At 35.3% G+C, this 61,201-nt stretch overlaps 8 protein-coding genes and 1 non-coding gene across 11 annotated transcripts; 4 read left to right on the top strand and 5 right to left on the bottom strand.

The window, feature by feature from the left end:
- Nucleotides 1–2,352: 2,352 nt before the first annotated feature.
- Nucleotides 2,353–11,546, top strand: LOC148178225 (fatty acid synthase-like). The gene is made up of 18 exons (XM_088050707.1): nucleotides 2,353–2,822; nucleotides 4,658–4,861; nucleotides 4,908–5,858; nucleotides 5,908–6,297; nucleotides 6,344–6,573; nucleotides 6,618–6,960; nucleotides 7,004–7,258; nucleotides 7,309–8,299; nucleotides 8,347–8,477; nucleotides 8,533–8,682; nucleotides 8,729–9,373; nucleotides 9,429–9,584; nucleotides 9,631–9,882; nucleotides 9,930–10,083; nucleotides 10,133–10,488; nucleotides 10,536–10,824; nucleotides 10,873–11,130; nucleotides 11,181–11,546. Exons 1-18 carry the CDS (start codon nucleotides 2,353–2,355, stop codon nucleotides 11,523–11,525), a joined length of 6,570 nt encoding a protein of 2,189 aa, XP_087906833.1. The 3' UTR covers nucleotides 11,526–11,546.
- A 5,169-nt stretch (nucleotides 11,547–16,715) lies between these two features.
- Nucleotides 16,716–18,539, top strand: LOC148178224 (telomerase reverse transcriptase-like). The gene has a single exon (XM_088031523.1). It carries the CDS (start codon nucleotides 16,716–16,718, stop codon nucleotides 18,537–18,539), a length of 1,824 nt encoding a protein of 607 aa, XP_087887649.1.
- Nucleotides 18,540–18,733: 194 nt separating this feature from the next.
- Gip (hydroxypyruvate isomerase-like protein Gip) lies at nucleotides 18,734–19,779 on the bottom strand. The gene is made up of 3 exons (XM_088029847.1): nucleotides 19,641–19,779; nucleotides 19,099–19,588; nucleotides 18,734–19,051 (listed from the first exon to the last, which is right to left on the bottom strand). Exons 2-3 carry the CDS (start codon nucleotides 19,571–19,573, stop codon nucleotides 18,744–18,746), a joined length of 783 nt encoding a protein of 260 aa, XP_087885973.1. The 5' UTR covers nucleotides 19,574–19,588; nucleotides 19,641–19,779; the 3' UTR covers nucleotides 18,734–18,743.
- Nucleotides 19,780–20,218: 439 nt separating this feature from the next.
- Nucleotides 20,219–20,290, top strand: TRNAA-UGC (transfer RNA alanine (anticodon UGC)). Its single transcript has one exon. It is a non-coding gene; the product is annotated as a tRNA-Ala (tRNA).
- Nucleotides 20,291–20,509: 219 nt separating this feature from the next.
- LOC148178219 (uncharacterized) lies at nucleotides 20,510–36,952 on the top strand. The gene is made up of 5 exons (XM_088031206.1): nucleotides 20,510–21,460; nucleotides 21,510–21,578; nucleotides 22,067–22,156; nucleotides 36,752–36,806; nucleotides 36,854–36,952. Exons 1-5 carry the CDS (start codon nucleotides 20,522–20,524, stop codon nucleotides 36,904–36,906), a joined length of 1,206 nt encoding a protein of 401 aa, XP_087887332.1. The 5' UTR covers nucleotides 20,510–20,521; the 3' UTR covers nucleotides 36,907–36,952.
- Nucleotides 22,179–30,191, bottom strand: S1P (membrane-bound transcription factor site-1 protease). 2 transcript variants are annotated; one of them, XM_088031204.1, is made up of 6 exons: nucleotides 28,884–30,191; nucleotides 28,534–28,832; nucleotides 28,104–28,483; nucleotides 23,520–24,129; nucleotides 22,908–23,388; nucleotides 22,179–22,842 (listed from the first exon to the last, which is right to left on the bottom strand). In XM_088031204.1, exons 1-6 carry the CDS (start codon nucleotides 29,986–29,988, stop codon nucleotides 22,610–22,612), a joined length of 3,108 nt encoding a protein of 1,035 aa, XP_087887330.1. In that variant the 5' UTR covers nucleotides 29,989–30,191; the 3' UTR covers nucleotides 22,179–22,609. The 2 variants fall into 2 exon arrangements, with proteins under 2 accessions (XP_087887330.1, XP_087887331.1); XM_088031205.1 differs by having other exon boundaries at nucleotides 22,750–22,857.
- Nucleotides 33,010–34,614, bottom strand: LOC148178220 (fatty acyl-CoA reductase wat-like). The gene is made up of 6 exons (XM_088031373.1): nucleotides 34,417–34,614; nucleotides 33,992–34,371; nucleotides 33,842–33,945; nucleotides 33,559–33,795; nucleotides 33,350–33,515; nucleotides 33,010–33,304 (listed from the first exon to the last, which is right to left on the bottom strand). Exons 1-6 carry the CDS (start codon nucleotides 34,612–34,614, stop codon nucleotides 33,010–33,012), a joined length of 1,380 nt encoding a protein of 459 aa, XP_087887499.1.
- LOC148178218 (adenylate cyclase type 2-like) lies at nucleotides 36,613–51,296 on the bottom strand. 2 transcript variants are annotated; one of them, XM_088031200.1, is made up of 17 exons: nucleotides 51,152–51,296; nucleotides 50,254–50,399; nucleotides 48,129–48,266; nucleotides 47,714–48,076; nucleotides 47,394–47,665; nucleotides 47,202–47,346; nucleotides 47,011–47,150; nucleotides 40,995–41,144; nucleotides 40,409–40,948; nucleotides 40,195–40,362; nucleotides 39,901–40,147; nucleotides 39,715–39,852; nucleotides 37,996–38,139; nucleotides 37,728–37,947; nucleotides 37,509–37,672; nucleotides 36,949–37,457; nucleotides 36,613–36,894 (listed from the first exon to the last, which is right to left on the bottom strand). In XM_088031200.1, the coding sequence occupies exons 2-17, from the start codon at nucleotides 50,368–50,370 to the stop codon at nucleotides 36,837–36,839; spliced, it is 3,513 nt and encodes a 1,170-aa protein (XP_087887326.1). In that variant the 5' UTR covers nucleotides 50,371–50,399; nucleotides 51,152–51,296; the 3' UTR covers nucleotides 36,613–36,836. The 2 variants fall into 2 exon arrangements, with proteins under 2 accessions (XP_087887326.1, XP_087887327.1); XM_088031201.1 differs by having other exon boundaries at nucleotides 36,613–36,889.
- A 99-nt stretch (nucleotides 51,297–51,395) lies between these two features.
- On the bottom strand, nucleotides 51,396–55,867 carry LOC148178217 (importin-4-like). The gene is made up of 14 exons (XM_088031203.1): nucleotides 55,639–55,867; nucleotides 55,364–55,536; nucleotides 54,961–55,135; nucleotides 54,729–54,914; nucleotides 54,426–54,683; nucleotides 53,966–54,379; nucleotides 53,536–53,917; nucleotides 53,254–53,489; nucleotides 52,659–53,204; nucleotides 52,429–52,614; nucleotides 52,174–52,382; nucleotides 51,974–52,106; nucleotides 51,749–51,926; nucleotides 51,396–51,702 (listed from the first exon to the last, which is right to left on the bottom strand). The coding sequence occupies exons 1-14, from the start codon at nucleotides 55,690–55,692 to the stop codon at nucleotides 51,572–51,574; spliced, it is 3,261 nt and encodes a 1,086-aa protein (XP_087887329.1). The 5' UTR covers nucleotides 55,693–55,867; the 3' UTR covers nucleotides 51,396–51,571.
- Between the last annotated feature and the right edge of the window lie 5,334 nt (nucleotides 55,868–61,201).

The following is a 61,201-nucleotide window of genomic DNA, read 5'->3' as shown; positions in this document are numbered from 1 at the left end:
TTTTATACACCAAAAGTTGACGACCTTGTCTGACAGCACTTTGACAGAAAGGTCATCATTTGTAAACATTGACAATTGGCTCCCGTATTTACGGAAATTTGAAGTGATTTCAAAATTGGAATGGCTTTTGAATGGTTTTCAAAGAAGTGGATTCTTTTTCTAGTTGTTGACAATGAAATTATAAAGTTTGCGTGGCCCGTTGTCGTATGACTGAAATATTTAGGTTGTTAACTTATTAGAAGAATTGGTTAGAAGTGAAACACATGGAGAATTTAGCAAAGCTTTTAATGTTTACATAGTCAACTATAAAGTGTTCAATTCGTATTTAGGTAAATTCTAACTACCTCAACCATCGAGGATTTTGAATTGCTGAATTTGAATACGTCTATACCTCACATATCAAAGATTTCATGTTGTTTTAGTGTAGGAAATAAAATGTCATCTTTTTTCAAATTATGACCAATTGTCATGAGATTCACTCTGAGGTACCGTTGTCAGCACAAAACTTCCCATTGCAAAGAAGTTTAACAAAGTTGTGTCCCTTTAATGGTGCATTTTTAAAATTTGTAGCAATTAGACGGTTCCAAAAGCGTTTTCCTTTACAAAAGTGATCACTTTTTTTAACGATATCGTATGTGTACACCAAACAAACTTTGGAATAACCAAACTATCAAATACAAAGAAATTGAATGTGGCCTGAAATACACCAAACATTAGGTCTACCTTTCTTGAATGGTGAAACTTACAGAACAGTAAAGTTCATGGTGGCCAGACAATATTCCTTTGTAACCATTGAACTCTCGTCAATAGTTTATGCTCTAAAATTTTAAACAAAATAATGACTCTCATGTGAAACCTTAAATGTCAACTTACACTTTGTACAGAGCAAATGAAGACCTAAATTGCTTTTTTTAACGTTGGCGCAAGCATTTTCATCCGCTTACAATCCACTTTTTGAAAACCAGAAAATGTCAACAATTAAAACTTTGACTGCGTCATCCCCCTCTACTTCATTACTTTGCAAGTAATACCAACTTTTCCAAAATTTCCTAGCATAGTACAATACACTGCTCAATGTGTATATACTCTTTAACACTAAAATGGGGGCCACACTATAAGGTCACTAGATCAAAGTGTCTGTTTTATAAAACAGACACTTTGATCTAGTGACCTTACCACACTATCAATTGGTATGAAATATACATTAATCCTTAATTCTTTTTGAAATATCTTGATATCTAATGACAAGTGGAAAATGTATTTTGTGTTGCGTTTCCAAATCGTTAAGAGTCCCGTTATTATCCTACTTTAATACAGGTGTCCCAGAATTTACGCCTAATAACAAAAGGACAGGTGCCAACAGCAAACAAAAAACAAAAACACATTTTTTTTGTTGCTATCAGTGTCAGAGACCAAAAATTACATAATGAAAATGTTCAATTCTAAAAGCTCGTGATTTTATGTACAATGGATTTGAATAAATTTGCGTACACCCATTTTTTGCAAGATTGAGTTTGCCTTCATTTCGACACTGTCAGATTCAAAAATTAATTAAAATGCCAAAAATGATTGTGACAGCATTTGTCAGTTTGACATAACCTAATCTAAGAAAACCCAGTCACATAGCCAAAAAATCATCAAAATTCTGCTACTTAATATTTTAAGTGTACGCGAATTTATTGCAATCCAGTGTACATTTTACGTTGCTAGATATCAAAAATTAGTTCTAAAGACGACAAATAGCTATGGTCAACTACTGACATTTTTGCATCTGACGTTGTGTCAATGTAACAAATAAAAACTATAATGACGGTTCTAAAAAATGCTCTTGATTGGTTGATTAATTTTGGTTTTCTATCGATTGGTTACTTTTACGTTTTTCCATTGCTTACAAGAGTGTCGCAGGAAAAAAATCTTTGAGATTTCTATCAATAACATTGCGTGCTTTACTTACCAAACACTTTGTATTTGTATACAACTTTGTATTTTGGGATGATATTATAAAAAAGCTGCCAATAAAATTATTGTTTGAAATTTCTGCGTAGTGACTAAAGATCCAGTGCAGAAATCCTTTGGTGCCAACGAACCACAAAAGTACGTCGGTCAATTAAAATGCATTATGGGCCGGTCAAGCATAAAATGTATACAATGCATTTTTTGTTTTTATTTTTAACAATTGTGTGGGAGACAGCCGAAATGGAAATAAACAAACATCATTGTATATTATTAATGTATGTTTGACTACTGAATTTTTTTGTATTGTTCCTTCTATAATCTTTAATGTATATTTATTTATTTTTGTGTTATAAAATAACTTCACAGACGTGGAGAGACAGTAGTTTTGTGTTAAACATGTCCTCAAACGATCGTAAAAACGACCCTAATTTCCAATATGGACGTTGGTTAGCCTCCTCTTCACCTGGAGAGGAAGTGGTAATCTCAGGAATGTCTGGACGTCTTCCAGAATCTAACAACATTCCTGAGTTTAAAGCCCATCTCTTTAACAAAGAAGACATGGTGACAGATGACGACAGAAGATGGAAATTAGATCACCCAGAAATTCCACAGAGGTTCGCAAAAATTTACGATATAGATAAGTACGATGCTGGATTTTTTGGAGTCCATCATTGCCAAGCTAAAAGTTTGTTACCGCATATACGAATTGTAATGGAAACTGCGATTGAAGCCATAATGGATGCTGGAATGCATCCGAATGAGTTGGAGGGGACAAAAACTGGAGTTTTTATATCTTCTATTACAAATGGTGTTGAGACATTGGAAGTTTTTGCAAGTGCAGGCAAGCAAAACGTTGAATTGGAAAGGTAATTCAGTCGCCTAAATGCAAAACCCGACATCTGCATTTGACAGGGCAATATAAATTTCGTAATTGTGAACAATTGGTTCTGTACAGATTTTGAAAAGGTTCACCTTTGTAATTTAGAAGCTTTTTAGTACAAACTGACAAAATTTTATCTTCCTACATTTAAAAGTAAAAGCGCTACAGTAGAGCTTTTTGTATTGCTCGAAAAATTAGGGTTAAATGCACAAGTCGGGTTTTGCATTTAAGCGACTCAATTATTAATTAAAATGGTTTGTTTTAGAAGTTTTATCTTACAGTGACAATTTAAAACTTATTTCAGCCAGAATTTAAAAAAAGTAACTATAAAAAAAAATTCAAAAAATTTGATTTAAAAACTTGACACATTCAATAACTAAACTATGCTTTTTCTCTTGATTTGACCAGAAATTTATTTTATCCTTAAATGTAAAAAAACAGACGATTTTACTTAGGATTTACAAATGACTAGCACTTGATTTTTTCAAAAAGAACCTCCTGTAAATTTTTAGGGTAATGAATGTAGTTTTATACAAGGTGTTTCAGAACGTTCGCACTTCCTCTTAATAAGAAATTCTCTATTCCAGACACGTGTATATCTCAGTTGTTAGATTCTATGCAATTTGCAAAATACTGTTTTATCAGGTTATTTAGTCTTCAAATTTATTACATGAAAATTATGAACAACGTTTACACCCATCTATCAACATCTTGTATTACAAATGTCATTTATCCTTTAGTTGGTGAAATTGTCGCTTTATTGATTGTATTTACAATTTCTAGTGTCCATAAAATGCAACACGCCAGCGTTAATCGAAATTTGTGTTCATAAAGATAAAGTGACTTATGAAAATTTGGTGTAAACGTAGTTTCCCACTGCGCCGTCATAATTTTAAAAACTAACTTGATAAAACAGCTTTTTTTCTCAAATTTTGAATACAATATGCATTAGATTTAAATTAATAACTGATTTTTTTTATCACAGTTATGTTAAATAAAATTTGAATTTGCGAGTATTTCCGCAAAAACTCAAAGATCGCTAAAAATTACATTTCTTAGGCGCCGCGACGACAAACAAACTGTACTAAAAAACAAAATTTTGCGTCAGATTGGAAAACGTATGCAAAATATCAAATGTTTATTTTTGAAATTGAAAACGATTTTGGGAGTGACCATAAGTGTTGCCGGAGCCAGAATAATTGTCTTGTAAAAATTTCTACAATTAATTTGTCTGATCGATGTATATGCATGCAAGTACTGAGAAATTTCAACACTCGGTATATAAATAAATCATTATGCCCAACATTATTTGTAAAAAAGTTATTAAGTACTATGTGTTCAAAAAAAAAGATAATTCACAACAATAAAGCATATTATGAATATGATAGATATGCATGACATTAAAGCTTTGTCATTTAGAACAACAATTTTAGCTAAAAATTACCACTGAAAGATAAGACTATTTCACACGGAATTGAAATGCTATAGAATCTTCACAAAATGATGCATTTTTACTACTGCTTATAAAATAATGTATTGGAAACACGGAATCCTGGTCAATATGTTATTATTGTCATTTAAAGAAATTTTAATGTAAAATTTCGGGACAGAAGAGATCCTTTATTTGCTAAGTACAAAGTTTTTTTTATTTCGTTTAACGGTTTAAGAACTACAATTATGTAATGTGCAACTATGAAACTTTTTGTAAAGTTTAAAATGGTAAAAAACCTACGTAAATCAAATAGTTTATGACAATCTAATAACAGTTTTGCCCACGATTTAGGTTCCAAACCTTTTTATATATTATTTATATTATTTTAGCAAGCTACCATATTTATTAGCCAACAAGCTGAGCTATTATTTAAAAGTTAGAGGTCCATCGGTCATGATAGATACTGCTTGTAGTAGTTCTATGAATGCTTTAGATACTGCTTTCCAAGCTATAAGAAGTGGTCAATGCGACAACGCAATAGTTGGTGGAGCCAGTTTACTCATGCATCCTAGTCCCACACGTCAGTTCTTCAGGTTTTTTTTGTACAAGTCGATGAGCAATGTTAATGGTCCGTTCTAGATTAGGAGTTCTGAGTAGTGATGGTAATTGCAAAGTTTTTGATGAAAATGCTTCTGGTTACGCCAGAGGTGAAACCATTGCTTGTGTTTTACTTCAACGAGCTGTGAACGCTAGGCGCATTTACGCGAAAATCATCAACATCAAAGTTAACAGCGACGGTTACAAAGAGGAAGGAATTACGTTTCCGTCATCCCAAGCACAGAAAATTCTCATGTCAGAAATTTACGATGAAAGTGGAGTTGCCCCCTCTAAACTGAGTTTTATGGAAGCTCACGGGACTGGAACCCAAGTGGGTGATCCTAGAGAAGTGGAAGCGATTGATGGAGCATTGGCTCAAAAAAGAGAAAAACAACTTCTTGTGGGATCTGTTAAATCAAATATTGGTCACACGGAACTTGCATCTGGTCTTTGCTCCATTATTAAAGTATTGATTGCGATGGAGAGCGGATTCATAGCGCCCAACATCAACTTTAAAAAGGCGAAGAAAGGGTTGAAAGGATTTGAAGAAGAGAGAATGAAAGTGGTAACTGAGCTAACTGAACTCAAAGATGACGAAGCTGTTATTGGGATAAACAATTTTGGATTTGGTGGCAACAATGTTCATGTCATCTTAAAAAGACACCAAAAGACGAAAATTAGAATCAAAGATGATTGTCCTACATTGGTTTGTGTGAGTGGCCGCACTGAAGAAGCGGTCCGGAAGCTGTTAAATGTTAACAAAATGGATGCTGAATATGTTGGACTTCTCCACCAGATCTTCAAGATCAATTTTCAAAGACATTTTTATCGAGGTTACACTATAATTTCTCAAGGTAGCGTCGTGGCAACATCATTAAAGTTTTCAAAATCACAATCACCTTTTTATCTCTTCTTTGGCCAGTTTCACCTTAATTTTGGTGTGCTTGAAACGTACTTAAGAAAATTTCCAATTTTCGAAAATATTCTTGAAAGGTAAGCTACCAAGATTTTTGCTATAAATTATTTTAACACTCTTTTGAAGAATCAATGAATTTCTACAGGACAACGTGAAAACTATTAGCGGCTTTATGAAATACGACATCTTGAACTCTCTTTGTCTTCAAATTGCAATTATAGATATTTTTAAGCAACTAGAATTAAGCCCGAAAGCTGTTTATGTCGACTCTTGTTGTAAACTTGTAGCTGCATACCACTATGGCATCATCACGTTCAAAGAAGCTGTTTCTTTAGCAGTCAAAACTACAGAGTTAGATGACTTCAACTTCCAAGTAGTAGACGGCTCGATCGCTGATACTTTGACTCAACTCCCGAAAGACTCCATAGTTCTGAATTTTTCAAATTTCTGTCTAAACGACAAAGACACGATGATAGTACGCGGTGGCTCAGTGGTTTTCCTCGAGGCCTTGGGACGGTAATTTCAAAACGATTTGACTACTGAAATTGATTTAATTTTGCAGATTGTATGAAAACGGTTATACGCCTCAACTCCACAAGCTGTATCCTGAAGTTGAGTATCCAGTAAGTCGTGACACTGCTATGATTTCACCTCTGGTTCTGTGGAACCATGATAAGAACTGGTACACTTTAAAATTCGAACACACCGACAAATCTAGTCATGAGCAAAAAGAGATCAAAATGTCCTATTTGTGTGAAGAAAACGAATTTTTGGCAGGTCACATTATCGATGGTGAGTGGTCACCAAAAGAGTCATCTAGTTAAAAGATGTTTTAGGTCGTAATCTCGTTCCGGCAACTGAATATTTGCGTTTGGTGTGGGAGACCTTGGAGAAATGTCGTTTAGTTAGTGATGTTCGACTAGTTTTCTCTAATTGCAAATTTTTAAAAGCTGTCACGATGCCAAAGAGTGGTTTCATTACGTTGTTGGTGACAATTCAAAGAGGAACTGGTTACTTTGAAGTACTTGAAAGGGATTTTGTTGTTGCAAGCGGATTTATAAATGTAGGCACTGACTTAAATCAAATCGAACCGATTGCTTTTAACGAAGACGATTCCATGGAAATGTTGCAGCATGATGAAATCTACAGAGAATTGTACTTGCGTGGATACAACTATAGGTAAAATTGCTATAAAAGAAAATGCTGCCAATGTGTCTCTTAGTGGCTTGTTTAAGAGTATCCAAAAATGCAGTGTTGATGGTTCTGTTGGCTTGATTAAGTGGGCAAATAACTGGAGCGCCTTCATGGACAACATGTTACAAATGATTATTCTTCAAACTGATTCGAGGCTGCTTTTCGTCCCTGTTTCTATAAAGAAATTAAGTATTGATTCAATAAAACACTTAGAGGTGGTTGCCCAACTGGGAGAAGAACCTCTCATTCCAGTCTACGCGTACAAAGATGCCAACATTATCAAGTAACAAGTTCCTTCCATGTTTAGCCTGATTTTTTAACATTTTTTTCTAGATCCGGTGGAATCGAGATAAGCGGTCTTCACGCCACATCAATTTCAAAGAAAAAGCCGCGATTAGAGCCTGTCTTGGAAAAATATGTTTTTGTTCCTAACGTCACATCTCTTAGTCTTTCAGATGCAATAAGAGTTAACACTCAGATTATTCTTGAGAATTCTTCAGGCAGTCATTTCAAAGCTGTGGAAATCATCGACGACACTCAACTTGAAAGCGATTTTCTATTACTTTTAGTATGTAATGTACTGGATGATATGCCTTTGGTCGTTCCAGATCTTACAATTTCTTCCAAGACAGAAATTGAAGATTTAACCGGTGTGAAGGTTGAAAGCGTCACTCTTACACCTGAAAGTAACTTGCTTTTGCTTGTTGGTACCAAGATCTTACAGCGTCCGAACTTGAAACAAATGATGGTTGGTTTGGCCACCAATGGGTTTGTTCTGACGCGCGAGTCGATTGATTTTGATTTAGACTCTACTACGGATGTCGACGTTTTAACAGTTTACACAACTCCCAAAGAAAAGTTGGTGTTATTTCGACCAAGTCAACCAGTCTTAAAGACAAAGTTCGTACAAGTGTCTTCAACTAATTTTGAGTGGATACCAGAATTAAAAAGTGCTCTAAAGGATGAAGAAAATGTTGTCATCTACTCCACGAATGTTGAGACTGAAGGAGTCTTGGGTTTGGTGAATTGTATTAGAAGAGAACCAAGTGGCAGTAAAGTGAAGTGTTTTTTTATGATGGACGAAACTTTGGAGTTTCATCCTCATAAACACGAAAACCAACTAAGAAAGAATTTTGCGATCAATGTCTATAAGAGTGGAACCTGGGGGACATACCGACATTTGCTGCTTGAAGAAGAGCCAAATGTTCTGTGTGACCATTGTTTTGCTAATGTTACCAAAAGAGGCGACATTTCAAGCTTGACATGGTTGGAAGGAAATCTAACTGATAGTACGCCTATACCCGAAGGAAAACGCTTAATTTCAGTTTGTATCGCTGATAAAAAAATTAAAATTACAGAGGCATTTTCCAGACTTACTTCTGTGCAATTAACTTTAAAGACATAATGGTGGCATCGGGACGAATTCCTGTGGAAGTTTTTGCCCTTAGTCGTTTGGACCAAGAGTATCCCATTGGTTTCGAATTTTCGGGAACAGACCAAAAGTAATATTTTTCATTTTTAAATGTACTTTTCGTCCAACAAATTATTTCTTTCTAGAGGAAGACGCGTAATTGGACTTGTTGAAATTAAAGCATTGTCTTCGTACATTGTTGGTCATGATGACTTTTTATGGGAAATTCCAAATATGTGGAGTCTTGAAGAAGCGGCAACAGTTCCTGTTGTGTATTCAACAGTTTTATCTGCCTTTTCAAGGGTAACTAAGAAGAAATCACTTGATTGATGTTTGGATGACAATTTTGCAGAGCAAATTGCAGCCCGGATCTTCAATATTAATTCATTCCGCCACGGGGGGCATCGGTCTAGCTGCTTTGAATGTTTGTTTTTATTACAACTGCAACGTTTATGTCACTGTTGGCACTAAAGAGAAACGCGAATATCTTAAGAAGCATTATCCTCAAATTTTGGAGAGTCATATTGGAAATTCGCGTGATACATCATTTGAAGAGATGATCAAGAAAGATACTGCTGGCCGTGGTGTTGACTTTGTATTGAATTCTCTTGCAGACGATAAATTGACGGCTTCGGTGAGGTGTTTAGCGAGAGGTGGTAGCTTTTTGGAAATCGGTAAATTTGATTTGGCCAACAACACACCACTTGATCTCTTGCTTATGGAAAAAGGAGCGAGTTACCACGGGATCATGTTGGATGAATTGATTTTTAGTTCTTCAGAAGAAAAACTTGTTTTACACAACCTTGTGTCTGAAGGGATTAAAGCTGGTTTTGTAAAACCGCTTCCTCGAGTGGTGTTCAAGAAAGAAGAAATTGAATCTTCGTTTAGACATATGATGACTGGCAAACATATAGGGAAAGTATTGGTGAAGATGAGAGAAGAAAGAATTGATGTATCAAAACAAATCCAGTTTGATGCCAGACCCAGGTGGGTAGTGATTTGATAATTATAACGATGCAGTTGCTAAAACACTTCTTTAAAGATTTAACTGTGACGTGCGATTTTGCTATGTAATAATTGGTGGTCTTGGAGGAGTTGGTTTAGAGCTAGCAGATTGGTTAGTACTGAGAGGAGCTAAAAAGATGGTTCTAGTATCAAGAACAGGAGTCCAAAGTGGGCACCAAAAACAGAGAATAAGGTAAACTAATGGAATGTTGAAACATTCAACTAACTCAACTCTATAGATTATGGACATCATATGGTGTCAATGTCAGAATTTCAACAAAAGACGTAACAACAGAACATAGATGCTTAGAATTATTGAAAGAAGCTTCAGAGTTGGGACCCGTTGACGGTATCTTCAATTTAGCGGTCGTTCTTAAAGACGCTCTCTTCGAAGACCAAACTACAGAATCCTTTTTGGAGTCGTTGGGACCAAAAGCTCGAGCAACTATGTATTTAGACAAATTATCAAGAGAAGTGTGCCCTCAACTAAGGTCTCTACTAACCTCTCTTCAATTTTAGTTACTTTTTCTCTCTTCAGATATTTTGTTGTTTTCTCGTCAGTGTCTTGTGGTCGAGGCAATGTAGGCCAAAGCAACTACGGAATGTCGAATTCAATAATGGAAAGAATCTGCGAAAAGCGTAAAAGTGAAGGTTTTCCAGCAATGGCGATTCAGTGGGGTGCAATAGGAGATGTAACAATCGTTCCTCTCACAGCTCTTTTTTTTAATCAAGTTTTTTCAGGTTGGCTTAGTTGCCAAAATGCAAAAAGAAAACAAAGATTTGGTCATTGGTGGAACAATGCAACAAAAAATTTCAAGTTGTCTTGATGTTTTAGGCAGATTCTTAACCAGAGACGATCCAATAGTTTCCAGTATGGTTGTCGCCGAAAAAAATAACAGAAGTCGTGGTATCGTTAGCGCAACAGACGCTGTTGCCAGCATTTTGGGCATCAAAGATCTAAAAACTGTTAGTTCACATTTGACTCTTCCAGAGCTAGGAATGGACTCGATGAGTGGAACCGAGATTATCCAAGTGTTGGAAAAAGAATTCGACATATACGTCACACCAAAAGAAATGCGGGGTTTAACATTCGCAAAGTAATAATCACAGTAAAAACGACACTCTTTAATCCGGAATTTTGTAGATTAGCTGAAATGGAAGCTGATAAATCCAGTAAAATTGAAGGAAGTACTAGCATTAACTCAAACATCAACATTTTCTTACGAAACATTCCTCAATTTTTACACTACGATAACGCGATAGTTGAACTTAACAACTATGAGAGTGAAATTGTTGCAATTTTAGTTCCTGGCCTTGAAGGCGAATTTTCCAATCTCGAGCGATTGTATAAGATAAAAGCGCGCCTCCTAGGTGTACATTACAGCTGTTATAACGAAGAGACAATCCAAGAGCTTGCTCGCAAAATATTCTCAGTGAGTAGTCTAAAGTTTTCAACACCATATTTGCATTTACAACTTTAGGACATTGAAGAACAGCTCAAGAAAAACGTTGAATTCGTTATCATCGGTTACTCTTTCGGCGCAGATGTTGCCATAGAACTAACTGTCCTTCTAGAACAAAGCGGTTACAGTGGAAAAGTAATCCTAATTGATGGTTCTCCAAATTATCTCTCTACTTCAGCAAAGTTATTCTATTCTTCAATAAAAGAATTTGATAACGCAATAATTCAACAGATTCTCTCTTTGGCGATATCCACCACCGCACTTTCACAAAACAAGGTACTTACGTATTACTACTTCTTTTAACAGAAATTGTAAAGCTGTTTCAGGATAAATTCTTAGAGTGTTCCAGTCTTTCGGATAAAATTGACCTCGCAGTGTCATTAGTACCTATCGAAATGCTGGAAGAAGCAGGTTTTAATAAAGAAGCTGCACTTGCTCATTATCAGCGCTTTAAAGCAATGATTAGCTATAATTTCATTCAAGAGCAAATTAAATCGGATCTTTATTTAATCAAAGCTAAAGCTTCTTTGGTTGATGATTGTGACGATTATGGGTTATCCAAAGTATCTAAAAAGACTCCTGTGGTCACAACAATAGAAGGAAACCATCTAACAATGTTGAATAACCCAGAAATTGATCAAATTATAAATAAAATTATATCTAATTGTTAAATGCAACTAAGGGCGAGAAAGAACGGGTAAAATGGGTTTAAATTAAGTATTTTACGATTGCCAATTACATTTTATTTAATTCGAACATTTAGAATTGAGGATATTTTGGTATGTTTAAATAATTTTGCAAATACAAGATTGAATTATTTTTTGTTGCTTTGTTAATCAATCCCATTATTATCATTAAACTTATTGATCATCAGACACATTTTGTGTTGTTCTCATCTCCTGTATTATGTTACGATGTATAAAAAGTTCAATTGGTCATTTTGTCGAATTGGTTAAGTGAAATTACTTATTTACAATTTACAATTACAATTTTTATTTTTGAATTAATTATCTGAAATAGTGTAACTTCCTTTTTTTCCCTGGGTTACGAGTTTTAGCACATTTGTATTAATATATCGTATGCAACCAGCAATACGCTCAAGTGAAGTTTTGTCAGATTTTAAGTATGTAGCTGTGTGTAGTGGTCTTGGTGGTGGGGATTAATTCCCGAGTGGTGAGCGCCAGCTCTAGATAAAGACCTAGCTAACTTCACACAAATTTGATTTGAGGTTAAGTAAAAAATTAAATTTTTATTCCGACAAGTTTTAATATGTTATAAGTTGCTGTAAAATGGCTTTAAGATTAAGAATTGCATCTTTGCTTTTTCAACTGGGGACCCAAAGTCTCAGAAGACTAAAAACAGAAACGGGGGGCCCAAACCGTTTTTTACAGTTGACTCGACAGGTTCAAACTTCATGGGTGAACTATGATTTAAACAATAGCACGAAACAAAATGAAATTCCCACAGCCAGTGTACCTTTAGCCAAGTTGGAAGGAAAATTGATGTTGAATTTCACGTGCAAAGTGTGCAGTTCTAGAAACTCAAAATTTGTCAGTAAAATTGCTTACGAAAAAGGAGTCGTAATCGTTAAATGTTCAGGCTGTGATAACAATCATTTGATTGCTGATAATTTAAACTGGTTCACGGATTTAAATGGGAAGAGAAACATTGAAGAAATACTTGCAGAAAAGGGTGAAACTGTTCAAAAAGTGATGGTTGATGGGTGTTTGGAAGCAGTGCAGAAAACGGAAGAAAGTGTCACTTAACTAAAGGAAATAAATGTGTATTTCGTAAATTTCTTTCATTCAAACATTTATTAACAATTAAGAAACAAGACTACAAATTTTTACAAAAATTTATTCTGATCGGTCCAAGATATTGGCGTATGCTTCTGCTTGTCTCAAACGATTTCTATTGCGCCAAGGAACATAATAATTTCTATATCCAACCCAAAAACAAACAGAACCACTGACAAATGCCACTACTAAGAGAGTGGTATTGCCCCGCTGTTTGGCAGCCCAGTTTTGATACCAACCCATTGTATGAAGACTTATTATTCGTTGTAAGGCCTATTTCTTTTCAGTTTCCACTGTTTTTGCACTTTTCCGAAAGTCTATTAGAAGCGGTTTCCAAATATAAACTCCGGCTAATACACCTAATATCGTTGCAAATCCCAATTGAGCACCAGTTAAGTATTTGGGTTTTCTAATTCTCATAATATCTTGTTATTACTTCATAACTTTAATTATCTAAAAAAAATCAAAAGTGAGGTTATGCATGCTGTCACAGGTTTGACGCAAGGGAGTGCGGGCACTACCGCCTGTAAAGTATGCAACCTCCCACTCTGGAGGATCAACAAACCTTTTGTAAAATACCATTGAAATCGTTGTTTAGATGCAGTATTAAATTATTTTTGAGTGTGCTTTTACTACGGTGAGGTTGAAAACTTTTAATATGTATTATCTAAACAGCCTTTGAGTAGTAATTGTTTATTTTAGGACACTTTTGGCGTAATTAGTGGTCCAAAAACGCCAACGAATGACAACTTTCCAAATTTGATATTTTATAAATCGCAAAAAAGTTACAAGCTTTTGTCGCTTGACGATAAATATTAAAATAAAATTAAAATATCTGCAGATTAGACGAAAAAACAATACAGTGCTTTGTACTTTAAATGAATAAGCTTTTATCTTCCTTAATTTTAGGAGAAAGAATTTAGAAATGATAGATTGTCCACGAGTTTTTGAATAAAGTGAACTTTTCCTTGGTGTTGGACATTTTCGATTTTTAAGAAAAGTTGCTCAGAATACATTCCTTACAAAATTTCAACTTAAAATTCTTTTTCTATTTTTTTTAAATATTAAAATCTTTAAATTCGATCGTTAATTATTGATAATGAAATATTATTATTTTGTTTATTTCTACTAAATAAATGATTTTGTTTATTTTTTAGTTCGTATAAAATTATACTTAATAGGAACTCAAAATTTAAAGTTGAAAGTGGTTCAAAATTGTGTAAGAGAGCATGGACAACATTGTATGTACTAAAGAATTCATGGCTCATTTTGGCTCACCAATTCTTATTATACAATATATTACTGCTTCAAAGAACAACTGTATGTGATAAAATAAAAATTGGTAATTTTTCGTTTAAAAACTTCTCATTTGGTATAAATGAATTTAAAATTCGATTCTAAGCAACTTCTCGTAGAATAATACCTAACTTTTAGAGAAATTTCTAACGCGAAGTAAATTACAAGAAAATAGCTATATTTAAAAAATTCTAATATACTGAATTCGCCATATCTGCTGTTTTTAGTATCGTCATTGATTTTACAAAGTTGCAAGTTGCATATAAGTATCCCTCAAAAAGAACTTTACGATTTTATCAACATTTAACTTAATATGCCAAAAATTAATAGAGATACCAGCTTGTATTCTGGCTGGAATTAAACATTTACCATTCACTGATTAAAATTATCATTAAGGCAATACATTTTAAGAAGTTGCAACCCAACTACAATACAAAAAATTATTAAATACTGCATCTAAACCACTATTTCAATCGTATTTAAATGGACCGGCACAGTTTGTTGATTCTCCAGAATGGGAGGTTGCATACTTTACAGGCGGTAGTGCCCGCACTCCAGTGACATTCGAATTAAGCGCGAAAATAGCAAAGCAAATAGCAAGTGGATATCACCATAATCTACAGGTTGGACCTTCTGAATTTCTTCACCGACTAAGAGGTGTGATAATTTATTCCCATGGAACTACCTGAATTGTTAGACAATGTCCGACTTGTCTATCGAGCTAATGGCTAGTTTCAGCATAATGGTGCTCCGCCACATTTCATTAGAGCTGAACGAGTACTTTTGAACAATGCTATCGTAGTTGAATAGAACACAGAAAATATACCTAATCGTTAACCTTCCCGTTCTCTTGACCTGAACGCACTGAACTTCTTTCTCTGGTGTTATTTCAAGACTTATTTTAGGGTGCCAATAAATGCAGAAGCCGAACTTTGACAACGCATTCAAGAAGCTGCGGATGGTTCTTCTAATAAAAGGGTTATTTTTAAAACCGTTCCATTAGGTCACCAAAGACCTGGAAGCTATTTTATCGCCCTCAGAACGCCACCAACGCTTTGAAATGTACATGAAATCACTACAACCCGAAGTTGAGCTTCTGGGATTTGTCATTTTTATCAACATTTTTGGGCTCTAAAACACAAAAAAAGCACTTTTAATTTTCTATTTGCTGACGACATGACACCTGTTCTTATACAGCAAGGCTTGAGTTCTAGAACATCTGTATAATACAAAAACATTTCTTAGACAGAGGTGCATGCGAAATGGCGGTTGCAGTGTTTATTTTAACAGTTTTACATTAAAATAAAAAATTTTATAGCCCAGTCAACAAAGGCAATGAAATTGACATTATTATAAGAGTTTTAAAGTTTTTTGTTAATAGAGCAACAATTAAAAACAATAAGAAATGGCAATTTGCAACATCGTGAGTGGTCTGGAAGTGACTTGCAGTTTTTTGTTAAACTACAAGAACAAAATTATAAAAGTGCTGCAAATTTGATGCAATGAAAATTAATACTTCGCGACGTGAGAATTTTAAGGTTCTAAGTGATTTTTTGTGAAAATTTAAATTTTCTATCATGTATAAAAAAGAAGTGAGTTAATATTTTAACAAGCCAAAATAATTTTAATAAATCCTGTAAATAAATGCTTAATAAATTAAAGAGATATCACTGATAACGTGAACACTGGATCAATTTAATGCAAATGTTAGTTAGAACCTTGTAGTTCTCAGGTCGCGACTTGTTTTACCATGTTAAATTTGCAAGTCTTTTTGTCATCCGGAACAATATGAATTAGTAACATGAAATGTTTGTTTAAGTACTTTGAGAACACAATAGACTATACTGTTTAGCATGGCAAAAAAAATATTAACACTGCATATAAAACTACAGTTTTTTTTACATCAAATGTTATTTTTTAATTTTACGTGTACATTTGGAATTTAGTTTATTTTTCACCTATACCCGATGTTGACTGAGCTATTAACATAATAATTTTGAGTTTTACATCCAGTACCAGGGACAGTGGTTCTATTTTAAAATAAAGTTTTAAACTTGTAGAGCGCTGAATATTATGTAGAATTAAAAACATATTCAGATCAAAGTAGAAGTGCTAAAGATGCTATATGCGCCACATTCGAGTTCATGAAAAATTACTAACTAAAAAGATGTTTTAAATTGACATTATAATATACTTGCGCTTGGAATATTCACGGTATTTTTTACAAACAAGTTGAAAACGTCACGTATAAAACAATATGTGAAGTTAAGAGAAGTAGAACAAAGTTAAGCTTGGTGGATACAGTTTTACCTGGACAGAAAAACCCCAAATGAATATAATTCAATTAATAATGATTTATTATTAAATTTTTAAGAATCGTAAGAAATTTCGAAATATTTCCACAATATTTTTGGATTTACTATATTCTTTAGTTAGTCAAATAGAAGTAATTTTGCAAACAAAGCCAGTTTAAATATACTAAAACATTTGTTTATTGCACAAACTACAAGAATATGTCGTTTAGTCTTAATTTCAATTTTTTGTATAGAAATTAAAGGGTGGTGGGTAGCTGGAAGGGCTTACCATTGGTCGCCGCGAAGGCATTTGGATCGATTCCCACGACAAGCGCTGACAAGTCTAGTCGTGCCCGCCACTTCTAACAGAATGTTTTTTATATCAAAAATTTTTAGTGTTGTTTTTTCCAATTAACATGTAAGTAACCAAAAAATATACATATTTCTTTTTTCAATATTTTGTTTGTAGTTAAAGATGGGACCAGTTTACTACAAGCTTGCGCTGAAAACTAAACAAAAGTTGCCAAAAGTGGTGAATTTTAAATACCGCGACTGTGATTTAACTCAAATGAACCAAATTTTTAATGAGACGCTAAAAAATGCACGATTTGTCAAAAATTGTAAGTGGAAAAAGTCGATTCAAATTTTAAAACTGTTGGACAAAATAATCCCAGATCGGTACTTCGGAATGAGACATCACCGAAAACTTTTCTACAAAGTTGTATCAATGATTCTGACACAATCTGCATTTGAGTGTATTTATTCATCCACTCTGACCAAAGGATATTGTGTGAACTCAGTGCCTTGGCTCTGTAAAGTCCGGAATTCCATGTGCGAAACTGTGCTCAGGAAGGCCAACATTTTTCTTCTGGAAACTGTGGTAAAACCTCTTATAACTTTTCATTACAAGGCTATCAAAACGTACAATGGCCACGAAGTACAATTTATTTGGTTAGACAACTGGTGTTCGTACCAAAATAGAGCTTTAGCACATCTGAAGAAGTCGGGAGCGCTTGTTGAAATTAAAGACATGAAAGAAATCGAAGCCAGAGGATATTTGAAGATAATCCCAAAAGGACCTCTCACTGACTTGAATTTTCGTCCAGTGGTCAACAGTTTTCGCTTTGAAGAACGACGTGCTTTTATGAAATTCATAACGAAGAAAATTTACGAAGCAGCGCGACAGATGAACAAGTTATTTTCTCCAAGTTTGTACAAAGAATGGACTTCTTTTATGAGACGAGCGAACGGCAAAGACATCAACGGTGTTAAAATGGACGTGGAGGACGCTTTCGGAAACGTGCAGATTAACCATCTCCTCGATGCAATTGAGGGGATTTCGAGTGAGTTCCTGGTTACGCGTCATAAAACATTTCTTCTAGAGTATGTTCAAAACCAGTTTGTTATCTTCAAGAAAAAGGTCTATCAGTGGAAACGCGGACTTCTTCAAGGCGATGTCCTCTCCGCTGCTTTGTGCGAACTCTACATGACTTTCTACGACAAAAGGTACTTAGGGAGGTGGGGCAGGGACTCGTTCTTCCACCGAACTGTCGATGACTACTTCTTCTGCTCGACTGAACCGTACAAAGTTAAAAAGTTCCAGAACTACCTTCAGAGTGTCCACAAAATAAACAAAAAGAAGACGAAATCGACTTTGGACTCCCATCACGAGCTCCCATACTGTGGCAACCTCTTCGACTTCAAAACGAAACAAGTCAAAAGCTTGTACAACTTCAGCGACGGATACGAAATCAGACACAAATTCAAACTGTGGAATTTCCGGCGACCTCAAAATGACGCGTTGCAATTTCTCCACAAGTCTCTTTCGTTCAGTTTCATCAGCAGTTACTTGGGCAAAATGGAAATGAACACAGTCTTTAACTCGCAGAGGATTGTCCTCGAGAACTTCTTCGACGCCATGGTGTATGTGGCCTACAAGTTCGACGCCACAGTGATGGCGCTTCGCCGTTCTTCCGAAGATTTTCATTACATTTACGCCGTCATGAACGAATGCATAAAGAAGTGTGCGATAAAAGTACGAAAGGTAATATTACAAAACAAAGGGCCGCGTTTTAAGGTAAAAGTAACAATCAGACTGTTGAAAATAATCGCTTTAAAGGCGTTTTTGGTAGTTTTGAAGCGACGGAATGAGGTTTATAAGAACTTGATTTCGAAGATCAAAAATGAGAACAACCTAAAAGTGGATTTTAGAATCCCTGATATTGATTTTAAATACTTTCATCGGCTGCCTCCATATTTGCGGAAGGTTAAAATTAGCAGAAAAATTCGAATTAAATAAATAAGTTGTGTTTTTATGATAGTGTGCAATGATTGTTGTAGACTATAGACATTTTTGTATTATTACTACTTTGTATTGGATTAATAATATTCAAATTTCGCGCATTAAGTTTTCATCAGTGACAAAATAAAAAAAAAATACCCTAAAATTACGGTGCTAAATTTGAATGGTTGTTACATAACAAACTTTTATTAAAAATATATTTTATAAAGAATAACCAAAACTTTTTAGCCACTTCAGTCCAGACTTTGCATCCTCAAGTGGTTTATATTCTAACCCAATCCAATCATTGTAGCCCAGTTGTTCTAGAGTGTTCAAAATATAGATATAATTTAGTTCACCCGGTGTATCAGGCTCATTTCTGTTGGGGACTTGCGCTATTTGGACATGTCCAATGTAGCCCTCCAACTCTTTAATGCTGTTAGTAACATTGCCTTTGATGTGTTGTAAATGAAATACATCCAACATAATCCTCAAGTTGGGACTATTAACTTTCTTCACCACAGACAGAGCTAAAAACCAAAACACACGTTTTTGTTGTCACCCAGTTCTAACTTACCTCTATCATAACAATTGAGATAATATTGAGGAACGGAATATTTATTAATTGGTTCAATAACCCCCAAGATGTTTTCTTTCTCAAGCAATTTCACAGCATACATTAGATTCTCCTCATACACTGCATGATGAGCATCAGTGACTTCAGGCACTTTTCCAGACATGATGTGGATTTTAGAAGCACCAAGACTTTTAGCATAGGTTATTGTCTTATTGATACTGTCTTTGAACTCTTGTTGCTTCCCTGGGATTGCTGCGAATCCAAGTTCTCCTTTAGTAACATCACCTGTGAAGGTGTTGACTAGAATCTGCTGAATTCCAGCGGAATTTTTGGCATCTGAGACCTGTTTTTCAGTAAGATTGAAAGGAAAGCCTGACTCCACAGCCTTAAAACCGGCCTCTTTGGCTAGTCTGTAACGCTCCAAAAATGGGTGTTCTGTAAACATGAAGGACAAATTTGCGCAGAATTTCGCCATGGTAATAAAAGTAATCTGTAAAATTGAGTTTCTAAGTAAGTTTTGTGTTGGGCAACCATTTCCTCACCTAAAGTCAAAATGTGTGTTCGTGGAATATGATGGATAACTAGTGTTTTTAAGTACCGCACGTCATGAAGATATTTTTATTCTTTATCATTTATCTCAGTTGTTTACAACAGTGTGGTAGAGCTGCGTTTACAGGTTCTTTGCGTGTTGTTAACGTAACGTAAGCACCAATCGAAGGCCACTGTATTACTAAAAGATTGATTTTTGCCTGAATCTGAATCATCAAAAATGGAGATTTTCAAGAAGTCGATAGAAAAATTAACAATATTTTATAGCTAGAAAACACACATTTATTACGTTCTTGTCACAATTTGCAACGTCATTCAAAAATCAGAGGAAAAGACAAATTGGATTAATGGTTTCAATGTGATCACTACGATACCCATATTCCGGCACATTTTTTCATTTTTCTCTGTTATACTTTTTTATTTGTTTTTGCATCATTATTATTTAATTTAGTGTAATAATGAACTTTTAACTTTTAATTTTATTTTAACAAGTTTTTATGATTATTAAAATTTAATCAATTTAATTCGCAAGACCCGGTATGATGAGGTTTAACTCACTCGTTTCATTATCGGGGATGTAGCTCAGTGGTAGAGCGTTCGCTTTGCATGTGAAAGGCCCCGGGTTCGATCCCCGGCATCTCCACTTCTTTTATCATTTTTTTGTACTCAAATACAAAAGTACCCAAATTCCTCTTGAAAACAACAAAGTCGGTATCTGCCGTTATCAAATTAGTTCATCAAAAAGCTTTTATGCGGCTTAATTACATTACATATGCACATTAAGAGTGATAACCAAATCTCGATATTGCAATCAACAATTTATAATAAATTCTCTCCGCACAAAGAGTACGAGTCAGTGCTTTTCGGGTTTGAAATGACGTGTCAGCAAGTGAAAACGTTTTATTGGTACTTTAAACCAATCGCTCTTACGTGCAAAGTGTTGGGCATCTTTCCTCTACAAAACATTTTCTCTTCAGATGAACCCAGAAATTTGAAATGGAGAATGATCAGTTTGGCCCACCTCTACAGTTTGATCATTTTCATGGGAAATATATTTATGATTTATTATTTCGCTGGATTCATGTTCTCGACAAACAAATCGATCTTCATTTTCCTTGTGATCTACGTGATGATAGGAAGATCAATCATTTGCTTCCTCTTCTGTGAATCTTATTCATATAAATTACCGCCATTGATCACACTGTTGGACACTTTCGATCGAAAGAAAACGTCTCTATTAGTTGAGGATAATGGAAATCAAGCCTTGAAGAGCTTCATATTATGGACACTATTACCGATGATCATCGGTTTTACTACTTTTGCAGTTTTTTTTATCGAGGCAGCACAGATGGTTTTGGAGACTTTCCCACCGGAAATTCGGGAAAATGGTGGGAAAGCAGCCGCGTTTTTCTTCGGCTGGTTGAGCATGTGGCAAGTGGTACCCACCCTCATGTATGCTTATTTCGCTTTGAAAATATCCTCCAATTTTAACATTATCAATAGAACTATAAGGAAAAGGGGATTCACTGCTTGTTTTTTTGACGACAATGTCAAGTATCCGGAGGACATGCACTTATCGATGGAATATTTACGACAAATGCATAACATGATGACGAAAACTGTGTACGAAATGGGGAGATTTTACGGAAACTTCATGGCTGTGGATCAATTATGCATAATCGGCCTCGTTATTGTTAATATTTGCACTTTTATACGCGACCGCTCCAACGATTTACATTTGCTTATTATGACAGCTTTGAACATAATTATTATGTATGTGGTTTTGACGATTTCTCATCGAGTTAAAGATTGTGTAAGTATCATTTTCATTTGACAGTTTTATTCGAAAGTTTATTTTTCAGGGGACTAAAGTTATTGATTTGTTGCATGGAATCGTGTTCTCCAAAGTCTCTGATCAGTGTCGAAATGAGGTACTAAAATTCATTTTAAATAGGAATTCCCACCAACGGTTTAATTTCAAACAGTTTAAAATTTAATCCGCTTTTTAATCGAACATAAAAATATATTGTGCTTGAAATTCAAACAAAATATTTTAAACATTTCTGAAGTTCCAGACTTGACTTGACATATAGATAGCGCCATTTTTAAGTCAAAATTGCAGTGACTTTATTCAGAAAAGGAACGACACGCGTGTGTGTCATTTTTGATTGGTTGTTGCGATCACGTACTTGTGAAAACCAATCCCTTTGATTGAAAAACGGTAGTATAAAAACGTACCAGCGGCCGAGTTTGCAACTTTATTTGTTTAAAAAAAAATTTGTAAATTAACCTAAAAACTTGTCATTTTTGAAGTTCCAGACTTGAAACATAGATGGCGCCACTTTTGGGTCAGGTCAGGTCAATTCATGTCTTGTTGAGTTTGAGTCATTATTTTTCTGTTTCTATTTTGTTTGCTTAGATTCAAACTTTCATGCTCCAAATCACCGTCTGGCCTCCGGAAGTGTCAGCTGCCGGTTTCTTCATCCTCGACAAACGGCAAATTCCATCGGTAAGTCAACAAAAAAACTCACTCAAAAAATATTTTGTAATCACCTATTTTGTTACACAATTTAAACTTAATCATGCATACAAAATCCGCCGTGTAAGTATTCACTTCGCGCGCTCACATATACATAAAATAAATAAAATATACAGGATGTAAAATCTACATTCTATCTACAGGTAAGATTTACAAAATGTTAGTGTGGCTCTGGTTGCTTAATTCCTACTTTCCTACACGAGTACTTGAGTGCCGTTTCGAAAGTCTGACTACTTTTGGTCGATGCAAGACTACGCAAAAGCGCCGTGAAGATGAGTGTCAATAAATTAATGAAGAAATTACGTTTTGCATATAGGACTGACACCATCGCAATAGCTTAGTTCTAACTGGCAGTACGTAACTATTACGTTTAACCTTACTCTACTAGAATTTGTACATTTTCGCTTGTTCACTTTTAACCACTTAAACTGTCGACATTCGTCGACATTGCATGAAATTGATCAACCGCTTGCAAAGCTTCCGCTTCTTCGGTTTCGGCCGACACCATCGCAGCCAATAACAAAAAACAACAACAGATAACAACACAAGTATCGTTAGAGTAAAACTAAAATTTTCATCTTTGTACGCCACTGAATTAATCTGTTTGTTCCTCCAACTCCACAAATCCGCGTCTTCATTCTCGTGTCCAGATGCATCTGTAAACAATTAATCTAAGATTAATGATAGATCCGTCCGGCACGCCACAACCCAACACACTCACCTTTGATGATATTCTCGATATTCAGTGTTGGTAAAGCGACATCTTCGACGAGTGACAGCAACTTTTGCGATTGATACAAGTTGGAGGGCGCCGAAACGTTCAAAGGAATCGGGTGCGCCCACACCAAGTGAGGACATTGCGGTAAAGGTCTCGCTTGGGATTCCCCCAAATTGCCTTCCAAGACTTTGGAGTATCGGTAGAGGCGGTTGCCTTCCATTCGGACCGGGACTTCGGTGTCTGCCAGGTTTTCCCAGGATAATAACTTGTTGTCTTTGAAAATTGACGGGAGGTGCGAGGTTGAAGTGTATTCCAACATGGCGTCCAGCATCCAGTAACATGGCGCTTCTAGATGACTGGCGTCGATGCAGTTGGAGTCGCCGTAGATGATGATGCGACCGCTTTTATCCGTGGATTTCGTCTGGTGAAGACCCAAGATGGGAACTTTGAATTTGTTAGTCATGTCGGCCGTTTCACCAAGCATCTGCGACAAAATTGAGTTGACGTTCATACTTTACACATTAACAGTACATAAAGGATAGCTTTACATCTGTTTTCCCGTCCGTAAAATGACAGATTTTTGTACGTTTCCGTTTACGCACTTTAATTTCTCACCTGCGCCCCTTGGTCGTTCAAATTCGTGGAGATGACGAGCCCCTCCTCCGGAAACTTCCGAATGCTGGTCCCAGAAGCATAATACATCTCATGATCATTCAACTTAAAACTGCCTTCGAAGACCCGATCCCCGAACTCGATCCCCCAAGACGCAAACAGATCGTTCAACGCTGGAATGTTTGAGCCTCCCGTGTCGGGCATCCACCACTGTCTAGTGTTGTCATCGTAAAACTTGACCTTTTTCATCACAGTCTCGTTATACCAATCGGCAAAAACGATCACCGACAACCCCGCATCGACGTCTCTTTTCAGCTTGGCGATTTCTTCTGGGAAATACTCTTCTTCAGGGTCGACGATGAGGAGAGTTCCGTATTGCGACGCGTCAAAACAGGTGAAGGGGGCTCCTAGCACCTCGACGTAGTACCCTGCGTTTCGTAGGTTCTGGTACATGTCTTTGAAATTGGTGTGGATGTGGTCACCGTTCCAATCCAGAGGGTCGTTCTTCACTTTGAGGTTGTCCCTGGGGAAGTACCCTGGGGGGTAACGCAGATTGTGGTACTGGTCCCACAGCACGCGTTTGTGTTTTGGGGGTGTTGCGATAATTTTTGCTCTACATAAAGAAAAGTGAAGTTTAGTTCTTTGCGAAGCCGCTATTTGTAATGCAAATTTAATTTTTTTTTGAAAAATCGAGATATTTCTGTAATGATAAACTTTAGGTATAGCACGGTATATACAGGGTGTTCCAGAACTCGTGACCCAGAGAAAAAAGGCCTATGAAGGCAAAAATTCTGAACCAAAATTTGGAAACAAAAATTTTCTAGCTCAAAAAATAATCGAGTCAAGACAAAAAACGGTAGCCAATCCGGAAGCTGAACAGAATCTGAAAATCGGTAACTATGGATAGATACTCTCATTCATTGGTCAGGTGAACATTACACTCTCGTTGCCTAGGAAATTTTATTTCATCTCTAAAATAAGCTTCCGGGATTGGTTTTTAATTTTTTATCCTTTCTCGGATACTATGGAGTGCGGGCACTACCGCCTGTAAAGTATGAAACCTCCCACTCTGGAGGATCAACAAATCGCATCGGTCCGTTTAAATACCATTGAAATAGTTGTTTAGATGCAGTATTTAATTATTTTTTGTATTGTAGTTGGGTTGCAACTTCTTAAAATGTATTGCCTTAATGATAATTTTGATCAGTGAATGGTAAATGTATAATTTCAGCCAGAATACAAGCTGGTATCTCTATTAATTTTTGGCATATTAAGTTAAATTTTGATAAAATCGTAAAGTTCTTTTTTAGGTATATTTATATGCAACTTTGCAAAATCCATGACGGTACTAAATACAGCAGATATGGCAAATTAAATCTATTAGGATTTTTTGAACAAAGCTATTTTCTTGTAATTTAATTCGTGTTAGAAATATCTCTAAAAGTTAGGTACAAGGTGTTTATAAATGCTTCTAGCATCAAGGGTGGCTATGAAATGCCAAAGAAATTTGCCGCTTATTACAAATGTGGGTTTAGATTTTTCAACTGACGTTTGTAGTTAACCTCACTCAATCAAGGAGCAAAGTACGTTTTGAAAAAAAAACTGTTCTAATTGTGGTTTGAAACCTAAAAATCATAAACTTGGACACAAAACCGTAACTGAAACGTCGTTGGCGCAAGTGACATTATAAATCATTTCCAGGATAGTTATATTCACTATGAAAACGAAACGGCAAAGTAATGCATGACAGGAATTCCAGAACCATCTTTGATGCTAGAAACATTTATAAACACCTTGTATTATTCTAAGAGAAGTTGCTTAGAATCGAATTTTAAATTCATTTATACCAAATGAGGAGTTTTTAAATGAAAAATTTCCAATTTTTATTTTATCAGATACAGTTCTACAGCAGTAATACATTGTATAATAAGAATTTACGAACCAAAATGAACTATGAATTCTTTAGTACATACAGTGTTGTCTATGCTTTTTACACAATTTTGAACCACCTTCAACTTTGAATTTTTAGTTCTCATGAAGTACAAGGTGTTTATAAATGTTTCTAGCATCAAGGGTGGCTATGAAATGTCAAAAAAATTTGCCGCTCATTACAAATGTAGGTTTCGATTTTTCAACTGACATTTTCAGTTAACCTCAAATATAGAGCAAAGTAAGTTTTGAGAAATAAACTGTTCTAGTTGTGGTTTAAAACTGGAAAATCAAAAACTTGGAACAAAACTGTAACTGAAACGTCATTGACGTAAATAACATTATACATAATTTTCAAGATAGTTATATTCACTATGAAAACAAAGCGGCAAAATAGTGTACGACAGGAATTCCAGAGCCAACCTTGATGCTAGAAACATTTATAAACACCTTGTATAATGTTATGCAAACTTAAAAATAAACAAAATCATTTATTTAGTAGAAATGAACAAAATATTAATATTTCATTATCAATAATTAACGATCGAATTTAAAGATTTTAATATTTAAAAAAAATCGAAATAAGAAAGTTGAAATTTTGTAAGGAATGTATTCTGAGCAACTTTTCTTAAAAATTAAAGATGTCCAACACCAAGGAAAAGTTCACTTTATTCAAAAACTCGTGGACAATCTATCATCTCCAAATTCTTTCTTCTAAAATTAAGAGAGATAAAAGCTTATTATTTATCTAAAGTATAAAGCACTGTATTATTATTTTTGTCTAATCTGTAGATATTTCAATTTTCATCGTCAAGCAACAAACGCCTATAACTTTTTTTGCGTTTTTTAAAATATTAAATTTGGAACGCCGTCATTCGTTGGCGTTTTTTGACCACTAATTACGCCAATGTGTCCTAAAATAAACAATTACTACTATATGGCAGTATAGATAATACATATTAAAAGATTTCTGCCCAACCATAGTAAAAACAGTCAAAAATAATTAAATATTGCATCTAAACAACGCTTTCAATGGTATTTAAATGGACCGACACGGTTTGTTGATCCTCCTGAGTGGGAGGTTGTATACTTTACAGGCGGTAGTGCTCCATTACTTAGGCAGTTTTTGTTTTGAAATTGACGATCTGTATTGCTGTCGGCACCCTCCTTTGTTCTCTGGGTCATGAGTTCTGGGACACCCTGTTACCAGAGCTCATTACTATCGGTCCACTTATTAAAAAGTTAAGTTGGCAGCAGCCCTTAGCGATTTTTATTAATAACAATTGGCAGCAAAAGCGTTTGACCTTGACGCAACTGTGGCATGCGTAAAGAAGAAAAAGCTAATAGTCTTTCACAACACTGCCAAAACTTGTTAAATCTCTATTAAAATCTTTCTTTTACAACATATTTTCAACTAGTCATTGATTAATACACTCAACTTTGACAACGTGTTAACCTCAAAAATCGCTACATTCAGTTTTCCCCTAATTTTCTCCCTAAAGAATTGAAAGCCTGATTTACACCCAAAAATTTTCGAAAATTCACACAGGAGAGTGGACCGATAGCAATGAGCTGCACTTTAAAAAATGATCTTCAATTTGCATATAGAATTTAAAAATGCAACAAAATATAAAGTGTTCTATTTAAAATAAGCAAGTTGACTACCACTTCCGGCATAACCGGAAGTGTCACGTAAATGTAAATCTCTTTATACGATTTGTCTCATCCGCTTACTTTTGCCCCCAAAATTTCAAATTTTGATCACTTGCAATTTCTGAGAAAAACGTATGTACAGAGTGTCCCAGAACTCGCGCCCCAGAGAGTAAGGGAGGGTGCCGACAGCAATACCGATGGTAAATTTCGAAAGAAAAGTTGACTCAGGGCCCGATTTCATGTCAGTTGCGCAAAATTGCGTTGACGCCGTTGCTAAGGTGGCATTAGTTTGATTGGGATTGCTAAGACGCAACTCTGATTTGCAATGCCGCAAGTCAACATGAAATCGGGCCATAAGGGCCTAAGGGGTCAATTTCAAGTTATTTAGCGACGTCGCAAACGACTTGAAATTGACCCCTAATTCTAATTCGATTTTGCGTTGACGCAAACCGTGGTTACCATGGATACTGCGGCATCTGTCATTCGGCTTCATTTTACCCAAATTTTGGAGTTGAATCTTGCTTAATTGGTTAGCACTACAAGAATGAGATGATGCAAGTCGTTTCGTCAACTACTTGTCTATCCCATGTTTGAAAAAATATTGACGCTCGACCATGCTTTAGCGCCCTGTGTTAAATTTTATTTTGCATTTGACAGTGCGTAACTTTGCCGCTGCGTAACTGATTTGCGGCACTGAATTAGAATTGACAATTCCCCTAAGTTTCATAGTATTTGAGAACTGATCAAAAATTAACAACCAATTCCGAAAGCATCCCAATTTCCTAGTCTAATGTTCATCTGACCAATGAATGGTAGTATGTGTCCATAGTTACCGATTTTCAAATTTTGTTCAGCTTCAGGATTGGCTACCGTTTTTTCGTCTTATCTCGATTATTTTTTGAGTTAAAAAATTTTAGTTTCAAAATTTTGGTTGAGAATTGTTGCCTCCAAAAGCCCTTTGTATAAGTTTACAGCAGTTAAAGGGTTAATGTGGTGGGAAATTACCTAATGGGGAGCGTGACTGTGCTCTGCTGCACTTCCGTTTGGCCAGGTTCCGGCGGTGACTCCACAGTGAGCGTGATATGTCCATGAGCGAGACCCTCGAATGTGGCGCCCTCTGCAGCTACCGAGAGACTCACCGCCATCCAACCAGACCAAGGCCACAAAAGCTCTGAGTACGATATGGCAATGTCGAGCATCTGACCGTGTTGAGGAGAATACGGATGCCACTGAGGCTTACTCACTATGACTCCTGAAACTCCAAGCCCATTGAGGATGGTAACGTTCACAATGACGGGTAAGGAACCGTAGTAGATGGGTTGCGTACAGTAAGGCCACATGTAAGGGCACTCGCTGAGATCGATATAACTGGGGCTAAGGCTCGCCTAAACAAAAACTCTTAAGTACCAGAGACTAGCAAACTTTTGAACCAAACCTGTGGCTTATAGGTGCTCAAAATTTGATAAGCTTTCATCAAGTTCAATTTCCCGTGACCCTGTTCAAACATGTTAACCCCAGGAAGTCTTCGTGCTGAAGCCATGAGAGCTTGTTTGATGCTCGCTGGATTTATAGCGTCGCCTCGGTGGACGACACCACTGGCTAGAAGTGTAACAGCTCCGGCCACGACTGGGGAGGCTACACTCGTTCCGGATAAGACTCGGCAGCCCCCTTTGATGTTCGAGCCTCGTACTGCGGAGCCATAGGTGACGATGTCTGGCTTGACGCGGCCGTAACCTGGAAAATGAGCGGTTCTAGCGACTGCAGTTAGTACAAAATCCAGTATACCTTGTGGGAGCTCCCATGTGGTCATCCCTCTCGACGAAAACTTCGCAATTTGGTCTTCAAAGTTGATCCCTCCAACCCCGATGACGTCCATTTGATCAGCGGGGTTGTTCAAAGTTCCATACAACGGACCATCGTTACCAATAGCAGACACCATGACCACGCGATTAGCTGTCAGTTCCCATACTTTGTCAACAAAAGGATGATCTTTGAAGTCAGGGCCCCCAATACTCAGATTAAGAACGTTGATCTTCTTCAAAATGGCATAGTTAAAGGCATCAAGGAACCATGAAGTGTACGACACTTGACTGTTGGTAAACACGCGGAAAATGTGAAGTTCAGAATCCGGGGCGAAACCTAGACATTCTTTACTCGAAGCTATGACTCCAGCGACAAACGTTCCATGACCGAGACCATCATCATAAGTCTTCTCATTTGTCCAATTAGTGCGTTCTTTAATCTTTTTAAAGTGAGGGTGTGTTTTAGAGAGACCTGTATCAAAAATGGCGACTTTGATGCCTTTGCCTGTTATCCCCATGCTCCATAAAGAGTCAGCTTGTAAAACTGAAGTAATCTGTCTAGGAATAGCCCTCAGTAACCTGCGACTAGTGTGACGTCCAGTGGCTTGCCAAAACTGGTTCTTTGACAAACTGTTGCGCCCCCTTATGTAGTTCTCATTGACAAACTTCAGCGTCCGTAGGACCATTCGCTGCGCCGTCACTGTCTTAATACTGGGATGGTTCGTCAAGGCGTGCAGCCCCGCTTTCTTATCAGTATCCTCCAAAATGACAACATCAAAATCACTAGGATAATCACTCGCCGGGTTTTCTCTCGACAAAATCTTCCACTTTCGCACTCCCGACGTGTTCAGCGCCGTGTTTATGTAATTAGCCCTGGCTTGATTCTTGTAGTACCCGTTAAACATGACGATGTACTCATTTTCCACGATTTTCGAGCTGTAATCAACTTCGACATGGTCCACAGTTAGATTACAACACAAAGGCGATTCCAAGTTGTCTTCCGTCGGTATTTCGTTGTCGGAGGCCCCGAAACACGTCAAGGTAAACAAACTTATATAGAAGAGAAGAATCATTGTTTTCGGAACCATACCACTTTCGTTTCTTCCGGATCATCTTCTAATTTAATCATTGCCTTTGGCGCATGGTTTAAAGAGGGTTTCGAATGGAGAACATGTTTTTAATAGATCACCTAATTACGAAAATTCGATAATCACAATGCGGGCTGGACCAGTTGTCTAACGTCAAAATAATGTTATTTGTGACAGTGACAGTTCGCGCATGCGAGGTTTTAGGTACTAAAGGGGGGTTTAGCGTGTTTTGACTTACGTTACGGTTAAATTTTATTGAATTGTTCCCAATATTAGAAAGACTGGTCCAAATTACAACGAAAGTTGCTAAAGTGCGGCTTATTGTAAATTTTCGAAATTCTTGGGTGTAAATCAGACTTTCAATTCTTTAGGGAGAAAATTAGGGGAAAACTGAATGTAGCGATTTTTGAGGTTAACACGTTGTCAAAGTTGAGTGTATTAATTAATATTTAATTAAAAATTTGCTGTAATCTTGCGCAAGGCGATTAGCTTCTGCGCATGCCATAGTTAGATCAAGGTTAAACGCTATTGCTGCCAATTATTATTGATAAAAATTGCTAGGGGCTGCTGCCAACTTAACTTTTTAATGAGTGGACTGATAGTAATAAGCTCTGGATAATAATTTTTTTTTTTCACTTTGCGTCCACAATACTTTTGTAAAACTCAAATGCGTTTCACAATAACGGCAATAATTTTTATCAAAACAGTAACATTTTTCTTGGTTCTGTTATCAATGTCATTACGGGGACAGTTGAAATTTAAATCCAAGTCTTAATAAACATTGTTAATAAAAAGTAGCCAAATTAAATATTTTTTATTTGTTGCCTTTTGTGTCAAATGATCACGAAAATGTTGATTTTGGGAAAATGATCCAGAAGAAAGGCAAAAGTTTTAATATCTAATTTTAGAAAAAAGATTAATTTGGAACCAAAAATTAAGCAAAAAACGTCAGATATTCAAATTCAAAGGTAAATAGTTGTTTTCCAAACGACAGAAGAAAATCATCAGAGCTCCGAATCAAATTCAACTAGTTCATCGATTTCATCTTCTGAATCTGACTCTGTTAGTGTTACAATGCTGACCAGTCTTGCCTAATTAATTTTTCGCAGTGTGAATCAAAGTTGTTTGGTGTGCATTGCAAAATTGATTTTTACCCTAAATTTCTGACTTTCTTCCCACCGATTTCTGCAGGAAAATATTCTGTTTTCTACCTTTTAAAACTGGTTGTCTTGTTGATTACATCTCGTTTTATTGTCAAATTTGAATGACATATTTATTTGAGAGACAGTGATGCCAATGTTTAATTTCTAGTTATTTCAAAAAATCCAACGTAGCGAACGTAGCGAAACGAAAGTATCTGCTAGTTAGTTCTACCGAACGTGAATCGCTAATACGAAAACATCAACCATCTAAACTATGTGGAATACGTCACTTTTATATAGAGTTGTAGAAAAATAACATTTAGAATACATAAGAATTGAACTATTGTCAAAACTTATGGTTTCTTCCAGATGATGGAAGGTCAAAGGAAAAATAGTGTACATAACTCGTAAGAAAGTGTTTTTTTTGCACTCATGTAATATCTTCACTCGCTAGCGCCTCATACATCTACTTTCACACTCGTGCGAAATTGGTCACTTTCCGTACTTGTTATGTAAATAGCTACTTTGGCTTTGACATAGTTTTGATATTTATCACTTGTTGTTAGTTACATACAAAGTTAAAACCAACATAGAATTGATAACAATACTAAAATAATTTTTTAGTAATAACAAAATCATTATCAGATAAAACGATATAAAAAATACGATATGTCTGGAGTGCATTTGCCGAAAAGCTCATAGCGAAGCGCCCTCGAGCCGCATTACCGCTCGTTTCACTTTGAGGTCTTTTTGTAGCTTGTAAGTAACTACATATTAACGTAACTATTTTCTTTGAAAACACAAATTTTAAATGAAAAACATGAATGTTATGAATTAAGAAAATTAATGCTAATCAACTGCAATTCCATCTGAAAGTGTTTTGCGAAGGCCTTGCGAGGGCCACGCCACAAGAAACCTTGACACGACGATCGTATCTAATGAAATTTAAAATATGTGAATTGCATAGTAAAGTATGTCATTTTTGTTCTGAATTTCGTAATTTTGGAATAATAAATTAGAAGCAAAAATAAAGTTTCTTAAATGTGGAACTAGTATAGTTTATCCGGTGAGAGATTGGGATATTTCGACAGTTGACATATAGGTTGGTAGCAAATTATGCTACAAAATACACTAAAAACACTAAATTCCTACGCGAAATGGGTTGACAGGGTTGTCAGTAACTGGGGTTATTTTGTTATTTTAAATTTCGCGCGCATGGTACACTTTTTATCGCGTACATTTAGTGACTTTTCTGTCATTTAATCTCTCACCGTACAAACTATAATACCGTTTATAAAATACACATAGTTTATAAAATGTAATCTATTTTGAAAGGCAGAACACGAATCCTTGATTATATTGTAATTTGGGTTTTAAGTGTTATTTATATTATGGTAATAAAATCGGTTTTTTATTTATTTTTATAGCTTGAGAAATTTGAAATTTTTTTTTATTAATTACATTCAAACGGTGGGATTTAAATTGGATAAAAAATACATTAAAATGAAAAATTATCGCGTTTTTCACATTGAAACCACTGAATGATGTAAAACTTAAAATTCTTTAAATTCGTTCAAATTTTCTTAATTTGTCGGGTTCCCTTTTGGGGATTTACAAGTAACCAAACATACATATTTCACTTGACAAGAAGAAACAATTTCTTCAGAAGATTACTTTACTAAATTTTACACTGAAGCACACATGTTGGGTGTTGGGAACATCATTATTAATTAGACTTCTGATTGAATTCTTTGACCATTGTAAGGTGAACTCACGTCTTTGTAGTTCTATGACTACGGGAAATGGAAAAATTAACACAATTGCGGTTCTACCAATATAATTTGACCAAACTTATCAAAATATATCCGATTAAACCGTATCAAAAAACATATGCGCAGCAATGGAGCACTAACAACTTCTTTAATTTTCTTCGCCCCTGTGGGAGTGTTTCAATGGGGTCTTTCAATAAATACAATCGTATCCCTAGAGCACAGTTGCGAAAATAGTTTTCAAGGTCTTCAAGATCACCTTTAAAAGTGAACATCTTCTTCTCTTTCTCCGACATGTCGTGCCACAAACTGTCAATGTTTTCGGTATCAAAAGACCACTCGCGTGACGCGAAATACCTCATCAAACCGAAGGAATCATTAAGGTGTTTTAATTTTCGGGCAATACTGTAACATTCGCTTGGTTTTTGATTCAGCTGAGCTGTAACTCACTTGGTCTTCTTCAAGAGGTCGAAGAAAAGAATTAGTAGAAAAAAAAAGTACGTCCAAGTTTCGTGGCACAGTTTGTTTTCCCGGCATTTGAAAGACTTGTACCAGAGATATTTGCTTGAGGGAAAATCCCAATAGAAGCTGTTGATAAATCTGTCCATTATGTCGGCTAAAATGAACTTAAGAAAGAGTTCGAGGATTAAGAAACTTACCTAAACTTATTTTGCGACCCACGCAGTTATAAACCAGGGGTTTCTTAGTTTGACCGGCTTTCCACGCCGCCGCCAACGCACAATTAGAAACGTAATCGGCGGGTACAAAGTCGATCTTCGTTGATCTTTTGGCGTGGAAACTTCTTGTAATTCCCATAAAAGCGGCTAGTGTAATACCAACGAATCCGTAAGTATTGTCCACGTAGCCCTTCAAGGGTTCTTTGATGGTGTTGGCGACTGCAAAAATGTCGATAAATTCGAGTCGCTAAAGAGTTTTTCTTACTGAGCGAAGGACGGAGTACTGCGGAGGGTAAATTTTCTCTTTTGATAACGTCTTCTGAAATGCACTTCGTGTAGACGTAGGTGTTGGGCCATGAATGCAACAATCTAAAAAGACGAGTTACCGGGTTGTGCAAAAAAGTTATGAACTTACTGAGGGACGATATCTCGAAGAACTGATTCATTTTGGGATCCTATAAAATCAAGAAACGTCTCTGCTTTCATGTGCGGCTCATAAAACGCTTCTTTGATATCTTTGTGGATACAATTAGAATACGCTGTCGAAACATAGACCAAAGTTCTCAAATTCGGCATTCTCTCTGCCATCTCCACGACACTCTGCGTTGCTCTAACATGGTAACTCGCTTCTTTCAGAGTTTGATCAAATTTAACATTCGCAGCAATGTGAAAAATACAACTTATTTCTTTGATTAGATCATCAATGGTAGTTGGACTTAATCCAAAATTGGGTTCGTTGCAATCGCCTTCAATAACTCTTACCTTACTTTTGTCGATTATGACTGAATGAAAACACTGAAAATTAACGTGAAGTCGCATCTTTAACAATGTGAGACATACAGGATTGGCGAAGAGCTCCTCTAAACGCTCGTCAACAGTTTTGCCTTTCTTTGGACGGATTAGTAGGTTGATTGTTTTGATTTCGCACGTTCGGAGGAGTTTTTCGACGACGAGTTTTCCTACGAGTCCTGTAGCTCCAGTTAGAAAAACTGACTGATTTTTGAAAAAATCTCTGATTTGAGTGTCGTCGTAGCTCATGGTGTTGCTGGAAATATTTTAATTATTATACACTGAACGCGCTAAATTTCATTATTATAACTACTCCAATATTTTAAAAAGTGAAGCACTAAATTCAAAATGGAATTTGTCTGTGAATGGTGTTTTCTTATATGAACAGGTTTATTTATATTTTAACCTTCACTCTTCTCGCGAACTTGACTCTTTATTATAGTTGATCTTGACTTACATTTTTGTTCAAAGATAATGTATTCCCATTTTATTGATTTGGCAATTATAAAGCAAAAAAAAATTGTAATTACAAAAGAGAATTTTTTATTAAGAAAAGTGTATTTCTAACAATCTTAACGCCAAAATTTGAAGAGATTACTAATTTAGAATTGCTCATTTACTGTTCAAAATTTCAAAATTACACAAATTTTAAACGAAATGTGTATTGAAGCAGTGGAAAATCATTTATAATGTAGAATTGCCTTCTGATTCTGAATTCGAAGTCCGTTTTGCTCCATCAGGTCAGGACTGATATTGCCAAAATAAGTTTTTTTTGAGTACCCAAATTAGTTAAGTTTTTTTTTCAGTTTTGATTAACAATTTGCCAAATCATAAAACTCTAGACGCCGGGAAAGTTAGTTTTTACTTTACTTTAGATATTTGAGAATAATGAATGAGGATTTCAAAAAACGAACGGTTTTCAAAAACTTTGAAACTTTTTTGCATAAAACTCTTTAATTGATTTTTATTGCAATACAGTAAAACCTCGATTATACGGGTGCGGATTAATCGTGCAATACAAAAAACGCACAAATCGAAGACCAACTACTTTGTACTTTTACTTCCTATGTTAGAAAACTGAAAAATTTGAAATTTCACGATGGTTGGTGTAGTTTAATAAGATTTAAGTCGGGGCAAAGAGCAAAAACTAAATTATGACTGAGTTAAAATTAAAAAAAAATTAAAAAAATTATAAACGTTTGAAATAAATTCTTTTGCGATGAAAATCTTTATAATTAAGGTAACTGAAACTTAAGTGACAGAGAAAATTTTTGAATCAAAAAAGAAATAAACAAAAATACCAGATTTTTTCACTACAAATTAGTTACTATGATTTTTTTTGTATAAAATTGCGAAAAAATAAAAAAGGGTAGGTTAGTTTTTCACAAATATCATGGGCAGGTATCATTATTTAATTAGCTTTCCCAAACACTGTAAAGCAATCTCATAACTTTGCAAGTTTGCAAGAAAATGTGAAAAAAATAAATTTTAGTCCGGTACAATTATTTAGAAAAATATTTTTCAAGAATATCTATGAATCCTGACCTGGAGTAAACGGACTTTAGATTCGGAATTAGAAGATCATTTCATTATAGAAGTAACTTTTTCATTTACCAGTACAATTTTTTTTTCCAAAAACCAAGACTAAGAGATACAAATTTTGTTTGTTTTGGATAAACCAAAAACCCAAAAGTATTTATCAACCCTGTAACTCTAGAAATTTTAACGCTACATCAATCAAATTTGGATAGTTTACTAATTTAGTTTAGCTGATTAATTGTGTCAAATTGCAAAATTATAAACCAAAAGCGACACAGTTTTGAATGTTTTTTTTGGAGGAATTAGTTACAAGCGTGTAAACTGATTATTTTAGCACTAAATCAATCAAATTTGGAGAGGTTATTTAATTAGAATTGCTCATTAACCGTGTTAAATTGCAATATTATAGACAAGAAAAAAAATTGGGTTTTTCAATTTTTTATTTAGAGCATGAACTAACGACTTTTAGAAATTATTGTTTATAACTATGGTAACTTTAATGCCATGGTGGTTGATGAAGCAAAACGGGCTTAAATTAGAATTTAAAATCAACAGAAATAAATTCTATACTTACCTTCTCCAGTACAAAGTTTCTATAAAACTTATTGACTAGTTTTATTACCGCGCTTATCATCTTGAAACTACTGAAAATATTTTCAAAATTTTGAGTTATAAGCCATTTCACGCAGAATTGACAATATTTCGACAATAGATGAATCTTCTTTTATTGTTTTTTAAAACATTATCAAACAAACCGAAAAAACAGTCGAAAAATAGTTACACTCACTAAATTAACAAAATAAATATTTATAAATTAATAAATTACTACAAAATAGATTTTTTTCAGGTGCTCTCTGCTATCGCCACTTATCTCATCGTAACCGTCCAATTCTTCGACGAAGGTAAGCACACGCAAACGACAAATCCACAATTCAAAGATTATTTTCAGCGAGACTAGAATCCATGGTTTCTGCCAACTGCTCATCTTCACTACCAAAATAAACACTACTAAAAAAATGTATTCTAATAAATACCAATTCATACCTTTCCACTGTCAATTGTTGGATCAATTCAAAATTCTCATCTAATCCGACAAAGAACGTCGGCACGGGTTTATTTCTTCCTTTCACTTTTATTTTCCCCCTGTAATGACACACGTACCCAAAACTCTGAATAATTTCAGCTGTGTGTTGTAAAACTTGAATATTATCGACTAATCCTGTCGTATCCATTCGAGAGGCCATATTTACAGGGTCGCCCCAAATATCGTACAAAGGTTTTCTCGAGCCCACGACACCGGCAAGTATACTTCCGTGTGAAATTCCTATTCTTAACTTCATTTCTTGCTGGAATTCTTTGTTCAACATTTGCAGTTTCTTCATTAAACTTGCGGCGAACTTGAGTAAGGAAATCACCGCGTGGTGTGGCGAATCTTTTCGGATGCTTTCACTGTATCCCAGACCTGGGGCCAGTCCGCAAGCCGCCATGTACGTCCATTTGGCGATTTTGATTTTTTCGATGGGAATGCGCCCTTCATTGTTTTCTACAATTAACTGACAAAAATACGTAACTATGGTTTTTACGAGACACTGGACTACTCATACCATGTCAAACTCGCTGATGATGTTGCCCATGATTTTCAGGAAACCCGGTCCCATTTCCTCCACCGAAAAGTTTGTTATTGAAGCAAACATGATAGCGGCGTCGTCGTAATGTTCGTTGTACACTTCATCGGAAGAGTGTCGGTTGACATTTAAGTAGAGTTCAGCTGGAAGCCAAGAAATTGAGTTAACTAAAGACGTGGTAACTTAGGAAAGACGTACCAACATGTTTTGGTAGAATATTCGTCAGCAAAACATAATTGACTTGTTGTAAGTCGTTGGCTTGTTCTTCTTTCTCCACCAAATTCTTGTACCACAGATGGTCGATCCTGTTCATGTACTCCGTTTGTCTGTCAACGAGGTGAAGAGTGATAGTTAAAAAAAATATGCTCATGATGTGAGAAATTTGAGGCGGCAAAGCGTAGTTGAAGGTCTGACTATCCTAAAGAACGAGAATCAATTGTGGATTTTCTTGTGGTTGTTTTCTTACCCCATAGAATTGCCCACTAAAATTAAGTATACAAAAAGCGTACACTCCGGTAATTATTGTTGCGTAGGTAAGTTTCAACCACATGTACATTCGGAGAAAAAGAAAAGTCATGATGATGGCCAAAGCAAAAGTCTCTGTCATGTGCTGGAACAAAAAGTCCGCATTGATTCAGCCGTTGAATCTTGATAAAAACTGGTAGTTTTGTAGATTTCGAGTTCTTTTTTGCAAATTTAAGTCAGAAAACAGCGAGAAATCGTCGTTTAGCATCTAAATAAGCGGACTTTTCTAAGAATTTTGATGATTTCGTGAAGATTTCAGCCGTTTTCTCGCGATTCAGCCGTTGAATCTTGATAAAAACTGGTGGTTTTGTCAATTTCGAGCTTTTCTTTGCGAATTTAAGTCAGAAAACATCGAGAGTCAGCGAGAAACTGTCGTTTAGCATCGAAATAAGCGGATTTCTGATGATTTCGTGCAGATTTCAGCCGTTTTCCGCTGAATCTTGATAAAAACTGGTGGTTTTGTAGATTTCGAGCTCTTCTTTGCGAATTTAAGCCAGGAAACAACGAAATCAGCGAAAAATCGTCGTTTAGCATCGAAATAAGCGGATTTCTCTACGAATTTTGAAGATTTCGTGCAGATTTCAGCCGTTTGTTCGCGATTCAGCCGTTGAATCTTGATAAAAACTGGTGGTTTTGTAGATTTCGAGCTCTTCTTTGCGAATTTAAGCCAGTAAACAGCGAAAATCAGCGAGAAATCGTCGTTTAGCATCGAAATAAGCGGATTTCTCAAATAATTTTGATAATTTCGTGCAGATTTCAGCCGTTTTCTTGCGATTCAGCCGTTGAATCTTGATAAAAACTGGTAGTTTTGTAGATTTAGAGCTCTTCTTTGCGAATTTAAGCCAGAAAACAGCGAGAAATCGTCGTTTAGCATCGAAATAAGCGGATTTCTCTAAGAATTTTGATGATTTCCTGCAGATTTCTGCTGTTTTCTCGCGATTTAGCCGTTGAATCTTCATAAAAACTGATGATTTTGTAGATTTCGAGCTCTTCTTTGCGAATTTAAGCCAGTAAACAGCGAAAATCAGCGAGAAATCGTCGTTTAGCATCGAAATAAGCGGATTTCTGTAAGAATTTTGATAATTTCGTGCAGATTTCAGCCGTTTTCTTGCGATTCAGCCGTTGAATCTTGATAAAAACTGGTAGTTTTGTAGATTTCGAACTCTTCTTTGCGAATTTAAGCCAGAAAACAGCAAAAAATCGTCGTTTAGCATCGAAATAAACGGATTTCTCTAAAAATTTTTATGATTTCTTGCAGATTTCAGCCGTTTTCTCGCGATTCAGCCGTTGAATCTTGATAAAAACTGGCGGTTTTGTAGATTTGGAGCTCTTCTTTGCAAATTTAAGCCAAAAAACAGCGAGAAATCGTCGTTTAGCATCGAAATAAGCGGATTTCGCTAAGAATTTTGATGATTTCGTGCAGATTTCTGCTGTTTTCACGCGATTTAGCCGTTGAATCTTCATAAAAACTGATGGTTTTGTAGATTTCGAGCTCTTCTTTGCGAATTTAAGCCAGTAAACAGCGAAAATCAGCGAGAAATCGTCGTTTAGCATCGAAATAAGCGGATTTCTCTAAGAATTTTGATGATTTCGTGCAGATTTCAGCCGTTTTCTCGCGATTCAGCCGTTGAATCTTGATGCAGACTTTACCAAAACTTACCCATGGAATAACGCAGTGAGTTTGTGTAGCCTCCGTTCCATTTACTCCTAGCTGCGTTATCAAGATAACAAAATTTTTTTTCACGACTGGACCAACCTCTAAACTTTGTTCAGATAGCCCGGATTCGTAGCAATCTAGCTGGAGGCAAAAGGGTAAAACTCGAATATTTCAGTTCGTTTTACTTACCCATTCGGTAAGAACAGTCAGGCTCGAAAGAACATACACGGCCGTGTAGATGATAAACCTCATTATGGAATTTGTTGTTATTAATTTGGAAGTTTTCCAGAAGAAAGAAACAATGGGGTTATTCGGAACATGGTTTGTTGTCTTGGCAATGTATTTGGTCCAGATGTAATGCGTCCATGACAGAGGTAGAAGAAAAAATATGATTGTTCCTTGGGTCACATAAAAGGACCAAGTTGGTATATCCCATCTACGAAAAAATTTCGAAAAAATGATGCGAGAAATTTTTCTACTTACGTTGAGAGAGTCAAATTTTCTACAATGTATACGAGCAGCAGTAGCAACACTTCACTGATAAGATAGTATTTAAATAAAGGGTCTGGCATTTGGATAAACTTTTTCTCGTTGTTCAGATCTTTGAATATCAATAAAATTCGGTACATATCACTGACTTTAAACCATTGCCTGCAACAATTGGTAAGTTTCAACTTCTTTCTTGTGATCTACTTACTCAAATTTGGACAACAACATGTTCTCTATTGTTTCTTCCAACTCCTTATTCGTCTCCTCCAATCTTTCGTGGTACCGTTTGATGTTATTGTTCATGAAAGCTGTTCTCCTCTTTCGATCGTTTGGAGTCAATCTTCTATCGTTAGAAAAAAGCATATTACCACTTAGTCGTCTTTGAAAGTTCCCCAAGTTTGTATTCCCACTGATTCTTCTTTCATTTGTAGTGGGTACGGTATAACGCTTCGACGTCAAATCCTTTCTAGTATCTTTCTCTATGATAATTCCGTTCTCTTGGTGGTTACTAATCAAAGAATAAGTGCGTGTTTCTGACGATCTCTTAAGTTCGTTTGGACTAGTACTGGAACGTTTCATGTACTTTGATGAGCGTTTAGCGTTTTCAGGACCATTTGGCGAAGGGTTTAGTACTTGCATGGAAGGCTCTATAAGGTACGTGTTTGCTCCATTGACGCATTTGGATGAAGAAGAGAGGTTGTACTGCTTTCTTAAAAGAACTTTAGTTTGCGGAGTTATGTGCACCATTCTAGAAACAAGAGATTGCTAAGGACTCAATAAAAAAAAAATCTTACCCTGGGATTCCTTCGGTTTCCATCTTGTTAGCAATGTCTACGTCGGTAGACCAAATATCGTACTGCCACTTTATGCTTCCTATAATTCCGCAACTGATTTTACCACTATGGACGCCTATTCTCATGTTGATCTCCAAGTTCTTCCGGATTCTGTGGGAAAAACAGTGTGAAAACTCGCCGAAAACTACTTTTTCCGACGACCACTATAAAATATGCCACATTTCATATATTTTTCTCGTAGTGAAAATTTAAAATTGCAAACAATTTTAGCGCAAAGACTAACGAAGCGCATACCCGTGTGCAATGAAAAATTTGAGATCTCTGATTGGCCGACAGCTGTGTGTTTTTATATTGCACACAGGTTGACACAGATCAACAACACAACGGCCTAATTATTTTGTCCGCGGCTAGGTGCTCAGTCGAATGACATTTTAAGTTTTAACTTGACCAGAGACAACTTGACGCACCATTATTAGCAAGTGGAAAAGCGTAAACCATAAACTTTAATTAAAAAAGTAAATATTAACTCTGCGATTTTTGTGGTCGTCGGAAAAATATCGTATACAACACATGTTGAAAATTCGATTTCACACTCGTTTGCTTAAGCCACTCGCCTACGGCTAGTGGCTCAATTCTGCAAAACTCATGTGAAATCTTCCATTTTTAACACTTGTTATACAATATACTAATTCCTACGACCTCATATTATAGTGGCGTTTTTCACACTGTTAAATGACTCCGAAAGTTGAAGTTTTCGTACATCCATTTCCGAAAGTAAAAGTCACTAGTGCGATATGAATATATCCGCACAGACCTGTCAAAATTGACAGTTATTTTGAAATACAAATGCAACTCTTGAATTTTTGTCTCAAAGATGTAAACAATTCAGTGTAAAACAACATGCATAATGATAAAAATGAATTAATTTTTATTAATTATAATTTCAAAATCCCAAGAAAACATAACCAAAATACTCTCAAATAGAGTTTGCTACATGAAAATTAAGATATAAAGATACTAAAACTTCGTGCAGTTTCAGCACTTTTTTTTTCATTTCATTGCTGCGCTAAATTGGCAGAGAATGCATTTAACACGTCAAAGTAGACAATAAGGGCCCGATTTCATGTTGGCTTGCGACATTGCAAATCAGAGTTGCGTCTCAGCAACCCCAATTAAACAGCAACTGCGTCAACGCTACTTTCGCCACTGACTTGAAATAAATTGCGTTTTCGATAATATGATAATGTTCAGAAATGTATAAAAAATTTACTGTACCGACATGATTTTGAAAACTACTTTGATAAAATAGCGTTTTTTCTTCTCAAATTTTAAACATGATTTGCATTTAAGGTTTAAAATAAAAATGGAGATGTCATAAAAAAATTTAATTAGCGAGTGTTTTCTCAAAAACTCAAAAATCGATAAATATTCCAATTCTTAAGTGTCGCCAAACTAACACTATTAAAAAACAAATTTTTGCATTCGATTCTGGAGCTTGATCAACCGTAACGTATGCAAATTTGCAAATTTTTATCTTCAAATTAAACACGAACTTGGGGGTGTTTATAAGTGTTAACAAGAAATTATTAAAAAGTCAAGATCGATTAAGTATATTTGAACTTTTTTGTCAAACGTCCTTTCAAAAATTCTAAATAGCAGCAAATTATTCTGAAATTCTTAGAAAGGATTACAGTTGATCCGTTTAGTGGAAATTGGATTACCTGTGTTTAGCCTAACCTAATGACTTTACTTTGACTGTTACCGACTGCCGCTGTTTGGCAAATTTTTTTTACTAGGTTCTGCAACACTGATAAACACCCCCAAAATCGTGTTTAATTTAAAAAATAAAAATTTGCAAATTTGCATACGCTTACGGTTGATTATGTTCCAAAATCGGATGCAAAATTAGTTTTTTATCAGTATTAGTTTGGCGTCGTGACACCTAAGAATTAAAATATTTATCAATTTTGGAGTTTTTAAGAAAACACTCGGTAATTTAAATTCTTTATGACATAACTGAACAAAAATTTCTGTTTTTATTCTAAACCTGCAAATCATGTTTAAAATTTGAGAAAAAAAAACGCTGTTTTATAAAATCATGTCGGCACAGTAAATTTTTTGTAGTAAAAAAGTTTTTATACATTTCTCAACATATTCAATCATATTAATCTCTTGCAGTTCCAAGTGTTATCTTGTTATCAAATTTACCGTAAATTATTAACTTACTATAAAATTCCTCTACTTAACAATTAATACAAGTGAAGTAACTCTTTTTTTATCTTTATAGTTTTATTATTGTCCACTTTGAGGTGTTAAATGCATTCTCTGCCAATTTAGCTCAGCAATCAAATGAAAAAAAAGTGCTGAAACTGCACGAAGTTGTGGTATCTTTATATCTTAATTTTTACATAGCAAACTATATTTGAGAGTATTTTGGTTATATTTTCTTGGGATTTTGAAATCATAATTTATAAAAATTAAAAAATTGTTTAAAAATTTGCGTTTTTGAGTGCAAATACCACGCATTTTCACTTCAACTGACCACATACCTTTCGGATTATCTTCTACCCCTGTAACTATGCGGTAAATATTTGGGGAAATCAATTTGCCAATTTTCTCCAAGATACCACGTTTGCCAGAGCAAAAGAACTCGACGTTGGAAACCAAGGATTTTATTTTGCCGAGCGGGCGGGTAAAATATCGGAAAGGTTCAATCTATCGGTAAGTTTAATAATATTAAACATATTTTAATTTATTCACTTTTTCCATTTCAATATTCATTTTTTTTATTTCTAGGAAACGACGTTGAAGAGGTGAAGAGGTGGATTGCAAGGGCCCAAAATAACCTCGAAGCCTTATTTTAATTTGTTTCATTTAATTTTTGCTTACAATAAAGTTGAATTTTTTTCTTTGTTTCCTTTAACTTGTGACTTTTTTATTGTTTGGGTAGACGCAATAGTTGAGGGATAGAAAGGTTTTGGGCGTACAAATTTACAACGGGGTAATTTCGAAGCGCCATTTCTCTTGTGATCCGAAAGTGGTGTGGTATTAGACACTGTTTGCAGTGTCCACTCCCAACTTTTCAACAGCAATAAAAATTTTTTTTTTTCAAACCCCACAAAATTGCTAAACGACACATGAATTTTCCTAAGACGAAAGTTGTAAATTTTACCTGGAAACCAAATTTGAAACTGTATAAATTAAATCGATATTATGACTCGATAATACTCCAAGCTATTTTTGGACGATTAAAATTACAGTAGTCTCCCGGTATCCGCGGGGGTTCGGGTCCAAGCCTGACCGCTGATAAGGAAGAGGTCTGAGTGAAAATTTCCTTTTTATTGCTTTTCGTGTAAAAGTGATAAGATTCCAAAGTTGACCAATCAAAACTCGAAAAATAATTAAAGATCTGACTGCAAACATAGTGGTTTGGTTTTGACAAAAAACGAGAATGCCAAACAACTGTCACATTAGTCAATGGCGGCATAAATGTAGGGGAACGCAGGGTAATGGGAGCGATAGTAATACAAGGAAAAGTAGGCACATTTGCGCGATCGAAAGCACTCGGTCGCTTCCGTCAACCATCGTTAAACTTCGCCCGATGAACACGAGTCGTTAGCGCCATCCGTTAAGTCACGAAGAAGGGTTGTGTGTTTTTCGCTACATGCTTATAAAAAACTGCCGATTGCCAGCGCCAAGCTTAGCATGAAGTTATATTCTATATTTATTTTTTATTTGTGTTACAAATAGTTCATCGCATTAATAACTAAGATCTCATTTAAAGTATGTTTAGTTGAATTTTCAGGCCAGAGTAAATATTATGGCCCAATTTCCCAAAAAACGTTAAGTGGGCTCTCATTACCCGCTTGTGTCGGGTAATGGGAGCGATAGACTTTTTTTGTAAAATCGTTATTGGTCCTTAACCTATGACTGTAATTTATTATATTTGTGATTAAAATATACTTAAATAATGAATGTAAGAGTTCCTAATTAAAAATTATAAGAATGTTAACAAATGTTGTTTTTATCAACATTTTCCCTTAGTAGGCTCCCATTACCCTGGTTTCCCCTACTTGATGCTGAATATTTAATTCGAAAAATATATCGTATACGAAATTATAAAACCATTCAAATTGTCCTTTGTTCCGATCTAGACTAAGATATAAACGCTGTAACAAGAAATGATTAACTGTAATCTCAGGACCATTGCGAAACTATTCAGCACACACTTTGACAGATCTGTCAGGTACGCCTATGTCACAAAATATCAGGTGTGACATGTGTGTGATTTTTCTTGTTTTGAAATTTTTCAAATATCCAAACTCTGACGTGATTGTTTACTTTTACGTTCTTCCACAGCTTACAAGAAATGCTACAGAAAAAAATTCTTCGAGATTTTAATTACTACCACTTTCATAATATTGCTGCTACAGTTTGGTGCTTTACTTACCAAACATCCTGTATAATATGAATTATAATGGGTATAAGTTTGTGAATTTTATGTATGATTCAAGGTTTAGGGATTAGTCATTTTGTGGTCACCCCCAAAATTGTCTTTAATTTAAAAGAAAAAATTTTAAAATTAAAAATTAAAGAAAAATGTTATTTTATTAAGTTAATTTTCAAATTCATAACGTCAAGGTTTGAAACTATGGGTGCGATTTTGTTTCTTAAAACGATAAATAAATCGGCAGTGATAAAATTTAGCCGTCTTTGTCTTTTGCATTTGAAATTTGTATTTTTTTTCTTGTCACTTATCATTTCATCTAGCAATACGTTCGCGTCAAAATTGACCTTCATACAAATGAATCAAGTGACTTGTGAAAATTTGGTGTAAACGTAGTTTCTCACTCACTGCCCGTCATTATTTTAAAAAGTAACTTGATAAACCAGCGTTTTTTTCTCTGATTTTAAACACAATTTGCATTAAATTTTAAGTAAAAACAGATATTTTTGTCACAATTATTTTGAAAAAAATTGAAATCCGCAAAAACTCAAAAATCGCTAAAAATTACACTTCATAGGCGTCGCGACGCCAATCGAACCGTGGTAAAAACAAATTTTTGCGTTAGGTTGTGGAACTTGATCAACCATAAGCGTATGCAATATTGCAAATTTTTATCTTTCAAGTTAAGGGGGTGACCGTAATTTGCGCATCCTGTATTTATAAAATATAAAATTTCTGTACTCGATTCCAACAGCTTGTCTGTGCTATGGTCAGATGGTTGGGTCCCAAAATAATGTAATCTGTGGTAATGAGGGTACAATCGTAAATCTACCCTCAAGACGTAAGTCGTAAATCATATTTCGATGCGAGATTCAAAAACGTGTAATCGTTCTGGGAAGATAACTAAATCATTTTTTATGTAATTTAAGAATTTTTTTTATCAATGTCATCACAAGTTTATTCTCTACAATTTGGTCGAAGAAAAAACTTGATATTTTGAACAGGTTCTATTTTATGGAATGGTCTGAAAATTCCGAATTATTAAACTATTATAACTTGCCGAATTTTTTTTTTAATTATTTTTTTGTTTCGGCCAATCGTTACAGAATTGTATTACAAACAGATAAGTTTTTGAACGAAATTGATACCTATGAAACTAAGTCTGAAAACTTCCCAGAACTTTACATGGGATTCCCCATAAGAAAAAAACGTTGAACATGGCCTTAACAACAAAGCTTTACGAACACCACCCGCTGAGAGTTTACTGCACATCGTTACGACCCATTCCGCCCATGAGCTCAATACATTTGCTGCTGACCGTACGAAAACGTCGTGAGGTCGTAGAAAAATGACATTTAGAATAGATAAGATATGAACTTGTCGAAACTTATGGTTTCTTCCTGATGATAAAAGGTCGTAGGAAAAATGGTGTACACAATTCGTCGGAAAGTGTCTTTCTTGCACTCGTGTAATATCTGCACTCGCCTGGCGCTTCGTGCATCTACATTCACACTCGTGCGAAATTGGTCACTTTTCGCACTAGTTATGTAAATATCTATTTCAGTTTACCTAATGTCATCTATAATTGATATCATCTTCAAACCGAGATCTACACAAGCTTCCGCGTGGTTAGGAGCTGGATCAGGTGGTAAACCTGCCACGCAGTAGTAGCAGTCACCCAAGAATTTGATTCTCAACACTTTTAGCTTCTGTAAAATAATAAATATGAACGATAGCAACATTGAAAAAACAGAACTTACCGCAGACGCCTCGTCGAATCTCCCAAACAACTCATTCAAGACTTCCAAAAGCTCCACCACCTCTAACTGAGTGGTCATCGCCGTATAATTGACGATATCAGCGAAGAGAATCGTTACATGTGGATACTCTTCGACGTATAGATCCCTAGAAAAAAACCATGTAGTTATTGTCTTGTTAGTTCGTATGTTTACTCAAATGGCTTCTTTTTGATAATATCTTCGCTATTTTTCTCGTTATCTCGAATAAACTCCATCAGCGTCGTCCGAACTTTCGATATAATATGCTGAGGAATGATACTTGACATGAGATGATTCTCTTGTTCTTCTTCGAATTTGAGTTGATGAGTGGACTCGACGCACGCTCTCCTGTCCAAGAAACTCCTTCTGATAACAATCTCGTTCATGTATCGAAAATACAGTCCTAAACAGTTGATCGAGGCTAAGTAAATCGTATCAGAACCGACCTGGAAAAACGAATTAGAAAAATATCCAGGAAAAGTGAATTTTCTTACTCGTTGGTACAGCCGATCTGTATTTTCGTACGTCACTAGAATCAACGTAACGAGATGGAAAATGGAGACGAAGAGCCCCAAGACCAAAGCGACAAGATCGTTGTGAATATTCAATAAAATGTAGTTGGAAATTATTAAATATGTCGTGTATGCTGGTCTCAAGTTCCCGAAACGCTCTCTTTTGCTATAGTAGTAAGGGATGAAGAAATTCATGAAAAATGTCACTGCAAATGCGCTTCCTGCGAGGATTTTCAAGAGCCATGGATGTTGTTTCACAAATGTGTCGGTTATAAATAAAAGAATGATGGTGACTAGTGAGATTAAACCGTAGAGAATGAGATCTGGAACAACTTCATAAGGATTCTGCGAAAATAAAATGACTTAGAGTTGGTTGATGACAGGTGGAGGTACTCACCGTTGCAGCTAATAAAATGATAAAATGGGCTGTTATAAGTATGATTTGGAGTGATAAGAACTGAGAGAAGTAGCCGTGGCTGATTCTTTGAGTGTATCTGTTGAAGAGTGTGTGTAGTTTCAAGCATTCAAACTGATCCTGAAAAATTGAATAAATAATGTTCTTAAATAAATCTTAAATAATCAAATAAATTCTTGCTTACGAGTTTAGACTGTTTGCAATAAATATTGCTATTTTCTGTCGCAACAGTCTTTTGCAATTTCAGACCCGTTTACACTGGCAACAATACATCATAGTTACTATTTACTCTACCAGATAGCAAAATTGTAGAGCGATAAACTCAAATTTCTCAAATTTTTGAAATGTTTATTTTGAAGTTTAAACAAAAATTTTCGACATCCTCCAGTAAAATTTGTAATTTCGGTAATTTTAGAGCTGCAGCTACGAAATCTGGAGAATTTACCATTTGTGACTCGTGTCAAGGAAGGAGATCAAATTTTAGAAATGTTGAATGACATTTATTTGTGCATGATTTAATTAGCAAAGAAATCGATCCAATAAACAACAGTTTTGGACATCCAGCCAATGAATGATAATAAATTACATTCGAATTGGTTGCTCGGATGCGTTTTTTATTATAAAAACTTCTTTGATAAAGAGAATGCCAGCCAACAGCACAATTTTTTTTGTGGTTTTAATCCGATTTCAATCACATTCTTCATTTTGTTGTGAGAAATCAGTATCAAATATAAATTTCTAAAAAGGGCTTCTTGGTCTAAGTAGAAAGTTTGCAATTCGCCACGATTAATAAGCATGTTAAAAGTAGCGACCATGGCAACAGAATTTTTTAGATCTTCAAAATTTACATTAATAAAAGCAAAGTGTATATCGAATCTAAGCACCAACAATAAATAAAAAATAAGAAAGAATTCACAGCACCAAGTAATTCAATAGAGCGCAAAACAACAACGAAATTTTTTTGGATATTTTTTATGATCTGAAAAGTGTTGAAATAGTCTATAAAAGCACCAAAATTACTGAATTTCTTAAATGTCAACAAAACTTTGCTCAACAAGGAGATCTCATAATTCTCAATATTGAACTTAGTTTAGTATCTTGGGCAACGTGGCTAGATCTAAATGTGCTCGAATTTCGGCTACTATAGTAGTGCTAAATTTTATAATAAAATTGATCGTGTTGAGTTTAAGAGTAGATATAACGAAGAGAAATTTAAAAAAAAATAAGACAAATTGCCACAAAAATTTTGATATTTATTTCTGTTCTTTTAGTAGACGCCTTTAACATTCAACAGATGTAAATTTTCTTCATAATGAGAAATGAAGGTTTTTACATCGAGACTGGACTCGCAGGACTGACTTGCATCCATATCGAAATCATTTGGAATGTTGCGCGAACTTGAGCAAGATAAAAAATGCTTGAAAACGCTGGAAAAAGAATCGCTCGCCTTTATACCAGTAAATAAACTGTTAATTTCTATATTATTGCAATGCCATTTTAAAAAATCTTTATTGTTTAGAAAAAAAATGTTAGATTTTTTTTAATCCTATATTTTTTTTTGTTCTTTTTGTTGCTTGTTGTTATTGAAATATTAATTCCTCTGAATCTTTTAAATCTTTTTGATTCTTTACACTTATTTTGCATTGACTCATACGATTCTGTTTTTTGTTTTTTAGTTAGATTCTCTAGATTTTTAAAATTCATCTGGTACAATTTTGATTTTTTAAATTATGTATTATTTGTTGTTTTTGCTTCTTTGCAATGCTTTTAGAACTTTTGAGTTCTTTGCGCATTTTAGATTCAATATTTTCTCTAATTTTTTTTAAATGTTCCCGAGGTCACGAAAACCTTAAAATTTCAGTAAACCGAATGCGTAGAATTTGAAATTTGCTATTTGAAAAACAATAATTTTGATAACATTTAGAATTCCGTGATAACGTATCGGAGGGACAGGTTAATTGGTTACTCATAGTTTGAACTTTGTTGTACCAAGCGTGAGCAATAATTATCTTATGTAAGCAAATATAAGATTAACAGAAAAAAACACGTAACTAGTAATATCAAAATTATCAGAATTAACTTTCTAGTTGCAAAAAAAAGTGCTCACTTTTAAGTATGAAAGTCTCCATCTTCTTTCATTGGTGGATTCTTGGTATTGAATACGTGCAGATGTCAATCGTTTTTCTTTAGGAAACTCATCCTCTTGATCAATTTCGATGTTCATGGCTAAGGGAAATGTTATTCTAGGTAGTACTGAAAAAAAATGTTTTTTTATGTATGCATTTATGTAAACTACTTAAAAATAATTAAGAAAATAGACAGACAATATAAATCTATTTATTACTGACAATAAATAAATAATATCGCTTCCTTTTCTTTGTTCAAATACATAATTTAGTGTCTATAAAAATTTATGGATATAATAACAGTATTTGTTGATATCGCTATTCGAGAACCAAAAGATAAAAATCGTATCTTTTCTATGAAACAATTCAGTGAAAACTGGTCAGGTTAGTTAGGTAAATGCGATCATCGCTGCAGAATACGAAGAATTATTAAATTAATTAGAAATAAACCAGATAAAAAAACTGGACGATCTTTTTTCTAAATCGGTGCTCGACTGAAAACGAGTTTCGTAAAAAATTCTGTCAACCATTCGCGTTGCGAAAGATACAAAAACAAATCCAACGGAAATTGATAACGTAAATAAAAATTATAGTTTTACAGAAAAACACATAAACAGGGTTAAGGGATAACAGAGCTATTATTTATTATTATCGATAATAAACAGCAAACACAAACAAAAATTGAAACAAATTAAAAATATTACGAAATTCTAGAAAAGTGGAGTTTTAATTAATTTTTTTTCACATTCCAGTATAAACGAATTAACACTTTGGTGACATGATGAAGCAAATATAAAACATGAACATGTCAGGCACTTCATAAACTAACCAATTTGCAAAAAGATCAGTCCTAGACGACAATCATCATCTTCAACTTACTTGAAATTGAATCTCGTCTTTGCACATTAGAAAATCACTAAAAGAAGCACAAATCTTCATGTTTCACCAATTTTTTGAGTCACGTTCACTACACTTATCATTCATTACAAATCATCGAACGAATTTTTAGTACAAATCATCTCTGTTAGCTTATCAATTAGAGAATATGATGAGATATGCAATCTAAGACAGTTAGCACATGATAAAACCAAGATAAGTTTCAGATATCCCAGGGAAATCCTGATTAAAAGCAGTCCATTTTTTATTAAAAACAATAATTACAACTCTTTATGTACGGTAATATTTGATACATACAATAAATAATGAATCCAAGCTATAATATAATAACAAAACGAATTTAACGCTTGTCCTAAGTCAACATCAGTACCAAACATAAAAAAATAGAATACAAGTTTGATCTTACGACGCAGCGAATAAGTTTTGTAAAGATTCGGTAACTTCCGGTCCCAAAGAAGACACTATTCTTCCGAATTCGTCGCTGAAATCCCTGTTGATCGTTTTGATGAATTCCTTTAGAATGTTTTGGGTTTCTGGAAAAAATCATTGTATGGATTTTCGTGGGATTATGCGTCTTACCGTCATTGGGAAATTGCTTCTTTTGATAGATCTGAACGACGATCTTGATAACATTTGATAAGTGCTCGCGTAAGACAGGATGTCCTTGCTGATAAAGAGAAAAGAAACATTTGACGACAGCTTCGTTTTCTTGGAAGTCTTCTCTCAGAGGCAGACGTTGAATAAAAGCCGGAAATACCTGATAAGGAATAAAAATAGAGAGAGAAAAACGGAGGATTAATTTACCTGTTCCAGAGGTATTCCAGAAGAATTGACGATTATCATTTTAGCTAAGGCTCCGCAGATATTGTCTAAGGTTCCAGCGTGAGATTCTTTGGAAACTGCCGTGGAGAGAGCTTGCAGAATGTCTTGGTAATAACTTGGCTTGTAAGGAAAATAACACGCGAAAATTAAGCGAAAAAGATCAAAATCATACGAAAGGATACGGAAATATTCTGTCTTTCCCATGCAAGATCATTTCTCCCAGTCCAAAAATCGAATTATTCCGCACTTCATCAGCCGCGTCTTTGGCTCCAGCCAACCAAAGATGTAACAAGTGAGTAATAAACTTTTCAACGTAAACATCCAGTGACTTCATACACTCCGCCAAGGTCCCAAAGGCAAATGACCTCTGACTAACACTGTTTTGTTTTTTCTGAAATTCAGCAATGAATTTAAATTAAAGAAAGTCAAAAACGTACGGTTCTTTGCGTCATCAGTTGTAAAATATTAGGAAAATACAAAACGAAATCATCTGGAGCTATCGCCGCCGCGAATTTTGGAATAACATCACCGGCCGACTCCAGCAACAATTCGTCTTGTTCCGCCTCGGTGTCATCGTCGTTAGTTTCGTTAGCCGCTTCTAAATCTGTGTCTTGACACATCGTCTAAAAACGAGTTAAAACAAGAGCCAATTTGACGAAATTCGTACCTTTAGCATCAAAACATCTATCACACAATTCATTATAGCCTCTCTGTGACCTTCGCCTGCGAGGACGTCCCCTTTCACTTCGTCCAAGAGCGAAGCGTAAGCGTCCAAACAACACATGACGACGCTTCGTTCTTCATCTGTTCGGATCAACTCCGCGCACTTTGGTACAAACATTTGCAACGCTTTATAGAGAGCTTGTTTGGTTTCGTTTGTGTTCATCTTGTGGAGAGCGATGCAGAACTGAAGAAGAGCTTCGACGGAGGCTTTCCTGATATCTTCCTGCGGGTAATTGATAAGTTTGAAAATTTCTTCGAAGCTCTTCTCTATGTAGGGCAGGAAGGAGTTGCCAGTGTTAATGCAGATTTCGCGGAGAGCCAAACAGGCTTGTTCTTTTTCTTCATTGTAGGAATTCTCGACGGAGTAGCGGCAGTGCGTGGAGTCCGCGCTGCTCGAAGACGCGACGTCGATGTCTTCTTCTTCTTCGTCTTCGTCCGACAACTCCGCGTAGACGTCGAGGTCCTCCTTTTCTTCCTCTTCGTAGTGAGTCTAAGAACGTCGTCAAGAGATCGAGAGTTGGAAATGAGAGGAAACTTACCACTATTCCCTCGCTACTTTGAATACTGCTGATCATCTGCTCCACCACTTTCGGCAGAACCGGACTAATTTCCTCCTTCATCACGATGGCCAGAGCAGCAAACAAAGCATACACGCTCTTCCGAACATCAGGATCATCCGTCTCCTCTAAAATTTTAAGCCCAAATTGTAGCGACTCCGCCGCCAAGGGCTTGAAATTATCCACTCCAATAAATTGTGCAACTACAGCAAGAGCCTCTAAAAATTCCCATTAAACACACCAACTCTCTTTCGACGACCTCACCGATAGCGTAACTCTGCAGCTGATGGATTTCCGAGTTCGGATCGGCATTAATATAAATGTTGAGTATTTGTATGATCTTCTGAAAATATGGTAGCAGACCTTCTTTGACAGCACTTGCGGCTGATCCGAGAGTACTTAAAGCGATACGTTTTAGCTGCATTGACCAACCATTGGGATCGAGAGCTACGAAGAGACGTTCCATCAACGTTGGCAGGTAAGGAATTAGACCTTCGTCTAAATTTTCACAGAAGGTCTCCAAAGCGTAGAATAAACGATCAAGACTGGCCGATTCGGTCTTATCTTTCTCCATTTGAGCGTAAACTTGGCCCAAGTATTCGAAAAGGACTGGAAGAAGCTCGGCGGCGTATTGGCTGATTTCCGGCTAGACAAACAAACAGTTGGAAAGTGACGAAAAAACGTGTCGCCTTACTTGTAAATGTTCCGCGAACTGCCCCAAGGCAAAAAACGCAGCGTTTCGTACTACAGCGTTGGGATTATGGATGGCGTTACAAACACATTTTAAAAACGGCTCTAAGTATTTATGTCGTATTCGTTCCGAACACCCCTCTGCCAGAACGGCCAGCGACAAATATGCAGCTTTCTGTGCATAAATATCGTTCCCTTGAATCGCCGGTTCTACTCTAGTCAACAAATACGGAACGACCTTTTCCGACGGTATATGAAGAGCTATCAGATCCAAAGTCTGCGTCGCTATTGTTATAGACGTAAATTGGTCAGGATCGCCCAGAAAGTACTCCTCGTTGACATCATCATCGGGCTGTTGCGCCATTAATTGTATCAAAACGTTGATGATCGGTTCGACTAGTTTGTTTTTCTGGATGACCTGGAACGAAGTCACAATTGGAAAAATTAGCAAAAAACCTGTATACCTTGCCCTTGGACCTAATCAACCATCCGACAACGCTAATCGCCTTGATTTGCACGGTGGTCGGCATTGAATTATCGCTTCCAATCCGAAGGCACATTTCCACTATCAATCTAACGTGAGGAACGACAGCTGCCACGGCGTATTCAATCAGTTCTTCTAGAATTTCAAAGAGCTCGCAGGCTCTTTTCTCGTCTTCTTGAGCGAAAGCGTTGATGATGTCCAAGATGCGAGGCAAGAGATTGTGGTAGACGTTTACCATCTAAAAACACGAAATTAATAAGAGTCGAAAGACGAGCTTATGTACCTGCTGATGTCCCGCGATAACTGAAACGAGATTATTCATTGTCACTACTGTATAATACGCCAAATTCGAATTCAGTTCTGGAAGAGTATTTAAAATATTTGTAAAAAGTATAGCGAAAGAATCGGCGTGAGTGATGTACGAGCCTTGGGAGATTTCAGTCATGATAGAGAGGGTGTACATTCCTAGCTACAAAAAATTAAAAGTAGGGAATATTTTAATATTGATTTTGTACCTCTCTGTCAAAAATGTTATCACTACTACACAAAGTATGGATGAATTGGAGCACTTCTGGCCAAGTATTGTCGGGAAATTCATGTTTGCCTATGATGCCAATGAACTGAGCGATCGCGTTCTTCACCAGCTTCTCTTGTTCGCTTACTAGCGCTTGCAGCATTCCTTGTTTTATCCTACGAAATTTTAAAATTTCAAATTTTGCGCCACATGTAACATGGGGAAAAAACTAAAGTCACCAAAATACAAAATGTGTTAACCTCACTTTTTCAACAAAATGACGTTTAATCTAGAGTGAATTAGAATTAAAAGGCGTGGAATTTGAATATTGATCTTTGGAAGATCTGCATGTACAGTGGAAAACAAGATCAGATGAACTTTCATTTCAGATTGTCCCTTGTTACCTCGCCCGCGTGTCCACGTCCAACTTGCTCCATTGTCGCTTCTTCCCAAGTTTCCTCCGCAGCAGAACCGCAGCTGACTGTCTAATTTGCGAATTTGACGAAGCTACAATAACTTCGCACAAAGCCGGAATAGCTTCAGGTTTCTTGAACGCTTCTTTCAGTTCTTTCGTGCCCTTTTACAACATCGAAATTGTTAAAATCCGACAATATTGTAATGTACACGTGTTTAGTGAGGTTAGAATTGTAATTTTATTGACAATCTTAAGAATTTTTACCTGTTGAATTACTTTGCTGTTTGCTACGAGAAGTTTGGACAAAATCTCTTCCATTGTTTGGTATTTTTCTAACTGTCATACGACTAGGTAACGAGTAAATACCGGCAAAAAGAGTAATCTAATAACGCACTAATACAAAAACGTGCAAAAGGAAAGGAACTTTGGGTTGGGGCTAGAATATAATTGATATGAATCATGTGGGAAATGACAGATGACAATTAAGCTGATATGTGCTGCCATCTAGGAAGTTTGTGCAAATGCTACGTAAAGGTGCTTTCACATTCTCATTTATTTTTTCAGTTTCTTCATTTAAAACCAAAGAATCTAAATAATTCAAAAGTTACGTTTTCTTATTATCTCAGTTTTACATTTTTGCAAATTTTTGTTTTTTAGGCTGATAATTTAAGAAGCTGGAAAGGAAAATCTCAGAATTTGAGAGAATGAGGGCCTAACATTTCCAGGATCTGCTTATCGGAAAACCTTAAAATTAAAAAAAATATACCAATTTTAATCGAATACTCTAAGATTGTCATGTAGTCATGTAATTATGTTTCCAAAATTCCAAATAAAAACGATTGTGTAAGTTCTATCAATGTAATGCGTCGGAATTAAATCTGTTTGTTACCGTTTTTAAGTCACACGTTTAATTAATTAAGTACAGAACCTTGATGCACAGCAATTTTCACGTCAAATTCTGCGGGACAATGATGCCAACCTTGTCATCTCAAAATTTTAGTTAATTCTAGATTTCTACCTTAAATAAATGTTAAAGTTGACATTTGCAACCTAAACCTACTGTAAAGTCCGTTTTTTTTTAAAAAAAAACCACCAACACCGCAATCTTTCCCGGACTTTATGTACCTACACTACTGCTCATAGTAATGAGTCAGCCCACTCATTTAAAAGTAAAGTTGGCAGCCGCCCTCAGAAATTTTTATCGGTAACGGTTGGCACCACAAGAGTTTGATCTTGACGCAAATATGTCATGCGTAGAAGCTTGCGTCTTGCGCAAGTTTGCCAAAATTTGGTAAATCCAAATTTAAATCTCTCTTCGGAAACAAATCTTTGTTTAAATTTAAAATGTTGACAATGGATTAACCTCAAAAATCCTTACATTCAATTTTCCCTCTAATTTTTTCCCTAAAAAATTGAAAGCCTGATTTACACCCAAGAATTGTCGAAAATTTAGACAAAGTGAACTGATAGCAATAAGCTCTAGTTTGGATTAAAATCAATGACTTAAAAATGTACCTACAAGGTGTTTATAAATGTTTCTAGCATCAAGGGGGGCTTTGGAATTCCTGTCATGCGCTATTTTGCCGCTTTGTTTTCATAGTGAATATAACTATGTTCACAATTATTTGAAATGTCACTTAAGTCTACGACTTTTCAGTTACGGTTTTGTGTCAAAATTTTAGATTTTCAGTCTTCAAACCACAACTTGAACAGTTTGTTTTCAAAACTAACTTTGTTCAATGGTTGAGGTTAACTACAAATGTCAGTTGAAAAATCTAAACCCACATTAGTAACGAGTGGCAAATTTATTTGACATTTCATAGCCACCCTTGATGCTAAAAACATTTATAAACACCTTGTACTTGAAATTTCTGAAACATTTTTTGAAAAGTTCAATATGAAAGATTGCAACGAAAACAACTATACAGGGTCCGGCAACGCTTGTGTCCACCCCTAAAATCGTCTTTATCTTTAAAGATAAAATTTTGAAAATTTGCATACGCTCACAGTTGACAAAGCTCTAGAAGCTGACGTAAAAATTTGTTTTTTATCACTGATAGTTTTGGCGTCGCGACGCCTTAAAAATGTAATTGTTAGGTAATTGTGAGGGTTTGTGATATCAACCCCTAATTTAATTTTTTTTCAATATAAATATGTTAAAAATATCTGAGTTGTTATTTTAGATTCAATGCAAATTGGTTTCAAAATTTGAGAAAAAAATGCTGTTTTATCAAGTTAGTTTCCAAGTTCATTACGTCAAAATTGGGAACTACGTTTACACCCATCTGTCAACATCTTGTGTCACAAATGACATCTATCCTTTGGCTCGCTTTAGATTGTAACAAAAGTCTTATTTGGTGAAATTATCGCTTTGTCGATGTTAATTAACGATTTCTGGTGTCCATAAAGTGCAACATGTCCGTGTTAATCAAAATTAACCTTTATAAAAGTGACTGAAGTGACTTGTGAAATTTTGGTGTAAACGTAGATTGCCGCTGCACTGTCAAAATTTTGAAAACTAACTTGATAAAACAACGTTTTTTTCGCAAATTTTAAACACAATTTGCATTAGATTTAAAATAAAAACTCAGATATTTGTACCACAGTTATGTTGAAAAAAAATTAAATTTGCGAATACATATTTCCGCAAAAACTCAAAAATCGCTAAAAATTATACTTCTTAGGCGTCGCGACGCCAACCATACAGTGATAAAAAAACAAATTTTTGCGTCAGCTTTTAGAGCTTTGTCAACTATAAGCGAATGCAAATTTTCAAAATTTTATCTTTAAAATTAAAGACGATTTTGGGGATGGACACAAGTGTTGCCGGACCCTGTAGAAAATTCACAAAATTTTCAGAACTGTAAAAATCTAAAAAACTAAAGGATTTATCAAAAAAAAATGAAAATTTTAAGTATCCGAAAAATTAAGAAAAAAACATCCAGTGAACTAAATAAATTTGAAGAGCGTTAGAAGATGTAGAAAATTCCTATCAATGTGGGAAAATTTTAAAATCAAACAATCTCAAATATGAGAAGAAAAAAAAATTCGAAAAATTTTGGACGATTTTGAAGAATGCGAAAATCTGTATAAAACATTCATAATGCTCAAGTGAAAAAAAGGTATCTATACCAAGACGTTTGTTTCTAATCCTGACTTCTAATCTGGGGACGTAGATTAGCACCCTATGCAAATGCATTTAATAATAGCCGACCACACTTCAAGACTGCTCTAGTTTCTAGAACAATATTACAGCGCGCTTTTTAATCTGGAGCAGAAAGCATTTCAGTCCTGTTAATCAGAGCAAAGCTTTCAACACAATTTAGAGTGCCATCGTCGACACCTCGTATAACTTCGCTATGAAAGACCTTCTGTAGCCCCTCTCATCCACCCATTTTCAATCGCCCTATTTATAGAGAATATTTTCATATAATTTTAGAAGCATATTATCGAAGTCATTTTTCAAAACACCAAAATATTTCCAACAACATAAATAGATTTATTTAAATGAGATTGCCTTTTACATAAACGAGTAAACTTTCAATAGAATAGAAGAGTGCACACATTTTATCACGAACATTCCGAATCAGCTTTTTTAAATCGCTCGACTCAGTGGGAGCACCAAATTCTGCCAGCTATAAGATTTTTTGCAACTCGGCTATTACAGATAACATTGACAATAATTTATCGAATATCTAAAATTAAACTTTCTCACAGTGTAAATTTTCCATGTGACGTATCCTTTGTCGCGGTTTTTTAGCCAACGTCACTTTGCAAGCTGATAGTTAACAAAAATAAATAATCTCGAGATGATCTTTGAAAGTCGCCAAGATGAGTAAGTACATTGGCGGTGATGCGGTTTGAGGTTTTTTATTATAACAATTATCGGGATAATTTGAGGATGTCGGTTAAGATGCGAAATGTTAACAGTTTCCTTTGAAGAGTTCAGTTTTTCAGGAAGTAGGTGAAGCCTCTATCTTTAAAAGTCAAGTTAGTCATAGTTTCCGGAAGTTTAGTAAAAATTGTTATTTCCTATTAGCTTTGTTTTATTTTTAGAATAAATAAATTATATTTGGATAATGCTAATGTTGTAATATGCTTGTAGTTCTCAGATATGTAGTTTGGCTTGCAATATTGTTTATCTATGAATTTTAATAATTTTAATAAAATATCTTGCTTTTGTTCGTAGATGATTATGATTATGTATGTAATAAAATATAGGGGAAGACCGGGTAAGTGGAACCACTTTATTTTAAAAATTTGTATTTCGGACAATTTTGGGAATAGAGACTTAATTTTTATTTTTAATTGAAGGTTATAGTTTTATAAACACAAAAATATATATTCATAAATTAAAGAAATAAAAAAAAAATATATAAAAAAATAAAATTTGAACTCCTGCATTTGGTCCCTTTTGCCCAAAGGTACGGGTAAAAGGAACCGGGATAACTGTAACAATACAGGGTGTCCCAGAACTCGCGCCCCAGAGAGCAAGGGAGGGTGCCGGCAGCAATACAGATGATAAATTTAAAACAAAAATTGACTAAGTTCTATAGTATTCGAGAACTGATAAAAAGTTAACAACCAATCCCGAAAGCTTATTCGAGAAGTGGAGTAAATGGCCATCCCAATTTCCTAGGCAACAAGAGTCTAATGCTTAACTGACCAATGGATGATAGTATGTGTCCATAGTTACCAATTTTCAAATTCTGTTCAGCTTCGGGATTGGCTACAGTTTTTTTGTCTTATCTCGGTTATTTTTTGAGTTAAAAAATTATGGTTTCAAAATTTTGGTTCAGAATTGTTGCCTCCATAAGCCCTTTCTCTCTGGGGCGCGAGTTCTGGGACACCCTGTATATAAAAGTTTAACGTACACAAAAAATTATTTTTTTTGGGGCTTAGTTTCAGACGTATGTAGTTTCAGGTGATTCGTCCACATTATAGACCAATCTAGTCGGATTTTGTACTTTTCCATGACCGTTTTTAAATTTTTAAAAATAGCTTAACTTGAGGACGATTGAACCCAGCAGCTCGAGCAATACTTGTTGGTTCTGGTTCCCGTAAACTTAGTTCGTTTTTATGTTTTTTTATAGATGAGTAATACCATTGGTCTCCGGCTTTTTAAATTATTCTTCTCGGCAAATTAGAAAGCTAACTCACATAAATCTTCTTTTGTTAGTCTATAAAATCGTTGATCAAGTTATATAGTTAACAAGTTCTCGATCAATATCTGCCCAAAAAACTGGTCTAAAGCGCCCTAATATTTTTGAAGACAAACCTTTCTGATAATGTTTTCTAAGATTGAGATATGGAATATAAAATTTTTCTGCTGCTTTTCTAATACTCAGTTTTCCTTGAGATATTAATTGTTTAGCACGAGCCATTGCCTCTTCTGACCATCCAGTAGCCCGATTTGTTTTTCTTTTATAATTAAAAACCATCTATAACAAATTATAGAATGAAACACAAGTTTTATAAAATTTTGGGCAAACGAAACCATGGTTCCTTTTGCCCGAAGATACAGATTATTTTATGTAAAAGATTTATTTTGAAACCAACTGTTTGACGCGATGAAAGTTTAAGGTTATAATAGGAATTGAATCATAAAACAGACACAAGCATTGCCAACTTTGCAGAATCACAGTTGTTTTGATAATCAGCTTATAAACTAACGAATACCTAGTATTCCAACCCGCTGTTTAGAAATTTTACGCAATTAATTTGAATTTTTTCGACATACCTTGGAAATTCAGGTTTCAAACGATGGTCCACCATGAGTTTAATAACTGATACTCACGCCATCTCCCCACGATATGTGGTTTTAATA

The sequence above is a fragment of the Gnatocerus cornutus genome, chromosome 2, assembly GCF_029298725.1.
Source record: "Gnatocerus cornutus isolate USDA-ARS CGAHR chromosome 2, icGnaCorn1.1, whole genome shotgun sequence".
In the NCBI taxonomy this organism is placed as follows: domain Eukaryota; kingdom Metazoa; phylum Arthropoda; class Insecta; order Coleoptera; family Tenebrionidae; genus Gnatocerus; species Gnatocerus cornutus.
The sequence above is the reverse complement of the archived record's forward strand: the minus strand, read 5'-3'. Positions and strand labels throughout refer to the sequence as shown.

What these genes read in the sequence shown, in the direction of transcription:
- LOC148178224 (XM_088031523.1), top strand. Translation starts at nt 16,716, where the DNA reads ATGGGACCAGTTTACTACAAGCTTGCGCTGAAAACTAAACAAAAGTTG.
- LOC148178225 (XM_088050707.1), top strand. Translation starts at nt 2,353, where the DNA reads ATGTCCTCAAACGATCGTAAAAACGACCCTAATTTCCAATATGGACGT. An exon ending in CAAAACGTTGAATTGGAAAG is followed by an intron (nt 2,823 to 4,657) that starts GTAATTCAGTCG and finishes ATATTATTTTAG; the next exon opens with CAAGCTACCATATTTATTAG. An exon ending in TTCGAAAATATTCTTGAAAG is followed by an intron (nt 5,859 to 5,907) that starts GTAAGCTACCAA and finishes ACTCTTTTGAAG; the next exon opens with AATCAATGAATTTCTACAGG.
- LOC148178220 (XM_088031373.1), bottom strand. Translation starts at nt 34,614, where the DNA reads ATGAGCTACGACGACACTCAAATCAGAGATTTTTTCAAAAATCAGTCA. An exon ending in AGTACTCCGTCCTTCGCTCA is followed by an intron (nt 33,796 to 33,841) that starts GTAAGAAAAACT and finishes ACATTTTTGCAG; the next exon opens with TCGCCAACACCATCAAAGAA. An exon ending in GGGTCGCAAAATAAGTTTAG is followed by an intron (nt 33,516 to 33,558) that starts GTAAGTTTCTTA and finishes AGTTCATTTTAG; the next exon opens with CCGACATAATGGACAGATTT.
- LOC148178218 (XM_088031200.1), bottom strand. Translation starts at nt 50,370, where the DNA reads ATGAACATCGAAATTGATCAAGAGGATGAGTTTCCTAAAGAAAAACGA. An exon ending in TCAATTATAGATGACATTAG is followed by an intron (nt 41,145 to 47,010) that starts GTAAACTGAAAT and finishes TTTTTCCCACAG; the next exon opens with AATCCGGAAGAACTTGGAGA. An exon ending in CTCACTGCGTTATTCCATGG is followed by an intron (nt 38,140 to 39,714) that starts GTAAGTTTTGGT and finishes TTTTTGTTCCAG; the next exon opens with CACATGACAGAGACTTTTGC.
- Gip (XM_088029847.1), bottom strand. Translation starts at nt 19,573, where the DNA reads ATGGCGAAATTCTGCGCAAATTTGTCCTTCATGTTTACAGAACACCCA. An exon ending in TCTCAATTGTTATGATAGAG is followed by an intron (nt 19,052 to 19,098) that starts GTAAGTTAGAAC and finishes TTTGGTTTTTAG; the next exon opens with CTCTGTCTGTGGTGAAGAAA.
- LOC148178217 (XM_088031203.1), bottom strand. Translation starts at nt 55,692, where the DNA reads ATGGAAGAGATTTTGTCCAAACTTCTCGTAGCAAACAGCAAAGTAATT. An exon ending in TTATCGCGGGACATCAGCAG is followed by an intron (nt 54,684 to 54,728) that starts GTACATAAGCTC and finishes TCGTGTTTTTAG; the next exon opens with ATGGTAAACGTCTACCACAA. An exon ending in AAAGTAGCGAGGGAATAGTG is followed by an intron (nt 53,205 to 53,253) that starts GTAAGTTTCCTC and finishes CGACGTTCTTAG; the next exon opens with ACTCACTACGAAGAGGAAGA.
- S1P (XM_088031204.1), bottom strand. Translation starts at nt 29,988, where the DNA reads ATGGTTCCGAAAACAATGATTCTTCTCTTCTATATAAGTTTGTTTACC. An exon ending in CACATGGGAGCTCCCACAAG is followed by an intron (nt 28,833 to 28,883) that starts GTATACTGGATT and finishes CTCATTTTCCAG; the next exon opens with GTTACGGCCGCGTCAAGCCA. An exon ending in TGAACGACCAAGGGGCGCAG is followed by an intron (nt 23,389 to 23,519) that starts GTGAGAAATTAA and finishes ATTTTGTCGCAG; the next exon opens with ATGCTTGGTGAAACGGCCGA.
- LOC148178219 (XM_088031206.1), top strand. Translation starts at nt 20,522, where the DNA reads ATGACGTGTCAGCAAGTGAAAACGTTTTATTGGTACTTTAAACCAATC. An exon ending in CTGATCAGTGTCGAAATGAG is followed by an intron (nt 21,579 to 22,066) that starts GTACTAAAATTC and finishes TTGTTTGCTTAG; the next exon opens with ATTCAAACTTTCATGCTCCA. An exon ending in ACAAACGGCAAATTCCATCG is followed by an intron (nt 22,157 to 36,751) that starts GTAAGTCAACAA and finishes GATTTTTTTCAG; the next exon opens with GTGCTCTCTGCTATCGCCAC.